Source organism: Ranitomeya variabilis, chromosome 3 (genome assembly GCF_051348905.1).
Source record: "Ranitomeya variabilis isolate aRanVar5 chromosome 3, aRanVar5.hap1, whole genome shotgun sequence".
Classification (NCBI taxonomy): Eukaryota; Metazoa; Chordata; class Amphibia; order Anura; family Dendrobatidae; genus Ranitomeya; species Ranitomeya variabilis.
Genome location: NC_135234.1, coordinates 334,700,145 through 334,772,233, shown reverse-complemented (window position 1 = coordinate 334,772,233; position 72,089 = coordinate 334,700,145). Strand labels below are relative to the sequence as shown.

Genomic DNA, 72,089 nt, shown 5'->3' with positions numbered 1-72,089 from the left:
GAAAACCTGGAGCCGGCCGTGATCTCAGCACAGGAACATTTAATTTAAACACCTTCAATTGTGAAAGTTTTTATTACTCTAAGATGTATTGATTAAAATTAACTCTTGTTTATGGCAAAATCTCTTTAAAATAAATAAATAAAATTTTTTTTGCACATGTTCCATTCATATCTGCTTTCTTTTAAGATAAGGTTGTGAGCCATATTGACAGTGTAGTTTTCATAACCTTAAGAACTTATGACAAATCATAGCATAGTCTAAAGTGCGACCTATTCACAGATCTGGATACATAACAGGTACATGGGTAAGAGTTGGAATTCTAGCCCGTATTGTTTTTTTTTTAGCCCTTTAATAACCACAGATAAGGGGCTTTATTTCCGGAAAAAAGATTATAGGGCCCCCCCTCAGCTGTGGAAAATTTCTAGGGTACTAATCTACAACTGAAACACTGGAGAAAATGATCAGAGTCGGCATTTCGGGTTCCCAATCATGTGATTGCTGTAATTCAATGAATAACGGTGATCATGTAAAAAAAAAAAAAAAAAAAAAAGTGTGCTAGCTATTAACAACATTTCTCTTTCTTCTGACATGATATACATGTCAAAGGAGAGAGAAATGAGGTCCCCAAGACACCCCCCTGTACCGCCGCCATCTCCCGTTCCCCTGCCTCCTCTTCCTGAAAAGAAAATGGCGGACACATGCACAATGCGCCTGCCTAGATCTGCCTGCCGGCATCTAGGAACAGCAGGGATTTTTCCTATTGGTTCATTTTGATGACTGTGATAGTGTCTCTCACAGTGATCAACAGCCAATAATTAGCATGTCACCCCCCCTTAGTTAGATTATAATTTTTTAAATTATTTTTATTTCCTTCATTATTTGCCATGAGGGTTAGGGTTAGGCTTAATGATAGGGCTGGGGTTTTTTCAAAGCTAAAAAAAAAATGATGACAATATGATGACTATTGTTGAGTGCAAGTGCTAGCTACTCGAGTTTGCATCGGAGTCGCTCAAGCACCCGCGATAATTGGTGCATACCGGAGCACCTCGATGCAAACTCGAGTAGCAAGCACTTGCGCTCAACACTAATGACATATTCAATATGATGACCTAATGTTATCAAATTCAGTGTAGCACTGTCATGATTCTTCTGCTCAGAATGTCTGGGACTTGATGATGGACAGCTCTGTCATCCTATCCTGTGCTGGGGCGTGCTGAGCTGTCAGTGCTTTGATTGACAGATCGGTTGACCTATCTGAGACTGGAAGGTGCAGAGATTTCCACACAAGCTCCTTGTTCTTGGTAATTGCCCTGCTATTTAGGTAAGCCGTTTGGCCCAGATCACTGCCAGACCGTGTTCTGACTACCCGCTTGTTATTGCCCCTTTACTTATCTGCTATTTCTCTGGTATTCTGACACTGGCATGGGATCTGACTCTGCATTTTTCCTTGTTTTACTACTTGATCTTTTGGTATTGACCCCGGAACATCTGACTTCGCTGAATCATGGCCTGTCTGTGGGTTGTGACTAGCGTCATATTTTGACTGGCCCCAAAAGTACATTTTTCCACCACCAAAGGATCCCATTCATGCACTGTTTGATCAGGTGGCAAATTTAACCCATATGGTTTAGGATCTGGCAAGGGAACACCAAAGACTAGAATCTTCACAGTCCCAGCTGCAGGGTCAGTTTTCTAGAACTATGGATGCTTCAAAGAGCTCTCCAACATCGACTGTAGCAATGACTCCTGTACCTTCTGACGTGCAGTTGGTCTCTCCTGAACCTGTAGTGGCACTTTCTGACAAATTTTCAGGGGAGAAGGATCAGTTTAGGGAGAGATGCAATTTATTTTTTACCTTTCGACCCCGGTCTTCAGGGGATGAGTCCCAGCGGGCAGAAATAATCATGTCCCTATTATGAGGGGGGCCTCAGAATTGGGCATCCTATTTGACCCTACTAGCCCCAGAGCGGTCTTCCGTTGATGCTTTTTTGGATGCCTTAGGGATGATCAATGATGAGCCTGACAGGGCTAAGGTCGCAGAAGCTAAGATCATGAACCTGATCCAGGGTGGCCGCACCACAGAGGACTATAGCTCTGAGTTCCAGCAATGGTCATCTGAGGTTCTGTGGATTGATGCAGCGCTCAGGTTTTCAGTTTCACAGTGGCCTTTTGGATTCTCTAAAGGACACTCTGGTTTTGCATACTCCACCCTGTTGCCTGGGGGAGGCAATGACCCATGCCATTCAACAGGGTGAACAACAGGGGGTTTTAGTCATCCTGCACAAGTCTGTTCACTTGAAAGAGACGTAACCAATGGAGGTTGGAACAGCCCGCTCTCAGGTCGTGGAGAGGAGGCATCGGTGTGATCTTGGAGTCTACCTTTATTGTGGTTGTGCTGGACATTTCCTCAAAGACTGCTCGATACGCTCTCAAGCCAGCAAGCCATCGGGAAACGTCTAAGTCTGGGTGATATTCGAGGAGGTCACCCAGACTTCCAGGTACCCTTTTACTCCTCAGATAAAGTATTGCTGAACATGGAACTTTGTTTTCAGAACCTGTGGTTATCTGCTCTTTCTTTCATTGACTGTGGATCTGCCACCAATTTCATTGATTTTGGACTGGTTCATAAATTAGGTTTAGGGACAATTAGGTTGGAAAGACCTATTCAGACTGTTGCTATTGATAAAACACTGTTACTCCAGAACTTTGTCCAGCTGGTAACAGTGTAATTCACACTTAGAGTGGGAGCTCTTAACTCTGAGTCCATCTCCTGCTATGTGTTGGATAATTTACCTGCTGGTTTGGTGTTGGGATTTCCATGGCTGCATATCCAAATATGTGATTCTTCAGAATTTGTATTAGTCTATGCCTGATGAAGAGACCTGTGTAGTCTCGAAAGCTTGCATTTTGTTACCATCTTTTTAGTTTAGCCATTAAAAGGTATCAACCACTGAGGACTCTCGATTCTAAACATTTTTCTATCCATAATCCTGTAATTGATTGGTGTTGGAAGGATATTGTTAAACCGCCGTGAAGGAATATGCAAGTGAAAGTTTACAGAAGGGTCATATCCGTCCTTCCTCCTCACCTATAGCTGCAGGGTCCTTTCTTGTGAAAAAGAAAGATGGTGGCCTCCGTCCTTGCCTCGATTTCCATGAACTTAAAATTATGGTTAAGAATACTTACCCGCTTCCACTTATCCCCAACCTATATATTCAGCTTACGGGGGATAAATGGTTTTCTAATCTTGACCTTAGAGGGGCATATAATCTGATACGCGTTCGGGAGGGTGATGAGTGGAAAACGGCATTTTTAAAGTCAGAGGGTTAACTTGAAAATCTTGTCATGCCTTTTGGTTTAACCAATGCACATACAGTCTTTCAGAACTTCATGAATGCCTTTTTTTCTGATATTATTGGAAGGTTTATTGTGGTATATCTGGATGACATTCTAATTTTTTCGCCTGATCTGAATTCTCACTATGAGCACGGTCGAATAATATTGCACACCCCACTTTTCAGTTTTTGAATTTCCACAAAAATTTAAAATAACCAATAAATTTCTTCAAATTCACAATTGTGTTCCACTTGTTGTAGATTCTTCACCAAAAATTTACATTTGGTATCTTTATGTTTAAAGCATGATATGTGGGAAAAGGTTGAAAGAGTTCCAGGGGGCCGAATACTTTCGCAAGGCACAGTATATATATTTCTATGTCAGTGACACACATATATATATATATGTCTTTATATTTCATAGACAGATAGATAGATAGATAGATAGATAGATAGATAGATAGATAGATAGATAGATAGATAGAAGATCAGCCGTTAATTCATTTGTCGGCTTCTGTAAAATCATTGCAGGAGCCGACAGGATAGGAGACATGGTTTTCCATGCAGAATAGTTAGATATATAGATGTGTGTGACAATTATTATACAATTAGTATAGTGTGTGTGCAAATTAGGGGACATGTATGTATTTAATAAAAGATTCTTTTCGGGGGAAAAATGGCGTGGGCTCCCGCGCAATTATATGCGCCAGAGAGGGAAAGCCAGTGACTGGGGGCAGATATTAATAGCCTAGGAAGGGACCCTGGATAAAAACATCTGCCCCCAGCCACCTCAGAAAAGGCACATCTCTAAGATGCACCAAAACTGGCACATAGCCTCTCTCTTCCCACTGTCCTGTAGCGGTGGTATATGGCGGTAATAGTTCGGGGTTGATGCCACCTTTGTGACATCAAGCCCCAAGGTTAGTAATGAAGATGCGACAATTAGATGCTCCCATTACTAACCCCATATGGGGAAATAGTTAATAAAACACAGACACCCATTAAGAAATCCTTTATTTGAAATAAACACACAGACTCCTTTATTGTTCTTAATTAAACCATATTTACAACATCTGCTAATTCCCCAAAGCCCTCGATCTCCTGTAATAAACATAAAATAATAATCCAACAATGCACCCATACCTGTCCATCGTTGTGTCCCACGCTATAATGCATATCTGGTGTGTATATACAGTTTGCAACCAGGACGGTGCTAATGCAACTATCATGGCTGCAAACTGCTGGTGAATGAATGAAATGCTGCCAGCGCAGACTCAGTGACGAGCAGTGCTGTCACTGAAGCTGCGCTCCCTTACAGCCTGAACTGAGATGAACTCTTGAGCATGGGAAAATGCCAGCTGATTTTCCCATGCTCAAGAGTTCAGTGCGGGTCAGGCTGTGAGGGAGTGCAGCATCAGTGAAATCACCTCTATTCACTGAAGCTGTTTTTGCAGCCGGCATGAACTGCTGTTACCTCATCCCTGGCATTTTCCCATGGTCCTGAAGTTACAGCAGTTCATGCCGGCTGCGATAACAGCTTCAGTGAATAGAAGTGATGTCACTGATGCTGTGCTCCCTCACAGCCTGACCCGCACTGAACTCTTGAGTGTGGGAAAATCAGCTGGCATTTTCCCATGCTCGAGTTCATCTGAGTTCAGGCTGTGAGGGAGCGCAGCTTCAGTGACGGCACCGCTAGTCACAGAGTCTGCGCCAGCAGCATTTCATTCATTCCCCAATAGTTTACAGCCGGGGCGGTCACATTAGCACCGCTCCCGGTTGTAAACTGTATATATCCAGATATGGATTATGGCGTGGGACTGAACGCCGGACAGGTATGGGTATATTGTTGGATTGTTATTTTTTCTTTATTACAGGAGATCGAGGGCATCACGTGGATTAGCAGTATAATAAAGATGGCAAAACTGTGTGGTGTATGATTTCATTAAAATACTTTATTCTTACTATGTGGTGTTTATTTAACAGTTTACCAACTATAGGAAAAGTAATGGATAGGTGTCTTATTCAATGTGTATATATCTATTCTATTATACCCTATTCTATACTGTACGCAGCAGGTCATTTGCCGGCTTTTAATCTATCTAATATATCTATCTATCTATCTATCTATCTATCTATCTATCTATCTATCTATCTATCTATCTATCTATCTATCTATCTCTATATATATATATATTTTTTTTTTTAATTAAATGTTGTGTGCAGTTGTGTATTACAATGCGAATTTAACATGAGTTTCCGAGATTCCGCCTAAAAATACTAAAATTCTAAGCTTCTGTGCTGCTTAAAAAAGTCCTTTTACCTCAGGAATGCCTTTTGCTGACCAGCTGGACTTTTACCTTGAGAACGACTATGACTCTTTGGAAGAATGGATTGGAAAAGATCACCCCAAACTCTCAAAGATTACCAAGCAAAGGAAAAAGAAAAAAGTTAAAAATCACAAGATTGGGTTCTTTGTTATCGATTTTATTCCGCATATACAGGTCCTTCTCAAAAAATTAGCATATAGTGTTAAATTTCATTATTTACCATAATGTAATGATTACAATTAAACTTTCATATATTATAGATTCATTATCCACCAACTGAAATTTGTCAGGTCTTTTATTGTTTTAATACTGATGATTTTGGCATACAACTCCTGATAACCCAAAAAACCTGTCTCAATAAATTAGCATATCAAGAAAAGGTTCTCTAAATGACCTATTACCCTAATCTTCTGAATCAACTAATTAACTCTAAACACATGCAAAAGATACCCGAGGCTTTTAAAAACTCCCTGCCTGGTTCATTACTCAAAACCCCCATCATGGGTAAGACTAGCGACCTGACAGATGTCAAGAAGGCCATCATTGACACCCTCAAGCAAGAGGGTAAGACCCAGAAAGAAATTTCTCAACAAATAGGCTGTTCCCAGAGTGCTGTATCAAGGCACCTCAATGGTAAGTCTGTTGGAAGGAAACAATGTGGCAGAAAACGCTGTACAACGAGAAGAGGTGACCGGACCCTGAGGAAGATTGTGGAGAAGGACCGATTCCAGACCTTGGGGAACCTGAGGAAGCAGTGGACTGAGTCTGGCGTGTGCAGGAAATGGGCTACAGGTGCCGCATTCCCCAGGTAAAGCCACTTTTGAACCATAAACAGCGGCAGAAGCGCCTGACCTGGGCTACAGAGAAGCAGCACTGGACTGTTGCTAAGTGGTCCCAAGTACTTTTTTCTGATGAAAGCAAATTTTGCATGTCATTCGGAAATCAAGGTGCCAGAGTCTGGAGGAAGACTGGGGAGAAGGAAATGCCAAAATGCCTGAAGTCCAGTGTCAAGTACCCACAGTCAGTGATGGTGTGGGGTGCCATGTCAGCTGCTGGTGTTGGTCCACTGTATTTCATCAAGGGCAGGGTCAATGCAGCTAGCTATCAGGAGATTTTGGAGCACTTCATGCTTCCATCGGCTGAAATGCTTTATGGAGATGAAGATTTCATTTTTCAGCACGACCTGGCACCTGCTCACAGTGCCAAAACCACTGGTAAATGGTTTACTGACCATGGTATTACTGTGCTCAATTGGCCTGCCAACTCTCCTGACCTGAACCCCATAGAGAATCTGTGGGATAGTGTGAAGAGAAAGTTGAGAGACGCAAGACCCAACACTCTGGATGAGCTTAAGGCCGCTATTGAAGCATCCTGGGCCTCCATAACATCTCAGCAGTGTCGCAGGCTGATTGCCTCCATGCCACGCCGCATTGAAGCAGTCATTTCTGCCAAAGGATTCCCGACCAAGTATTGAGTGCATAACTGAACATTATTATTTGATGGTTTTTTTGTTTGGTATTAAAAAACACTTTTATTTGATTGGTCGGGTGAAATATGCTAATTTATTGAGACAGGTTTTTTGGGTTATCAGGAGTTGTATGCCAAAATCATCAGTATTAAAACAATAAAAGACCTGACAAATTTCAGTTGGTGGATAATGAATCTATAATATATGAAAGTTTAATTGTAATCATCACATTATGGTAAATAATGAAATTTAACACTATATGCTAATTTTTTGAGAAGGACCTGTAGCTTGCATTGAAAATCTGCATCACCTGTCTGAACTATCAGCGCTCTGAAGGCACAGAATTACACAACAGTTCACCCTGTATCAATGTATTCTGTCCACCACGTCCCTCTGGCCTGATCAGTTCACAGATGATGACCAGAAATTCACACAGCAAAACAGTGGGCCATAGCTCGCCAAAATGTTAAAGGACGGGATTCCTGTCAGGGAGAGACTAGGTGAGCAAGAGCTAATAACCCGGGCCCCTGCAGTTTCCCTCAGACTAGGGAAATCCTGACTGACCCTCTACCTGGAGTTTACACTGAAGGTGTGCATGTCCAGGCCTCGAACCTCACCCTGTCTCCTGAGCTCAGCCCTAGGCTGAAACCTCCGCCCACCACCCAGTGAAGATGTTATTCCCCAATACCCACAGATAGCACAGACAAGGATAAAGGAAAATATACATGATGCTGCAGTCACTCAGGAATACACTATAAATGTGCAGGGCAAAATAAATACAAATATAGGAAGAAGTAAATAAGACAAAGGAAAATACACCACCAGCAACGAATCTCCAACCACCAGCTCTCCTCACCAGACCGAGATAACAACGCACAAGACAGAAGCTATAATCGGCGACGCTCAAAGATCAGGAGAACTATTTAAAGGCAGTGGGCATGGCCCAGCTTCCAATCCAAGGATTAGGTAAATTAACCCCGGAACAGCTAGATAAAATCTAGCAGACGCCAAAGAGCAAATAGTGGTCAAAAGCGGAATTACCGCTGTCTGTCGGACGACCTGGTCTGATGACATGACAGTACCCCGCCTTCTACGAGGGACCCCAGGGCCCTCACGGCTAATAGGACCTGGCCTGTCCGGATGACGGCAGTGAAACAACCTGACCAGCCGGTCAGCATGAACGTCCGAGGCTGGTACCCAGGACCTCTCCTCAGGCCCATAACCACGCCAATGTACCAAGTACTGTAAAGTGCGACGCACTACACGAGAGTCAACCACCTTGGAGACTTCAAACTCCAAATTACCATCCACCAAGACTGGAGGTGGCATAGGCGCCGCGTCCACAGAACCCACCACCTTCTTTAGAAGAGACCTGTGGAACACGTTGTGTATCTTATACACCGTAGGGAGCTCCAATCGGTACGCTACTGGGTTAATGACGGCGGTGACCCTAAATGGACCAATAAACCGTGGACCCAATTTAAAGGATGGTATTTTGAGTCTTATGTTTTTTGTGGATAACCACACCCAGTCATCCACACTCAGGTCCGGACCTGGCACACGCCTACCATCAGCCACACGTTTGTACCTAGCACCCACACTCAACAGGCGCTGTTTAACTCTCCTCCAGACTGATGACAATTGTGTTTCCTAACTGGTCCTCCTCTGGAACGCCGGAAGAGCCCCTCTGACTCAAGGTACAAAATTGAGGATGTAGCCCGTAAACACAAAAAAACGGAGACTCCCCAGACGACTCCTGGCGGTGATTATTGATGGCAAACTCAGCCAAAGGAAGAAAGGTAGACCACTCCTCCTGGTTATCAGAGACAAAGCAGCGTAAGTACTGTTCCAAATTTTGGTTCATACGCTCAGTCTGACCATTTGACTGAGGATGAAACGCTGAAGAATGAGATAACTTGATTCCCAGCCGTGAGCAAAACGCTCTCCAAAATTTTGCCACAAACTGAGACCCCCTATCAGACACGATGTCAGACGGAACCCCATGAAGTCTGACCACCTCCTGCACAAATACTTGGGCCAGAGTCTTAGCGTTAGGCAACGCAGGCAAAGACACAAAGTGCGACATTTTAGAAAACCGATCAACAATCACCAAGATGATCATGTTTCCAGCTGATGAGGGCAAATCAGTGATGAAATCCATGGAGATTTCTGTCCATGGCTTACTAGGTACCTCAAGAGGAAGTAGTGTGCCAACAGGACCGGAGCGAGGCGTCTTAGCCCTAGCGCACGTGGTACAAGCTGACACGTATGAGACCACGTCCTGTAGGATCTTGGGCCACCAAAACCGACGTGACACCAACTCCAAGGTACCTCTAACCCCTGGGTGACCAGCCAGGACAGCATCATGATGCTCCGCCAAGACCTTTAGGCAGAGATGAAGCGGTACAAAAGATTTGTTGACGGGAAGCTCAGATGGTACCTCCTCCTGTGCCTCGGCAATCTCAGCCTCAACCTCGGTAGTGAGAGCCGAAACCACAACACCCTTTTGGAGGATGGGTACTGGATCTTCCCGAGGTTCTCCCCCTGGAAAACACCTGGACAGAGCATCCGCCTTAGTGTTTTTAGACCCCGGTCTGTAAGTGACCACAAAATTGAACCGCGTGAAAAACAATGCCCAGCGAGCCTGCCTGGGGGACAGATGCTTGGCAGACTCCAAATACAGCAGATTCTTATGATCGGTAATAACAGTTACCTGATGTACCGACCCCTCCAAGAAGTGTCGCCATTCCTCAAAGGCCAACTTAATTGCCAACAACTCCCTGTTGCCGATATCGTAGTTACGTTCGGCAGGACGACAGTTTCTTGGAGAAATAGGCGCACGGACGTAAACCACTCAAAGATGAGCCTTGAGATAGTACCGCCCCCACACCTACCTCATACGCATCGACTTCCACAACAAAAGGTTTTGATACGTCTGGCTGCACAAGAATGGGGGCTGAAACAAAACTGTTCTTAAGAAATTCAAATGCGCGCACAGCAGCCTCAGGCCAAACGGAGAAATTGGTACCCTTTTTAGTCATGTCAGTTAGCGGTTTAGCAATGATGGAAAAATCCTTGATAAATTTCCTATAGTAGTTAGAAAACCCAAGGAACCGCTGAAGTGCTTTCAGGTTATCGGGACGTTCCCAACGCAGCACCGCCTGCACCTTAGCGGCGTCCATTTTAAAACCAGAAGCAGACACAATATAACCCAAGAAAGGCAACTCTTGAACAGAAAATACACATTTTTCAAGTTTAGCATACAGCTTATTCTCTCTGAGAAGCTGTAACACCTGCCGGACATGATCTAAATGAGTATCACGGTCGCAAGAATATATGAGAATGTCATCTAGGTACACGATAACAAATTTCCCCAAAACATGCGAGAACACATCATTGATGAAATGTTGGAACACTGCAGGTGCGTTAGTCAACCCAAACGGCATCACCAAATTTTCAAAATGACCCTCAGGGGTTAAAAGCCGTCTTCCACTCATCACCTTGACGGACTCTTATGAGATTGTACGCCCCCCTGAGGTCAAGCTTGGTAAACCACTTAGCACCTGCCACCTGGTTGAACCAATCTGGTATCAGAGGCATAGGGTATGGATCACGAACCGTAATCTGGTTCAACTCCCTGAAATCCAAACACAGGCATAATCCGCCATCTTTCTTCTTCACGAAGAAGAACCCTGCTGCCACCGGCGAGGATGACGGCCTGATGTGCCCTTTGCTCAAGCTTTCAGCAATGTAATCTTTTAACGCTTGTCTCTCCGGACCGGAGATGTTAAACATCCTTGCTTTACGCAATTTGGCCCCTGGTTTAAACCTGATAGAACAGTCATAAGGACGATGTGGCGGCAACTCTGAACAACCCTTCTCAGAGAACACATCCACAAAATCCTGAAGTGACTCCGGAACGCTTGAAGTCACTGCAGCCACACATGTGGCCAGGCAATTCTCCTGGCAGAACTCGCTCCACCGAATTATGTCCTGAGTTTTCCAGTCAATTACCGGGTTGTGCATAGACAACCAAGGAAAACCCAAAACCACCTGAGCAGGAAGATTCCTGAGCACCTTACATGTAACCCGCTTGGAATGTAGAACTCCAATGTGGAGTTTCACCTCAGCCACAAATTCAGTAATCTCCCCCTGAGAGAGAGGAGCAGCATTGATGGTGACCACGTGGATAGGATGAGACAGTTTTTCAATCCTAAAGCCTGCTGTGCGCGCAAACTCCTCATCAATGAGATTTGTGGCTGAACCACTATCCACAAAAACAGTAATTGGCAGCTCACTGCCAGCAACAAAAACCTTAGCAGGGAGCATGCACTGAGAAACCACCATGGAGGATATACATAAGCTCAGACTGGTCTCCTCCACACCCTCTGAGCTTAGAAGTTTTCCGCCGTTGCGTTTTTCTTAGGCAGCAGAGGACAGATGTTAATAAAATGACCCGTTTTACCACAGTAAAAACAGGCTCCTTGCTTCCTGAGCTCAGGGACTGGACGCTTCACATGTGACACCCCTGCGATTTGCATAGGCTCCGTGGGCTCACCTGCAGCAACCTCACGTGAACCTAAACCCTCTCCCATAGGCGGTGTCACATGCTCCCCCTGATGCAAACGGCGATCAATGCGGACAACCAGACTCATGGCGGAATCTAGAGAAGCAGGAGTCTCGTACATCAGAAGGGCTTTTTTAACCCTTCCAGAAATCCCATGTATAAACTGACTCCGCAATGCTGGATCATTCCATTGTGTATCGATCGCCCAGCGACGAAATTCAGAACAGTAATCCTCTGCAACTCGCTCCCCCTGGCGAATAGAGCGTATCTTAGATTCTGCTAGAGCCATTTTGTCAGGTTCATCGTAGATTTTCCCAAGACAGGAAAAAAAACTCTCCACAGAGTCAAATGCAGCAGAATCAGATGGCAAAGAAAACGCCCATGCTTGGGGATCCCCACTCACCAATGACAACACCAGGCCCACATGCTGATCCTCATTACCTGAAGATATCGGGCACATACGGAAATATAGTTTGCAAGCTTCACGAAAAGAAACAAGTTTACTGCGTTCCCCAGCAAATTTTTCAGGCAAAGGAAATTTAGGCTCAGCAACTCTTCCTGTCGCTCCAGCTTGCACATTAGACACTGCAAGTCCCTGTTGCTGTACTGCCCCCCTTAACTCCGTGACCTGTAGGGACAGCGCCTTCAACTGGCGGGTTATGGAAGTCATGGGATCCATGACAAAACACACAAAAAAACCCCTTTTTTTTTTTTGTGTTGTTGGGCCGATTATATTGTCAGAGAGAGACTAGGTCAGCGAGAGCTAATAACCCGGGCCCCTGCAGTTTCCCTCAGACTAGGGAAATCCTGACTGACCCTCTACCTGGAGTTTACACTGAAGGTGTGCATGTCCAGGCCTCGAACCTCACCCTGTCTCCTGAGCTCAGCCCTAGGCTGAAACCTCCGCCCACCACCCAGTGAAGATGTTATTCCCCAATACCCACAGATAGCACAGACAAGGATAAAGGAAAATATACATGACGCCGCAGTCACTCAGGAATACACTATAAATGTGCAGGGCAAAATAAATACAAATATAGGAAGGAGTAAATAAGACAAAGGAAAATACACCACCAGCAACGAATCTCCAACCACCAGCTCTCCTCACCAGACCGAGATAACAACGCACAAGACAGAAGCTATAATCGGCGACGCCCAAAGATCAGGAGAACTATTTAAAGGCAGTGGGCATGGCCCAGCTTCCAATCCAAGGATTAGGTAAATTAACCCCGGAACAGCTAGATAAAATCTAGCAGACGCCAAAGAGCAAATAGTGGTCAAAAGCGGAATTACCGCTGTCTGTCGGACGACCTGGTCTGAACAGCGTCCGACATGACAATTCCCTCCTAAAATAACTAAACTTATATCTATAAGGGGAACTCTCCCTGCACCTCTATTGAGGTCCAATATTAACTATTAACGCTGAACTTGACTATTTGTCAGGACTCTGAACATTTTTTATTACCTTTTGTGCATTACTGCCCTTTTCCATGATGGCGTTTTTGGTCTCATGTGCACTGTGTCTTCCTGCTATAAAACTCCACCCCAGCCTTCAGTCTGTGCAGAGTATTCTGCCTTGCATCCAGCTCCTCACTCTGATGACTCCCTGACTATATACCTGCTCCTGTGAACCTGTGTGGTGATCCTGCTACTCTGCTCTGAGTTCCTGCTGCATATACCAGTTTCCAGTAATCCTCCTTCATCTGCTGCTCGTGTTTACTTCCATCTGCATTTGCTGGACATGTAAGCTGTTGCTGCTCTGCAAAAACCTGAGACTATTACCCAGGCCTCCCTGGTTGAGCTAAGATATTATTTGAACTGCCTTATAAGCATATCTATCTGTGTTTGGACTAAAACAAGGACTTATTCGTGTCAAGTATCATCAAGAATAATTGTGCTTCATAGACTTTCTGCATGATTGCATTTTCCTCTGAAGTTTCCTATAGACTGCTAAGCTGCGTTTAATATTTACTCCAAGTGTTGTGGACTTGAGTTTCTCTCTGCACCTGTTTGAATCACCGTGTGATAATATAGACTTTACCACTTATAAAACTGTGTCCTGTAGTTGTCTTGTTCCATGCAAAGAGTCTCCTGAGTTATCCCCTATAATTATTACAGGATACTCTAGCCACAAAATAGGAGACTGCTGGAACAATGACTGCAGAGAGCAGATTAGAGCAGGTATTTTCCATAATTAGATCACTGCAGAAAGATGTGGAAGGTCTGCAAAAGAAGTTTGGGAGCTTTGAACACAATCAACAAGTGTTTGGACAGACTTTGCAGGACTTAAGCACCCGCATGGCAGCCCAGGAAAACAAACTTGCTGGCATAGAGTCCCAGTATGGACGGGCTTTTCAGGACATAAGCACGCAAATAGCTGCACAAGCGACTTTACCCTCTGGGCAACCGCCACCAGCTAGCCCACCTAAGTTGCCCCTATTCAGATTTAATGGTGATCGTGACAAATTTCATGGCTTTGTGAATCAATGTATGCTATATTTTGATGTGCATGCTGACCATTTTCCTAATGATAGATCCAAAGTATTGTGTGTAATAATGCTGCTGACCGCACGAGCGCTCGCCTGGACGAATCCAATGATTGAGTCTCGTGACCCACGGTTAAATAACTTGGATGATTTCTTGGCTGCTATGGCATTAATGTTTGATGACCCTAATCGCCGTGCAACCGCTGAATCTGCTTTATTGTCTTTATGCCAGGCTAAACGTTCTGTTATAGAGTATGCTACTGAATTAAGGAGATTAGCGGTAGATACCAATTGGGACAGTTATGCACAATTGCCTATTTTTAAAAGGGGTCTGTCTAGTATTGTAAAAGATGAACTAGCTCACTCTGAGTCACGACAAGAGCTAGAGACATTTAAACAGCATTGTGTGTGCACAGACATTCGCCTTACTGAGCGTAGGCAGAAGTTTGCTGCATATAACCGTATTTCTAACTTTTCCCTTCCTTCCAAAGAGCCTGCAGGTAAAACATCTCGGGAGGAGGAGGCAGTGCCCATGCAAATTGATTCCGTTCAGAGGCGCGAGATCAATGAGCGCCGGGAGCATCGCCTTCGTGAAAGTCTGTTTCTACTGCGGCCAGTCTGACCACTTCTTGATCAATTGTCCTAAGTGTCCTAGACGGCCTAACAAGGTGCTAGCAGCAGTAGGGGAGTATGACAACTGTGATGATGAATCTGACATCTCTGAATGTAGCCTGCCTTTAAATGCTGTATTCCATTCACTTTCTATGACTTCACCCCCCAAGGAGCTTAAGGAAAAGAACTCTCACTGTTCTCTCCCTATTAAGATCCTGTGTTCAGGACAGTGGATTTCCAGTGCAGCTATGATTGACTCTGGTGCAGGTGGCAATTTCATGGATATTGCATTTGCCAAGGAACATGGTATTGAAATTCAGCAAAGAGCCTCTCCAATTACCATTGAAACAGTGGATGGGTCACCTTCAATCTCTGGGCCTGTGGATCAGAAGACCGTACCCCTTGAAATTGTGTTGGAGCCTAATCATCAGGAGCAACTTTCTTTCTTGCTAATTTCTTCTCATTTTCCTGTGATTTTAGGCATTCCTTGGTGGCGTTCTCAGAACCCAATTATCAACGGGGAGACCAAGGAGATTATCTTTCCAACAAGGAGCAACTCAGCGTTAACAGAATTTGTCCCTGAGTCCACGGCTACGGAACCACATGTACAGGTATTTTCTTTACCTCCAGCATATAAAGAGTTCTCTGACATCTGTGACAAGAAGAATGCAGATCAGCTTCCTCCACACAGGCATTATGACTGTCCCATTGAGCTGCTTCCTGGGGCAGCTATTCCTTTTGGTAACGTATACCCTTTGGCGGCACCTGAGCTTCAAGCCTTAAAGGAGTATATTGATGAAAATCTGGCCAAAGGCATCATACGTCCTTCTTCCTCACTAGCAGGGGCAGCACCTATATATTTTTTTTTTAAAGAAGGATGGGACCCTGAGACCCTGTGTTGACTATCGGGAACTCAATAAGGTAACCGTACGAAACCGTTACCCTTTACCTCTGATTCCTGAATTACTGGAAAGAGTCCGCCATGCTAAGGTGTTCTCTAAACTGGATCTTCGTGGGGCTTATAATTTGGTGCGTATTCGTCCAGGGGATGAGTGGAAGACAGCATTCAGATGCCGGTATGGACACTTTGAATATCTTGTGATGCCCTTCAGGCTTTGTAATGCCCCTGCATCTTTTCAACACCTTGCTAATGACATTTTCAGAGATTTGTTGGACCAGTTTGTGGTGAGCTATTTGGACGATATACTAATCTTTTCTGACTCTTTACAGGAACATGAAGAACATGTCAAAACTGTTTTAAGACGTCTGAAAGAGAACCATCTGTATATTAAGCAGGAAAAATGCGATTTCCATTATTCTGAGATACAGTTCTTAGGTTATATCATCTCTCCCTAGGGGCTGAACATGGAATCTGGTAAGATTCAGGCTATCCTTGACTGGCCGGTACCCAAGAACGTTAAGGAGGTCCAACGTTTTATTGGTTTTGCAAATTTCTACAGACGCTTCATTCGAAATTTTTCTGATATTTTCCGTCCCATTACTTCCTTGACAAAGAAGGAAAAGCCCTTTAGGTGGTCATCACAGGCTCAAGAAGCTTTTGATTGGCTTAAGATCTGTTTCACATCAGCACCGCTGTTGATACACCCAGATCCAACACTTTCTTTCATTGTGGAGGTGGATGCTTCTGATAATGCTTTGGGGGCTATTCTCTCCCAAAGAACTGGAGAGAAGAGTCTGCTACATCCTTGTGCTTTCTTTTCCCGTAAACTAACCTCAGCAGAGAATAATTGCGACGTGGGAGACAAGGAATTGCTGGCTATTGTTGCGGCTTTCAATGAATGGAGGCATCATCTGCAAGGAGCTGCACAACAGATCATAGTGCTAACTGACCATCACAATTTAGAGTTCCTTAGATCCCCTAGATGTCTTTCTCCTCTTCAGGCTCGTTGGAACTTATTTTTAAATCAATTTAACTTTGTTATCTCGTACCGTCCAGGTTCTTGTAATGGGAAGGCTGATGCTTTATCCCGAATCCATGCTGCGGATTCCGTACCTGGAGCCCCGTCCAATACCATTCTATCTGATGCCAATTTCATCGGAGTTATCCACGATCAGGACTTGTGGAAGGAGTGCAGGGAGGCCTATGACGGTGATGTATTTCTGGCCAACCCACCTGTGGATATTAATCTTGACTTTAAGGGTGGCATGTGGTTCAGAGATCGACGTATCTACGTCCCTGAGGTCATCCGTCTGCAGATCCTCAAGTTGGTACATGACTCCAAGTTGGCTGGTCACAGGGGGGTACAGAAGACACAAGAGTTCCTGAGCCGATTCTTCTGGTGGCCAACTTGCCTGAAGGATACTAATGACTATGTTCTCTCTTGTGAGGTATGTGCTCGTTACAAGACTCCTCATGTGGCACCTACGGGTCTTCTACAACCATTACCTGTTCCGTCCCGCCCTTGGGGGTCTATATCAATGGACTTTATTGTGGAGCTGCCTACATCGGGGGGCATGAATACAATCATGGTGGTGCTTGATTGCCTGACTAAAGCTGCTCATTTTGTTCCGTGCACCGGCCTCCCCTCAGCTAAAGATACAGTGAACTTGGTTATACAGAATGTCTTTCGGTTGCATGGGGTTCCGGATGAGATCATCTCTGACCATGGAGTACAGTTCACTTCAAGATTCTGGAAGGGGTTTTGCTCTGCACTCAATATTAATGTCTGTCTCTCTTCCGCTTGTCATCCCCAGACAAATGGTCAGACTGAGCGTACCAACCAGACGCTGCAACAATATCTAAGATGCTATGTCAGCCATCTCCAGGATGATTGGTTGGAGTTGCTGCCGTTAGCCGAATTTTCATATAACAATTCTCAGAGCGCCTCCACTAAATTTACACCTTTCTTTGCCAATCTGGGTTATCATCTGTGTATCTTTCCTAGGTCTCCAATTAATTCTCCGGTTCCGGCAGTGGAGGAAAGGCTGACTGCGATGAGGCAAAATCTGGAGGTTCTGAAGGAATCCCTGACCACTGCTCAAGAACGTTATAAGAGATTGGCTGATAGATTCTGTACACCTGCACCCATGTTCAATGTAGGAGATTCCGTGTGGTTAGGAACTAAGAATCTGAAGTTAAAAGATCCTTCACAAAAACAGAAATTCATTGGCCCTTTCAAGATCAACGGTATTGTGAGCTCTGTGGCCTGCTGCCTAGGACTATGAAGGTACATCCAGTTTTTCATGTATCTTTACTAAAGCCTGTATCTCCTAACACCTTCCAGGGACGTGTTGTGCCACCTCCTCAGCCTGTGATGATTGATGGGCAAGAACAATTTGTGGTGGAGGAAATTGTTGATTCCTGGATTCGCAGGAATCGGCTCCAATATCTGATAAGATGGCAGGGATATCCCCCTGAGGAAGACTCTTTGGAACCTGTGGAAAACATCAATGCCCAACAGAAGATTTCTCATTTTCATCAGAGATTCCCTGAGAAACCAGGTCCAGGATCGTCCTGAGGCCGCTTCTAAGGAGGGAGTAATGTCAGGACTCTGAACATTTTTTATTACCTTTTGTGCATTACTGCCCTTTTCCAAGATGGCGTTTTTGGTCTCATGTGCACTGTGTCTTCCTGCTATAAAACTCCACCCCAGCCTTCAGTCTGTGCTAGAGTATTCTGCCTTGCATCCAGCTCCTGACTCTGATGACTCCCTGGCTATATACCTGCTCCCGTGAACCTGTGTGGTGATCCTGCTACTCTGCTCTGAGTTCCTGCTGCATATACCAGTTTCCAGTAATCTTCTTTCATCTGCTGCTCGTGTTTACTTCCATCTGCATTTGCTGGACATGTAAGCTGTTGCTGCTCTGCAAAAACCTGAGACTATAACCCAGGCCTCCCTGGTTGAGCTAAGATATTATTTGAACTGCCTTATAAGCATATATATCTGTGTTTGGACTAAAAGAAGGACTTATTCGTGTCGTGGATTCTTTACTGTAAGAGCAGTGAGACTATGGAACTCTCTGCCGTATGATGTTGTAATGAGTGATTCGTTACTTAAATTTAAGAGGGGACTGGATACCTTTCTGGAAAAGTATAATGTTACAGGGTATATACACTAGATTCCTTGATAGGGCGTTGATCCAGGGAATTAATCTGATTGCCGTATGTGGAGTCGGGAAGGAATTTTTTTTCCCCAATGTGGAGCTTACTCTTTGTCACATGGTTTTTTTTTGCCTTCCTCTGGATCAACATGTTAGGGCATGTTAGGTAAGGGTTGAACTAGATGGACTTAAAGTCTTCCTTCAACCTTAATAACTATGTAACTATGTAACTAAGTATCCTCAAGAATAATTGTGCTTCATAGACTTTCTGCGTGATTGCATTTTCCTATGAAGTTTTCTATAGACTGCTAAGCTGCGTTTAATATTTACTCCAAGTGTTGTGGACTTGAGTTTCTCTCTGCACCTGTTTGAATCACCGTGTGATAATATAGACTTTACCACTTATAAAACTGTGTCCTGTAGTTGTCTTGTTCCATGCAAAGAGTCTCCTGAGTTATCCCCTATAATTATTACACTATTAATTATTAATGTCCTCTTAATATGCCTCAACGTTATCTTTTCCTTTATATTATATACTGAGACAAAACCATGTATCAATAAAGGATATTTATTACACACACACACAAGTCTGCAGTTTATTACATACATATAAATTTATACCCAAGCTGGCGACTATAAATATATATATATATATATATATATATATATATATATATATATACTAGATGGCAGCCCGATTCTAAAGAATCGGGAGTCTAGAATCCATATATACTTTATTTATTCAAATGTAAACATAATACAATTAATAAATAATAGTAAGAAAGAACAAAAAATGGCTGCACTCACCAGCTCTTGACAATTCTTGACAGTACGGCACATTTCTGATTGGTCGCTCGCGGCAGGCGGCAACCAATCAGAAAAGTGCCGCGCACCACGAAGGCATATATCTTTGTCCACCCCGAGCGGGTGTAGGACGCTGGTGACGTCACTTATCTCCGGACATTATCTCCGGACAAAGCCACGGAAGTTGGCACAAATTGCCGGAAGTAGTATTCTAGGCAATTATATATAGATTTTAATGTTATCAGTGTTTACCTTTGAACGTTTATATTGTATTGTCCTGTCACCAGCCATGTGTACGATTATCGTCCGAAAGCCTCTCTGGAACCAATAATCACTCCATGTAAAGGTATCTTTATAAGTTAAAGATTCAGAATACTATGACTTTTATCATATCCTGAACAGTCAAGTTTTTTATGAACCGTTAAGGTTTTCTGGTTGAAGTAAAAAAAACTCTGAGTGTTTACAGTTTGAAACCATAAAATGTTGAAAAATTATGTCATTCTTGAGTATATCACTCAATGGTGCTCATAAACGTGTCAAATTTGATCTATAATATACTTTAATATACGTTACTTTAATCTTTAATATACTTAAGAACAGGGCCCCAGACATCACACAGGGGGTCTGAAACACCGCACAGTGGTCCAAAATATCGCTGTGCTCTGCCTGGGGCCCCATATGCTGCCTGGGGCCCCTGTGCTCTGCCTGGGGCCCCATATGCTGCCTGGGGCCCCTGTGCTCTGCCTGGGGCCCCTGTGCCCTGCCTGGGGCCCCATGTTCTGCCTGGGGCCCCTGTGCTTTGCCTGGGGCCACTGTGCTCTGCCTGGGGCCCCATATGCTGCCTGGGGCCCCTGTGCTCTGCCTGGGGCCCCATATGCTGCCTGGGGCCCCTGTGCTCTGCCTGGGGCCCCATAGGCTGCCTGGGGCCCCTGTGCTCTACCTGGGACCACTGTGCTCTGCCTGGGGCCCCATATGCTGCCTGGGGCCCCTGTGCTCTGCCTGGGGCCCCATGTTCTGCCTGGGGCCACTGTGCTCTGCCTGGGGCCACATAGGCTGCCTGGGGCCCCTGTGCTCTGCCTGGGACCACTGTGCTCTGCCTGGGGCCCCATATGCTGCCTGGGGCCCCTGTGCTCTGCCTGGGGCCACTGTGCTCTGCCTGGGGCCCCATATGCTGCCTGGGGCCCCTGTGCTCTGCCTGGGGCCCCATATGCTGCCTGGGGCCCCTGTGCTCTGCCTGGGGCCCCTGTGCTCTGCCTGGGGCCCCATGTTCTGCCTGGGGCCCCGTGCTCTGCCTGGGGACACTGTGCTCTGCCTGGGGCCCCATGTTCAGCCTGGGGCCACTGTGCTCTGCCTGGGGCCCCTGTGCTCTGCCTGGGACCACTGTGCTCTGCCTGGGGCCCCATATGCTGCCTGGGGCTACTGTGCTCTGCCTGGGGCCCCTGTGCTCTGCCTGGGGCCCCATATGCTGCCTGGGGCCACTGTGCTCTGCCTGGGGCCCCATATGCTGCCTGGGGCCCCTGTGCTCTGCCTGGGGCCCCATATGCTGCCTGGGGCCCCTGTGCTCTGCCTGGGGCCCCTGTGCTCTTCCTGGGGCCCCATGTCCTGCCTGGGGCCCCTGTGCTCTGCCTGGGGCCACTGTGGTCTGCCTGGGGCCCCATATGCTGCCTGGGGCCCCTGTGCTCTGCCTGGGGCCCCTGTGCTCTGCCTGGGGCCCCTGTGCTCTGCCTGGGGCCCCATATGCTGCCTGGGGCCCCTGTGCTCTACCTGGGGCCCCTGTGCTCTGCCTGGGGCCCCATGTTCTGCCTGGGGCCCCTGTGCTCTGCCTGGGGCCACTGTGCTCTGCCTGGGGCCCCATATGCTGCCTGGGGCCCCTGTGCTCTGCCTGGGTGTAGGACACTGGTGACGTCACTTATCTCCGGACATTAGCTCCGGACATTAGCTCCGGACATTATCTCCGGACATTAGCTCCGGACATTATCTCCGGACATTAGCTCCGGACAAAGCCACGGAAGTTGGCACAAATTGCAGGAAGTAGTAATCTAGGCAATTATATATTAGATGGGCATTTCCTGAAGGAAATACATGGTGCTTGAACAGCGCTACCAGCTTTACAGCAGCACTTTATACACACGGGACTGGGGGGCGCGCTTACTTTTGCACCCGGGGCGCGCTTACTTTTGCACCCGGGGGCGCACTTACTTTTGCACCCGGAGGCGCACTTTTGCACCCGGGGGCGCACTTACTTTTGCACCCGGGGGCGCACTTACTTTTGCAGCCGGGGGCGCACTTACTTTTGCACCCGGGGGCGCACTTACTTTTGCACCCGGGGGCGCACTTACTTTTGCACCCGGGGGCGCACTTACTTTTGCACCCGGGGGCGCACTTACTTTTGGGGCCGCACTTACTTTTGGTGGGCGGGGCTCCTCGGCCTCCGATTTGGTTGGTGGGGCCCCTCGTCCTCCGATTTGGTGGGTGGGGACCCTCGGCCTCCGATTTGGTGGGCGGGGACCCTCGGCCTCCGATTTGGTGGGCGGGGACCCTCGACCTCCGATTTGGTGGGCGGGGACCCTCGGCCTCCGCTTTGGTGGGCGGGGCCCCTCGGCCTCCGATTTGGTGGGCGGGGTCCCTCTGCCTCCGATTTGGTGGGCGGGGACCCTCGGCCTCCGATTTGGTGGGCGGGGTCCCTCTGCCTCCGCTTTGGTGGGCGGGGCCGCTCGGCCTTCGAATTGGTGGGCGGGGCTCCTCAGCCTCCGATTTTGTTGGTGGGGCCCCTCGGCCTCCGATTTGGTGGGCGGGGCCCCTTATCCTCCGATTTGGTGGGCGGGGACCCTCGGCCTCCGATTTGGTGGGCTGGGACCCTCAGCCTCCGATTTGGTGGGCGGGGCCCCTCGGCCTCCGATGTGGTGGTCGGGGCCCCTCGGCCTCCGCTTTGGTGGGCGGAGCCGGGCCCCTCGGCCTCCGCTTTGGTGGGCGGGGCCGCTCGGCCTTCGATTTGTTGGGCGGGGCTCCTCGGCCTTCGATTTGGTTGGTGGGGCCCCTCGGCCTCCGATTTGGTGGGCGGGGACCCTCGGCCTCCGATTTGGTGGGCAGGGACCCTCGGCCTCCGATTTGGTGGTCGGGGACCCTCGGCCTCCGCTTTGGTGGGTGGGGCCCCTCGGCCTCCGATTTGGTGGGCGGGGTCCCTCTGCCTCCGATTTGGTGTGCGGGGACCCTCGGCCTCCGCTTTGGTGGGCGGGGCCCCTCGGCCTTCGATTTGGTGGGCGGGGCCCCTCGGCCTCCGATTTGGTTGGTGGGGCCCCTCGGCCTCCGATTTGGTGGGCGGGGACCCTCGGCCTCCGATTTGGTGGGCGGGGACCCTCGGCCTCCGATTTGGTGGGTGGGGACCCTCGGCCTCCGATGTGGTGGGCGGGGCCCCTCGGCCTCCGCTTTGGTGGGCGGGGCCGGGCCCCTTGGCCTACGCTTTGGTGGGCGGGGCCGCTCGGCCTTCGATTTGGTGGGCGGGGCTCCTCGGCCTCCGATTTGGTTGGCGGGGCCCCTCGGCCTCCGATTTGGTTGGCGGGGCCCCTCGGCCTCCGATTTGGTGGGCGGGGACTCTCGGCCTCCGATTTGGTGGGTTGGGACCCTCGGCCTCCGATTTGGTGGGCGGGGACCCTCGGCCTCCGATTTGGTGGGCGGGGACCCTCGGCCTCCGATTTGGTGGTCGGGGACCCTCGGCCTCCGCTTTGGTGGGCGGGGCCCCTCGGCCTCCGATTTGGTGGGCGGGGCCCTTCGGCCTTCGATTTGGTGGGCGGGGCCCCTCGGCCTCCGATTTGGTGGGCGGGGACCCTCGGCCTCTGATTTGGTGGGCGGGGACCCTCGGCCTCCGATTTGGTGGGCGGGGCCCCTCGGCCTCCGATTTGGTGGGCGGGGCCCCTCGGCCTTCGATTTGGTGGGCGGGGTCCCTCTGCCTCCGATTTGGTGTGCGGGGACCCTCGGCCTCCGCTTTGGTGGGCGGGGCCCCTCGGCCTTCGATTTGGTGGGCGGGGCCCCTCGGCCTCCGATTTGGTGGGCGGGGACCCTCGGCCTCTGATTTGGTGGGCGGGGACCCTCGGCCTCCGATTTGGTGGGCGGGGACCCTCGGCCTCCGATTTGGTGGGCGGGGCCCATCGGCCTCCGATGTGGTGGGCGGGGCCCCTCGGCCTCCGATTTGGTGGGCGGGGACCCCTGGTCTCCGATTTGGTGGGCGGGGCCCCTCGGCCTCCGATTTGGTGGGCGGGGCCGGGCCCCTCGGCCTCTGCTTTGGTGGGCGGGGCCGCTCGGCCTTCGATTTGTTGGACGGGGCTCCTCGGCCTCCGATTTGGTGGGCGGGGACCCTCGGCCTCCGATTTGGTGGGCGGGGACCCTCGGCCTCCGCTTTGGTGGGCGGGGCCCCTCGGCCTCCGATGTGGTGGGCGGGGCCCCTCGGCCTCCGATTTGGTGGGCGGGGCCCCTCGGCCTCCGATTTGGTTGGCGGGGCCCCTCGGCCTCCAATTTGGTGGGCAGGGACCCTCGGCCTCCGATTTGGTGGGCGGGGACCCTCGGCCTCCGATTTGGTGGTCGGGGACCCTCGGCCTCCGATTTGGTGGGCGGGGCCCCTCGGCCTCCGATGTGGTGGTCGGGGCCCCTCGGCCTCCGCTTTGGTGGGCGGGGCCGGGCCCCTCGGCCTCCGCTTTGGTGGGCGGGGCCGCTCGGCCTTCGATTTGGTGGGCGGGGCTCCTCGGCCTCCGATTTGGTTGGCGGGGCCCCTCGGCCTCCAATTTGGTGGGCAGGGACCCTCGGCCTCCGATTTGGTGGGCGGGGACCCTCGGCCTCCGATTTGGTGGTCGGGGACCCTCGGCCTCCGATTTGGTGGGCGGGGCCCCTCGGCCTCCGATGTGGTGGTCGGGGCCCCTCGGCCTCCGCTTTGGTGGGCGGGGCCGGGCCCCTCGGCCTCCGCTTTGGTGGGCGGGGCCGCTCGGCCTCCGATTTGGTGGGCGGGGCCCCTCGGCCTCCGATTTGGTTGGCGGGGCCCCTCGGCCTCCAATTTGGTGGGCAGGGACCCTCGGCCTCCGATTTGGTGGGCGGGGACCCTCGGCCTCCGATTTGGTGGTCGGGGACCCTCGGCCTCCGATTTGGTGGGCGGGGCCCCTCGGCCTCCGATGTGGTGGTCGGGGCCCCTCGGCCTCCGCTTTGGTGGGCGGGGCCGGGCCCCTCGGCCTCCGCTTTGGTGGGCGGGGCCGCTCGGCCTTCGATTTGGTGGGCGGGGCTCCTCGGCCTCCGATTTGGTTGGCGGGGCCCCTCGGCCTCCGATTTGGTGTGTGCTCTGCCTGGGGCCCCTGTGCTCTGCCTGGGGCCCCATGTTCTGCCTGGGGCCCCTGTGCTCTGCCTGGGGCCACTGTGCTCTGCCTGGGTGTAGGACACTGGTGACGTCACTTATCTCCGGACATTAGCTCCGGACATTAGCTCCGGACATTAGCTACGGACAATAGCTCCGGACAATAGCTCCGGACAAAGCCACGGAAGTTGGCACAAATTGCAGGAAGTAGTATTCTAGGCAATTATATATTAGATATTTACCTATATATAGGTTTGGGGGGTTATTTATTTATGCATGTTATTCATCTTTTCCGTGCATTATTTTTATATATATGACTTACTAGATGGCAGCCCGATTCTAAAGAATCGGGAGTCTAGAATCCATATATACTTTATTTATTCAAATGTAAGAATAATACAATTAATAAATAATAGTAAGAAAGAACAAAAAATGGCTGCACTCACCAGCTCTTGACAATTCTTGACAGTACGGCACATTTCTGATTGGTCGCTCGCGGCAGGCGGCAACCAATCAGAAAAGTGCCGCGCACCACGAAGGCATATATCTTTGTCCACCCTGAGCGGGTGTAGGACGCTGGTGACGTCACTTATCTCCGGACATTATCTCCGGACAAAGCCACGGAAGTTGGCACAAATTGCCGGAAGTAGTATTCTAGGCAATTATATATTAGATTTTAATGTTATCAGTGTTTACCATTGAACGTTTATATTGTATTGTCCTGTCACCAGCCATGTGTACGATTATCGGCCGAAAGCCTCTCTGGAACCAATAATCACCCCATGTAAAGGTATCTTTATAAGTTAAAGATTCAGAATACTATGAATTTTATCATATCCTGAACAGTCAACTTTTTTATGAACCGTTAAGGTTTTCTGCTTGAAGTAAAAAAACCTCTGAGTGTTTACAGTTTGAAACCATAAAATGTTGAAAAATTATGTCATTCTTGAGTATATCACTCAATGGTGCTCATAAACGTGTCAAATTTGATCTATAATATACTTTAATATACGTTACTTTAATCTTTAATATACTTAAGAACAGGGCCCCAGACATCACACAGGGGGTCTGAAACACCGCACAGTGGTCCAAAATGTCGCTGTGCTCTGCCTGGGGCCCCATATGCTGCCTGGGGCCCCTGTGCTCTGCCTGGGGCCCCATATGCTGCCTGGGGCCCCTGTGCTCTGCCTGGGGCCCCATGTTCTGCCTGGGGCCCCTGTGCTCTGCCTGGGGCCACTGTGCTCTGCCTGGGGCCCCATATGCTGCCTGGGGCCCCTGTGCTCTGCCTGGGGCCCCATATGCTGCCTGGGGCCCCTGTGCTCTGCCTGGGGCCCCATATGCTGCCTGGGGCCCCTGTGCTCTGCCTGGGGCCCCATAGGCTGCCTGGGGCCCCTGTGCTCTACCTGGGACCACTGTGCTCTGCCTGGGGCCCCATATGCTGCCTGGGGCCCCTGTGCTCTGCCTGGGGCCCCTGTGCTCTGCCTGGGGCCCCATGTTCTGCCTGGGGCCACTGTGCTCTGCCTGGGGCCCCATAGGCTGCCTGGGGCCCCTGTGCTCTGCCTGGGACCACTGTGCTCTGCCTGGGGCCCCATATGCTGCCTGGGGCCCCTGTGCTCTGCCTGGGGCACTGTGCTCTGCCTGGGGCCCCATATGCTGCCTGGGGCCCCTGTGCTCTGCCTGGGGCCCCATATGCTGCCTGGGGCCCCTGTGCTCTGCCTGGGGCCACTGTGCTCTGCCTGGGGCCCCATGTTCTGCCTGGGGCCACTGTGCTCTGCCTGGGGCCCCATAAGCTGCCTGGGGCCCCTGTGCTCTGCCTGGGGCCCCATGTTCTGCCTGGGGCCACTGTGCTCTGCCTGGGGCCCCATAAGCTGCCTGGGGCCCCTGTGCTCTGCCTGGGGCCACTGTGCTCTGCCTGGGGCCCCATATGCTGCCTGGGGCCACTGTGCTCTGCCTGGGGCCCCATATGCTGCCTGGGGCCCCTGTGCTCTGCCTGGGGCCCCATATGCTGCCTGGGGCCCCTGTGCTCTGCCTGGGGACCCTGTTCTCTGCCTGGGGCCCCTGTGCTCTGCCTGGGGCCCCATGTTCTGCCTGGGGCCCCTGTGCTCTGCCTGGGGCCCCATATGCTGCCTGGGGCCCCTGTGCTCTGCCTGGGGCCCCATATGCTGCCTGGGGCCCCTGTGCTCTGCCTGAGGCCCGTGTGCTCTGCCTGGGGCCCCATATGCTGCCTGGGGCCCCTGTGCTCTGCCTGGGGCCCCTGTGCTCTGCCTGGGGCCCATGTTCTGCCTGGGGCCCCTGTGCTCTGCCTGGGGCCACTGTGCTCTGCCTGGGGCCCCATATGCTGCCTGGGGCCCCTGTGCTCTGCCTGGGGCCCCATATGCTGCCTGGGGCCCCTGTGCTCTGCCTGGGGCCACTGTGCTCTGCCTGGGGCCCCATAGGCTGCCTGGGGCCCCTGTGCTCTGCCTGGGACCACTGTGCTCTGCCTGGGGCCCCATATGCTGCCTGGGGCCCCTGTGCTCTGCCTGGGGCCACTGTGCTCTGCCTGGGGCCCCATATGCTGCCTGGGGCCCCTGTGCTCTGCCTGGGTGTAGGACACTGGTGACGTCACTTATCTCCGGACATTATCTCCGGACATTATCTCCGGACATTATCTCCGGACATTAGCTCCGGACATTATCTCCGGACATTAGCTCCGGACAAAGCCACGGAAGTTGGCACAAATTGCAGGAAGTAGTATTCTAGGCAATTATATATTAGATACACTCACTGGCCACTTTATTAGGTACACCTGTCCAACTTCTTGTTAACACTTAATTTCTAATCAGCCAATCACATGGCGGCAACTCAGTGCATTTAGGCATGTAGACATGGTCAAGACAATCTCCTGCAGTTCAAACCGAGCATCAGTATGGGGAAGAAAGGTGATTTGAGTGCCTTTGAACGTGGCATGGTTGTTGGTGCCAGAAGGGCTGGTCTGAGTATTTCAGAAACTGCTGATCTACTGGGATTTTCACGCACAACCATCTCTAGGGTTTACAGAGAATGGTCCGAAAAAGAAAAAAAATCCAGTGAGCGGCAGTTCTGTGGGCGGAAATGCCTTGTTGATGCCAGAGGTCAGAGGAGAATGGGCAGACTGGTTCGAGCTGATAGAAAGGCAACAGTGACTCAAATCACCACCCGTTACAACCAAGGTAGGCCTAAGAGCATCTCTGAACGCACAGTGCGTCGAACTTTGAGGCAGATGGGCTACAGCAGCAGAAGACCACACCGGGTACCACTCCTTTCAGCTAAGAACAGGAAACTGAGGCTACAATTTGTACAAGCTCATCGAAATTGGACAGTAGAAGATTGGAAAAACGTTGCTTGGTCTGATGAGTCTCGATTTCTGCTGCGACATTCGGATGGTAGGGTCAGAATTTGGCGTAAACAACATGAAAGCATGGATCCATCCTGCCTTGTATGGAGCATCTTTGGGATGTGCAGCCGACAAATCTGCGGCAACTGTGTGATGCCATCATGTCAATATGGACCAAAATCTCTGAGGAATGCTTCCAGCACCTTGTTGAATCTATGCCACGAAGAATTGAGGCAGTTCTGAAGGCAAAAGGGGGTCCAACCCGTTACTAGCATGGTGTACCTAATAAAGTGGCCGGTGAGTGTATATATATGTACAATACTGATACTACAGCGCTACTACAGTAATATCACTACAGTATATAGTAATATCGCAACCATATCACACAGTAAAAACCCACAATTAACTGCCTGAATTACCCAAATCACCCATGTAATATCAGCCCTCCCACCTATGCTTTACCAACCCTAAGACCTAAGAGGGTACATATTATACTCAGCCATGTGTGTCCATGATCATTCAGGAAGCAAGAGAGGGGCAAGAGAGCACATGTCTTCTCTTTTTATGTCCCGCTAAAAAGAGGTGTGTCCAGCCCCAGGTATGGTAGGGATGATGTCACAGTATATTGTCCACTAAGAAACATGCCTTAAATCCTGAATTACCAGCACATGGCAGCTTTGTTTAACAGCAAGCAGGAGGAGGGGGCTTCTGGGAACACATGTGAGGGAATTATATATATATATATATATATATATATATATATATATATATATATATATATATATACACACAGAGAGAGAGATACATACACAACTATACACATCTCTATATAAAGATGTACATTTTGGGGCACTCACCTTCTACAATCCCTCTGTTGTCGAGACACGACAATGAAATTTGAGGGAAGTGTTGTGCTGGGATTTATTTGCCCAATCAACCCCCGATTATAAATTGTGACAGTTCAGAATGGAATGAAGTATAATTCTGCACTTAGATACCTAGACATCATTCACACAGCCATCAGCTCTTCCCTGCTGTTCACTGTAACCCAACATCTCTATCCACAAAAAATACCTTCTTCTTCTTACTTGGAGTCTTCTTGCAGTCTTCAGTCTCTTTGTTTCGGTCTTTTTTGCATTCATATCATTATCAATCTTTAGGTTTCTGCCTATCCCAAAGCCATCTTTCACCCTCACAGTCCATAGGTCAGTCAACATCATCCGTGTGCACCCGTCATTCTGCCAGACTTCACGTTACTCTCCTATAGCTTGATTCAGCAGGATTTTGAATACGTCTGGCATGATGAGACTGCTGGATGTCACAGTTTTCTTTTTCTGGGCCTCACGGACTCAGGCACTGGAAACGACTGGACTCAGGCACTGGAAATGACTTTCGTCAGACATGCATCAGACACGACTTTCATCACGCACTTCTCCTGTAGTCTTGATTGAATATCATTGATGAGGTTCCTCCATTGATAGATATGTGGCATGCCAGGAGTCCAGTTGCCACAGTGGCTTTGCCTCCCTCACAGGGAGTAATGTCATGCCTGTGTTGTAGCTGTTTGCGTTCTGACCCAATGTCAGGCATGCCAGATCACCGGGTGAGGCCAAATCAGGAGGTTACGCCCTTCATTGACAAGCGCGCTTGGAGAAAAAGGAAGCTGCACACGTGCTCTGAGCAAAGCCACTTTATCTGATGTAATGAAGCAAGAGGCAGTATTTTATACCATTTACAACAAATGTAACTCTCAATGTAATTCATGTAGTCCTCCCCCTGTTACCCTGGGTCATGCTGACCTTTATTTCCCACGTACCCAGAACATGCTGTTTGCTGACTATTGAAAACATGTAAGAAAAGAAGTATAAAATCTTTGAATCATAGACTACAAGACTCCTACATCATAAGAACAAATTCTAAACACATTCTAGCAATTAAAGGCAAAAGGCAATTAAAGGCAAAACATTAACCCTTCTATATCAATTTCCCCCTTTTGTAAATAGTATAACCTCTGCCACAGGGTCAGTTGATGTCCACAAAGGAGCTACTGTCTCATGGGTCTAGTATCCATAAGGGGGCTTTCTACCTGCTTTGCCCATCCACCCTCAGTGTGGACACTCACTTCCTCAGTCAGCAGTGGTTATCCGGGGTCTATGATACACTATGGATGGCACAGCCTTATATTCCTTCCTTAAACATACACTATTCAATATCTTATGTAACGCATATAATAGTGCTTTTACAGCTACATAAAATAATAAACAAAACTGTAAAATGCCCAAAAATCCATCCCGCTAGTCCACCAAACCAATTGGCTGGATTTAAAAAGGAGGCTCTGTATTGTATTAGTCTCATTAAGAACCTCAAGGAACCTAGAAAATCTGAGTCCAAGTCTCATTGTGTATGCAGTGTGGTGTTAATACCTTCCTTGGCTCCAGGGGTGGGGCTAAGTACAGCATAGTCCTTGCAGATACTGGGCTGTGTGTACAGATCCAACAGTCCAACAGTTTTTGTCCTTCCACGTCCTTTATAAGAAGAGCATGACGTTGAATAAGTTTGTTGTCCCTGTCAACAAACTTTAAAAGTTTATTGAGTGTCTTTGTAGAGTGCAATAATCTTGCAACTGCCAGCAAGGTGATTAGGAAAACAGTAATTCTGCTGGTGAAAAGATCTTTTTGCAGTGACTGGCATGGATCCAGGTGGGCTTTCCCTCAAGTTTCACTGAGGTGAATGTGGTCAGCTGGACTTTAAACCGGGCCGTCAAACCCTGGATCTAGGCTCCTTCTCACGTGTCTGTGTATGACCACCCAATCACCTGGATTCAGCTGATGTACGTCTGCACTGGCATTAGGATCTGGAATGGATGAGAACACATGTTTATGCACCACATTAAGTCTTTTCTGCAAAGCCTGGACATAGGCTGTCATAGCCCCGTGTTGCATTTGTAGCACCTGTGGGAAGTACAGACCAGTCTTTGGTGCACTACCAAACATGACTTCAAAAGGAGATAAGCCTGTCTTTCTATTTGGTGTCTGACTGAAAAGAGTGCAAGAGGCAAGCACCCTACCCAGCTCTTTCCTGTGTCTGCCATGACCTTTTGAATTTTCAGTTTAAGTGTCCTGTTTAGTCTCTCCACTTTCCCCCTACTTTGTGGTCTATATGGTGTATGAAATGCTTGCTGTGCTCCCAGGGCCTGCATGACGTCCCTCATTATTTCTCCCATGAAGTGTGTACCCCTATCGCTTCCTATGATTTCTAGGACACCATACCTGCAGATCAGTACTTTCATCAGTTTGTTTGCAGTCGTTTTGGCATTTGCACATTTTGCCGGATAGACTTCCAGCCAACCAGAGAAGAGATCTACACATACTAGGATATTTTTCATACACTCCTACCTTGAGTAGCTGTATGTAGCAAGTCTGCAGTCTCTGAAGCGGGTAGAGAGGCCTGGGTGTCACTTTCTGGGTTGTGCTGTGCACAGATGAGGCAGGACTGTACAAGTTTCATGGCTGCGTAACTTAAACCAGGAGCGATCCAGAAGGCATTTACCATGGTGCACATGTGACATTTTGAGGTGTGAGTGGGGCCATGTGTTGCTGGTGCCATGATTGGGAACAGGGACCTTGGTATACACAATTTATCCTTATTCTCCCATACTCCTTTTGAATTCAGCTCAGCTCCCATTCTTCCACAGTGCTCCTTCTCTGTTTGGGAAGCTGGAGGGATTTCAGGACATCTAGGCTCAGTGTGGCTGGAATACGCTGACTCCCCGCCACCGTCCACTGCTACCTAGGCCGCCTTGCTGCTACTTTAGTAGCCTCGTCCACCCTCCTGTTGCCCTCTACCTCCACGGAGTCACCGTTTGTGTGTGCTTTCACCTTGATTATGCCAACATGGACTGGTAATATCAATGCCTACATTAATTGTTTCACCAGCTCTGCATTGTTAATGGGCTTACCGGCTGATGTAAGAAACGCTCTGCTTCTCCAGATAGGGCCATAATCATGGGATATTCCCCATGCATAATTCGAATCTGTGTAAATATTAGCGACTTTACCTGCAGCAGCTCTACATGCCTCAGTGAGTGCCTTCAACTCTGCCTCCTTCACCGACATGTGAGGAGGGAGTGGTTCTGCTCGGATTACCTCATGTGAGGATACTACTGCATATCCAATGTAGAATCGCCCATCCTGGTGGTATCTGGAGCCATCTACAAGAAAAAACTCAAAATCTGCATTAGGATCAGGTTTATCATGGACATGTGCAAAATCCACTGTTTCCTGACTCATCTATGCAGTCATACTTGTGCGTCACGTCAGAGTACTCTTCGTGGACTGCCGTGTGGGGGCAACGGTTCCACATTTATGGTTTCATGGATCAATAGCATATTCGGCGTAGAACTGTTCATCCACACAATACTGCAATCCATCCACAAAGAGCTCATGGACTGGGTAATCTAGTGGGACATCGACACCATGACTGAAACTCCCCCTGTGGGACATTATATGTACACAGTCATGGTCTAGTTATAGTTCAACTAGCAGGTCAGGCAGGTTCCACTACTGCATATCCAGTGTAGAATCGCCCATCCTGGTGGTATCTGGAGCCATCTACAAAAAATAAAAACCTCACAATATGCATTAGGAACAGGTTTTTTTCATGAACATATGTAAAACCCACTGTCTCCTGACTCATCAGTTCCTATACAGTAATGTTCGTGTGTCATGTCAAAGTACTCTTCTTCACTTGCTAACGCTGTCACCCATTTCCCCTTTTCTGAATCCACAGGCAGATGAGTGGCTGGATTCAGAACATTATATCTTTTGAGGGTGACATGTGACATCCCAGGAGTTCGGGTACCACAGTGGTACTGCCTTCCTCTCCGAGAGGGTAGTGCTATGCCTGGAAACAAGAGAGATCTCTTTGGCAGGTAAATCACAAACACAACACCTTCAGAATCCAGGCCAGGAGGGGGAGCTCAAAACCCTGTTTTAGGGCAGCTTCCCTGAATAAAGATCCTGGTCTGGAGGAGAATATAGTTTAGTCTGGATCAGACAGTCTGGAGAGCAGACAGGAAAGGAGCAGAGGAGAGATTTCAGGGCTCAAGGAGGCTACAAGTGGGCCTCTGAGGAGCTAAAGCGCAGAAACCGGGTACCGGGAGCCCGAGGCTAGAGTGGAACTGTAGGACACCTAGCAGAACCGGAGGACACAGGAATACATGTATACTGACCAAATTAAGCCTGTGGTACAGCAGCACCCTGGAGCTGGAGTCACCGTGCAGAGACCCCAGAAGGAACGGCTCAAGCTGCCTACTATACAGGTACCTGTCCCAGGACGGGGGAAAGGACCAGGACCTTGTTAGGACACTACAGACAGCAAGGGACTATAGCAAGCATGCAGTGGAAGGCTCCCAACCTGAATTGCCAAGGGGATTCCACTTGTTTCCGGGCTGCCTGGACTCCTAATGTACCTGTTACCGGTACCCTGGACTGTGGCCTGCCAACTACAGTAAACCAGGTAAAGACTTTGCAACTTTTGTCCTTTACTCATTGTCTGGCAAACACCATCATCACCATACAGTCTAGGACCCCTGGGGACCTCGCTTCACCTGTGGGAAGCATCACCATCATTGCTGCAACAACATCCCCCAGAGGACCCCTTTAAAGTAGCGTCAGTCCCGAACACCACAGGTGGTGTCATGACAGACTTATTCACAATTCCCCTTTAAAGACCGTTCCCTTTTACAGTGAGTCCCAGGGCCACGGACCGGGTCGCAGCCACCGTGACATGCCCTTTAATAGCCGACCGGACCGGTACAGAGTACCCTGCCCTGGTGGGCGACTTAGGTGTATTCAGGAATTAGTATTAGGGCACATTCAAGTCTGAGCTGTCTGGCCATAGATAGGTGTTTTGTTTGAACAGGTACGAGTATGGCATGGATGTCATGTGGGGAATAAATTGCCAAAGGAAAAAGTCAGTGTGATCTCACATGCCTAGCAGTAATACAGCAGCTCTTACAGCACAGACACACGTAGGAGACCCTCTAATCACTGGGTCTAACTGTGCGGAGTAGTAAGCTATTGGTCTCTATTTCCCTCCATGTTGTTGCGTCAGTATTGCGGTAGCATGTCCTCCCTGCTCTGTGCAAAACAAGAAAAATGGCTGATCATAGTTTGGAATGCCTAAGGCCAGGGCTGACACAATGAGCAGATTGAGAGAATGGAAGGAATCAATTGCTTCTTGAGTGAGGTCGTAGAGGTCTGATGACAAGCAGTCATAGAGTGGTTGCATCATTTGTGAAGCAGACCTCATCCAAGGCCTACAGTAGGTCACCAAGCCTAGGAAAGTGCGTAGATGCTGGTGTGGCCTGGACAAAGGGAGATTTTGAATTGCCTGTTTTCTGTCTTCAGTCAGGTGTCTTGTACCTTCAGCAATACAATGTTCTAAAAATGTCACCTTTTGTTTGCAATACTGTAATTTGTCACGTGAGACCTTGCAACCCTTTTCTGCCACAAAGCCTAGCAAAGAAACTGTACCTTCCTTGCCGGACATCTGGTCTGGGCAGCAGAGCAGGTCATCCACGTACTGTAAGATAGAAAGAAGAAGTCTCGCACTCAACTTAAGTATTTTTTGCTGATTTTATTTGGTGCTAATGTAGCACTGGGGAAACGTTTCAGCCTCAAATAGGCTTTCGTCAGTCACTACAATCATATGAACAAAAACAAAACATATTACAATATAATAAAGTGTATCCACAACCAGGTACATTTTAAACAAAACAAGGTATATACAACATAATAAAAGAGCCTTGATCGGAGAAATCATGGAAAAACCTTCTGTCAGAGCATAACCGTATGCAGTATTCTCGCTCAAAAATCATGTTTTACTGTGAATGAGACATATCTATGGGAGAAAACATACCGTATTGTGTCTTTTTTCTTTCTTTTCAGACACCTACAATCGTTCGTATACTGATCAGTGTTGTGCCTAAATAAGCGCAGTAAGAGAAAGTGAGATAGGGCAATGGTGCATAACATGATGGACCGTAGTGATGCGCAGAGTAATATACCAGGTGGAGCAGTGATACTTACAGCAAGTTATTGCTTGGTGAGAGCATATAGAATTAGCGGAAACAGAATCACTCTAATGATTATGCAGCTCTATAGAGGGGGAAAGAGGGAGGTGTGTGAGTCCCTGTACATAATATAATGTGTTGGATACGTTATATTCTGAAGCCAGATGGCCCTATATAGGTATTTGTACCTTCAACAAGCAAGCCCATACCTACAGCAAGTTTTCGCTTGGTCAGAGCATATGGAGTTAGCGGGAACAAAATCACTCTAATGATTATATAGCTGTAAATGGGGAAAGAGGGAGGTGAGTGAGTCCCTGTGCATAATATATTGTATCGGATATATCGAAGCCAGGTGATCATATATAAGTATTAGTACCTTTCATAAGCAGGCCCATGTGGAAGGAGACCTATGTCAGTTGTGACCGGCTGGAGGCTCTGAGGGCTGGAGAAGAATACAAAAAGGACTCAGTGCATCTATGAATGCTGAGAGCGGTGTGTCCGGAGCACAAGGCGTGCACATACCTGAAGGGGACGTCACTGCAATGTGGACCTGATCCAAGCAGACGCGGTATCCACCGCTTGTCTGGGGATCATGTTACAAGTGGCGCCGTTTTTATCCCCAGTGTGCGTCCGACCGGAAGTGACGTTCTAAGATGGCGGCCGGACCGGAAGTGCCCGGCTTTGTATGTTAGATGGATGTACGCGTCCCACGGTTGCTATGGAGATGCGTGCCAGTACAATTCGCGGTGTACTCGTTGCAAGGACCGGTTTGTGTTGGTCTATATAATGAATAAAATTGTTTGGAGCTAGCTTTTGAGTGGTTAGTGTATAACTTAAATCATAGATGGAATGTATCGGTGGTAACGTAGCCAGGTAGGTAGATCCACAAATGGAATCTGTAGGTAAAATATGTGCTTTGGTTAAGGGTATGTTTAACCCTGCTGGGTGGATGATAAAGAACAAGGGGACTGAAAGGGGAAAAGGTGATGGAAAACTGTCCTGGTATCACATACTACAGCTGTAGAAGTGGGATATAGTGGGTGTGTCAAGGTGGTGTTGTAACCATACAATGCATGGGTGATACATATTAGATCAACCGAGTGCTATGAGTGGCACATACATACATCAGGGTGTCAAATAGAAAAGTTGGATATCGACGAAGACATAGGTGAAAAGTGCCTTAGTGCATGGTGTACGATCCAGTGAAGACATGTGCTGTGGCGGTCATCATCAATATAATCGATTCTATAAAATGAGAAAAAGGTATATCAGTACATGTCAAAAAACAGATCATATATAATACAATAATGCAATAGTCGTCCTAATCCATTGAATAACACCTTTTAAATAAATGCCGATATCTCATAGTCCCTGTTTAATCCTTTCGGAGATAATGTATCTAGGGAGTGAATCCAATAAGCTTCACGTTTTTTGAGCATCAGTATCCTATTGCCCCCCCTGCGTTGTATGGGAACGTGTTCAAGAACCTGAAACTGTAGTTGTGAAATATTATGTCCTGATGCATGAAAGTGATGGGGTAGCGGTAATAAGAGATTATTGCATCGTATGGTAGATTTGTGTTTGGATATGCGATCCCTAATGGGTTGCGTCGTTTCCCCTACATATAGGAGTCCGCAGGGGCATTTGATGACGTACACCACGTAGGTTGAACTACACGTGAAGTATCCCCGGATTTTGAACTCCTTACCGGAGTACGGGTGTCTGACTACATTCCCTTTCAAAACATTATTACATTGAACGCAGTTTAAACATGGAAAGGTGCCTTCCCTTGGGGTGCCGAAGAAGCTCTGTCTCTTAGTGATTTTGGTACCAATGTCCGCTTTAACTAAATTGTCCCTCAAACTGGGAGCCCTTTTGAAACACGGGAGAAAGGGTTGTTGGAACTCTTTTACTTTGGGAAAGGCCTGAGATAGTATAGACCAGTTACTGCGTATTGCCCTGTGGAGTCTGTACATGTACGGATGAAATGAGTGTACGAAGGGAATGCGTAGGGATGTATCCATCCTAGGTCTGCTTGCTGTGGTTCTGGAAGTTTCTAGCAAAGATGGGGGATAGCCTCTGGCCCTAAATTTCTCAGTCATTTCCTGTGTACGTAGTTTTCTTGTGTTGCTATTAGAGACTATGCGTTCTACTCTTCGATATTGTGCCTTAGGTATGGATCTTTTAGTGGATGGAGGGTGGAGACTCTGGTAGTGTAGGAGACTGTTCCTATCTGTGCTCTTGGTGTATAAATCCGTACTAAGGAAACCATTTGGATCCTTTACTACCATGGTATCCAAGAAATTCATTTCCCACCTGTGACTGTTCATGGTGAAGGTGATACCCGGCCATGAGGTATTGAGGAAGGATAGGAAGGTATGGAGGGCATCCTCAGAGCCCCGCCATAGACAGAAGACGTCATCTATGTACCTCTTCCAGATAATGACATTGTCTTTAAACAGGGGATTGGGGTAAATGCGACTCTCTTCAAAATGGACCATATACGCATTTGCATATGGAGGGGCTGCGTGCGATCCCATCGCGGTCCCCCGTTTTTGCAAGTAAAATGTATCCTCAAAAAGAAAGAAATTTGAGGTGAGTATGACCCTTAAAAGGTCGATACATAGTGAGGTATGGTCTATGTCACTGTTGTTGCCTTCCAAAAGGTAACGGACAGAATGGATGCCCTCTTCATGGGGGATTGAGGTATACAAGTCCCTCACATCCAGGGTCACCAAAAGTGCATCTACTGGAACTGTGCCGATTTCTCGGATCAATTGTAGAAATGATCCTGTGTCCAATAAAAAAGATTTAGACGTCTGGATTAGAGGGGTAAGTATACGTTCGACATACTTGGCTAGGGGGGACAGAATCGAATCCGTGGAGGCCACAATGGGCCTCCCAGGTGGATTGTCCAGATTCTTGTGAACCTTAGGTAGTGTATAAAACACGGGTATGATTGGGTTAGGGTTCATCAGGAAACTGCATGTCTTGCCATCTAAGACTCCCAGATCAGTATATCTGTGTAGGATGGTTTCAATAATGTGGCGAATTTCATGTGAGGGATCCTTCTCTAATGTCTGATAGATAGAGCTATCACCTAGTTGTCTCATGATTTCTGCCAGGTATTTAGACTTGTCCATGATCACTAGGGCTCCTCCCTTGTCTGCCGGTTTCATAATAATGGACTGATCCCCCTGGAGATTCTTCAAAGAATGTCTTTCCTCTACTGTCAAATTTGGTGGATAAAATAGACTACCTTTCTCAATGTCACCCCTAAGAGATGTGAATGCATCCTGTATAAAATGGACAAAGGTCTCGACCGCGTGGGAGGATTGTGGAGGTCTGAAATGACTTTTATTTCTAAGACCCAAACTGGATGACGATAATACTTTGGGATCACTCCCAATAGAGGTAGTATCCACACCTGGCGGAATAGTGGAGAAATATGCTTTTAGTCTGATGGAACGAAAAAACCTCTGGAGATCCATGTCAAGTTCGAAGGTGCGACACCTGTAGGATGGGCAAAATGATAACCCCTTTTGCAAGAGTGAGTGTTCAGCCACGCTTAAAGTGCGGGAGGAGATGTTTATAACTAGATTGTCCATACCTTCGGTTGGGTGGTTCTGTAGGTTTCTTGATTCTTTCTTGTGTTTCTGTCCCCGTCTCGTCTTCTTGTAGGATAACGTCGTTGTCCTAAAAAAGGAAAGCTTGACACTGCTGTAGATGGTGTTGATTCGTGGTCCGACCCCGAGGTGGATGGATCTGAGGATGTTTGTGGGTTGGGACGAGTATTGGTGCGCCTTGAGTTGTCCTGCCATCTATATACGCGGTTGTTCTTGTAGTCCTCTGCGTCCCTTGCAAATTTGTTACGTTTTCTGGCCTCAATGTCCCTTTTGTGTTTGGTGATCCGGTCCTGGATTTCCGCTTTGAGGGAAGTTAGATCCTCAGGTGAACCTGTGGCAGACAACTGAATTTCAATGGTTTTAATGTTCTCAGCGCAAACCGTGATAGCCCGTTGTAGGTGCTCCACTGTGAGAGTAATTAGATCTAGGGAACACTTATTCAGGATGTGTTCGAACTTAGTGCAGAAATCAGGTGAATCTTTAAATAATGTAGGGCGTAGAGGGACCCTTAGTCCCCTTGGGATTCTCTGTACGCGTATATACTCCGATAGAGTGGCACAATGAAGCTCAAGGTTTGTATGGGACCTGAGTTCTCGTTCTAGATCCCGCCCACGAACCTCCCGAGGTGGAATAAGCAGAAAGTCACTTGATAGTTTAGATTGAGCGAGGATACTGGCGGTTTCCTCCGCGTTATAGGAGAATGTGGGAAGATTGGACATGGCTCTATAGCGTGCTACTACGTACAGGTAACGTCTATATGGGGAAAACACCGTGTGCACTGCTATATTAGGTGCTGAGACTAGGTACCCAAACCCTTAATAGATAGAAAGAAGAAGTCTCGCACTCAACTTAAGTATTTTTTGCTGATTTTATTTGGTGCTAATGTAGCACTGGGGAAACGTTTCAGCCTCAAATAGGCTTTCGTCAGTCACTACAATCATATGAACAAAAACAAAACATATTACAATATAATAAAGTGTATCCACAACCAGGTACATTTTAAACAAAACAAGGTATATACAACATAATAAAAGAGCCTTGATCGGAGAAATCATGGAAAAACCTTCTGTCAGAGCATAACCGTATGCAGTATTCTCGCTCAAAAATCATGTTTTACTGTGAATGAGACCTACAGATTCCATTTGTGGATCTACCTACCTGGCTACGTTACCACCGATACATTCCATCTATGATTTAAGTTATACACTAACCACTCAAAAGCTAGCTCCAAACAATTTTATTCATTATATAGACCAACACAAACCGGTCCTTGCAACGAGTACACCGCGAATTGTACTGGCACGCATCTCCATAGCAACCGTGGGACGCGTACATCCATCTAACATACAAAGCCGGGCACTTCCGGTCCGGCCGCCATCTTAGAACGTCACTTCCGGTCGGACGCACACTGGGGATAAAAACGGCGCCACTTGTAACATGATCCCCAGACAAGCGGTGGATACCGCGTCTGCTTGGATCAGGTCCACATTGCAGTGACGTCCCCTTCAGGTATGTGCACGCCTTGTGCTCCGGACACACCGCTCTCAGCATTCATAGATGCACTGAGTCCTTTTTGTATTCTTCTCCAGCCCTCAGAGCCTCCAGCCGGTCACAACTGACATAGGTCTCCTTCCACATGGGCCTGCTTATGAAAGGTACTAATACTTATATATGATCACCTGGCTTCGATATATCCGATACAATATATTATGCACAGGGACTCACTCACCTCCCTCTTTCCCCATTTACAGCTATATAATCATTAGAGTGATTTTGTTCCCGCTAACTCCATATGCTCTGACCAAGCGAAAACTTGCTGTAGGTATGGGCTTGCTTGTTGAAGGTACAAATACCTATATAGGGCCATCTGGCTTCAGAATATAACGTATCCAACACATTATATTATGTACAGGGACTCACACACCTCCCTCTTTCCCCCTCTATAGAGCTGCATAATCATTAGAGTGATTCTGTTTCCGCTAATTCTATATGCTCTCACCAAGCAATAACTTGCTGTAAGTATCACTGCTCCACCTGGTATATTACTCTGCGCATCACTACGGTCCATCATGTTATGCACCATTGCCCTATCTCACTTTCTCTTACTGCGCTTATTTAGGCACAACACTGATCAGTATACGAACGATTGTAGGTGTCTGAAAAGAAAGAAAAAAGACACAATACGGTATGTTTTCTCCCATAGATATGTCTCATTCACAGTAAAACATGATTTTTGAGCGAGAATACTGCATACGGTTATGCTCTGACAGAAGGTTTTTCCATGATTTCTCCGATCAAGGCTCTTTTATTATGTTGTATATACCTTGTTTTGTTTAAAATGTACCTGGTTGTGGATACACTTTATTATATTGTAATATGTTTTGTTTTTGTTCATATGATTGTAGTGACTGACGAAAGCCTATTTGAGGCTGAAACGTTTCCCCAGTGCTACATTAGCACCAAATAAAATCAGCAAAAAATACTTAAGTTGAGTGCGAGACTTCTTCTTTCTATCTATTAAGGGTTTGGGTACCTAGTCTCAGCACCTAATATAGCAGTGCACACGGTGTTTTCCCCATATAGACGTTACCTGTACGTAGTAGCACGCTATAGAGCCATGTCCAATCTTCCCACATTCTCCTATAACGCGGAGGAAACCGCCAGTATCCTCGCTCAATCTAAACTATCAAGTGACTTTCTGCTTATTCCACCTCGGGAGGTTCGTGGGCGGGATCTAGAACGAGAACTCAGGTCCCATACAAACCTTGAGCTTCATTGTGCCACTCTATCGGAGTATATACGCGTACAGAGAATCCCAAGGGGACTAAGGGTCCCTCTACGCCCTACATTATTTAAAGATTCACCTGATTTCTGCACTAAGTTCGAACACATCCTGAATAAGTGTTCCCTAGATCTAATTACTCTCACAGTGGAGCACCTACAACGGGCTATCACGGTTTGCGCTGAGAACATTAAAACCATTGAAATTCAGTTGTCTGCCACAGGTTCACCTGAGGATCTAACTTCCCTCAAAGCGGAAATCCAGGACCGGATCACCAAACACAAAAGGGACATTGAGGCCAGAAAACGTAACAAATTTGCAAGGGACGCAGAGGACTACAAGAACAACCGCGTATATAGATGGCAGGACAACTCAAGGCGCACCAATACTCGTCCCAACCCACAAACATCCTCAGATCCATCCACCTCGGGGTCGGACCACGAATCAACACCATCTACAGCAGTGTCAAGCTTTCCTTTTTTAGGACAACGACGTTATCCTACAAGAAGACGAGACGGGGACAGAAACACAAGAAAGAATCAAGAAACCTACAGAACCACCCAACCGAAGGTATGGACAATCTAGTTATAAACATCTCCTCCCGCACTTTAAGCGTGGCTGAACACTCACTCTTGCAAAAGGGGTTATCATTTTGCCCATCCTACAGGTGTCGCACCTTCGAACTTGACATGGATCTCCAGAGGTTTTTTCGTTCCATCAGACTAAAAGCATATTTCTCCACTATTCCGCCAGGTGTGGATACTACCTCTATTGGGAGTGATCCCAAAGTATTATCGTCATCCAGTTTGGGTCTTAGAAATAAAAGTCATTTCAGACCTCCACAATCCTCCCACGCGGTCGAGACCTTTGTCCATTTTATACAGGATGCATTCACATCTCTTAGGGGTGACATTGAGAAAGGTAGTCTATTTTATCCACCAAATTTGACAGTAGAGGAAAGACATTCTTTGAAGAATCTCCAGGGGGATCAGTCCATTATTATGAAACCGGCAGACAAGGGAGGAGCCCTAGTGATCATGGACAAGTCTAAATACCTGGCAGAAATCATGAGACAACTAGGTGATAGCTCTATCTATCAGACATTAGAGAAGGATCCCTCACATGAAATTCGCCACATTATTGAAACCATCCTACACAGATATACTGATCTGGGAGTCTTAGATGGCAAGACATGCAGTTTCCTGATGAACCCTAACCCAATCATACCCGTGTTTTATACACTACCTAAGGTTCACAAGAATCTGGACAATCCACCTGGGAGGCCCATTGTGGCCTCCACGGATTCGATTCTGTCCCCCCTAGCCAAGTATGTCGAACGTATACTTACCCCTCTAATCCAGACGTCTAAATCTTTTTTATTGGACACAGGATCATTTCTACAATTGATCCGAGAAATCGGCACAGTTCCAGTAGATGCACTTTTGGTGACCCTGGATGTGAGGGACTTGTATACCTCAATCCCCCATGAAGAGGGCATCCATTCTGTCCGTTACCTTTTGGAAGGCAACAACAGTGACATAGACCATACCTCACTATGTATCGACCTTTTAAGGGTCATACTCACCTCAAATTTCTTTCTTTTTGAGGATACATTTTACTTGCAAAAACGGGGGACCGCGATGGGATCGCACGCAGCCCCTCCATATGCAAATGCGTATATGGTCCATTTTGAAGAGAGTCGCATTTACCCCAATCCCCTGTTTAAAGACAATGTCATTATCTGGAAGAGGTACATAGATGACGTCTTCTGTCTATGGCGGGGCTCTGAGGATGCCCTCCATACCTTCCTATCCTTCCTCAATACCTCATGGCCGGGTATCACCTTCACCATGAACAGTCACAGGTGGGAAATGAATTTCTTGGATACCATGGTAGTAAAGGATCCAAATGGTTTCCTTAGTACGGATTTATACACCAAGAGCACAGATAGGAACAGTCTCCTACACTACCAGAGTCTCCACCCTCCATCCACTAAAAGATCCATACCTAAGGCACAATATCGAAGAGTAGAACGCATAGTCTCTAATAGCAACACAAGAAAACTACGTACACAGGAAATGACTGAGAAATTTAGGGCCAGAGGCTATCCCCCATCTTTGCTAGAAACTTCCAGAACCACAGCAAGCAGACCTAGGATGGATACATCCCTACGCATTCCCTTCGTACACTCATTTCATCCGTACATGTACAGACTCCACAGGGCAATACGCAGTAACTGGTCTATACTATCTCAGGCCTTTCCCAAAGTAAAAGAGTTCCAACAACCCTTTCTCCCGTGTTTCAAAAGGGCTCCCAGTTTGAGGGACAATTTAGTTAAAGCGGACATTGGTACCAAAATCACTAAGAGACAGAGCTTCTTCGGCACCCCAAGGGAAGGCACCTTTCCATGTTTAAACTGCGTTCAATGTAATAATGTTTTGAAAGGGAATGTAGTCAGACACCCGTACTCCGGTAAGGAGTTCAAAATCCGGGGATACTTCACGTGTAGTTCAACCTACGTGGTGTACGTCATCAAATGCCCCTGCGGACTCCTATATGTAGGGGAAACGACGCAACCCATTAGGGATCGCATATCCAAACACAAATCTACCATACGATGCAATAATCTCTTATTACCGCTACCCCATCACTTTCATGCATCAGGACATAATATTTCACAACTACAGTTTCAGGTTCTTGAACACGTTCCCATACAACGCAGGGGGGGCAATAGGATACTGATGCTCAAAAAACGTGAAGCTTATTGGATTCACTCCCTAGATACATTATCTCCGAAAGGATTAAACAGGGACTATGAGATATCGGCATTTATTTAAAAGGTGTTATTCAATGGATTAGGACGACTATTGCATTATTGTATTATATATGATCTGTTTTTTGACATGTACTGATATACCTTTTTCTCATTTTATAGAATCGATTATATTGATGATGACCGCCACAGCACATGTCTTCACTGGATCGTACACCATGCACTAAGGCACTTTTCACCTATGTCTTCGTCGATATCCAACTTTTCTATTTGACACCCTGATGTATGTATGTGCCACTCATAGCACTCGGTTGATCTAATATGTATCACCCATGCATTGTATGGTTACAACACCACCTTGACACACCCACTATATCCCACTTCTACAGCTGTAGTATGTGATACCAGGACAGTTTTCCATCACCTTTTCCCCTTTCAGTCCCCTTGTTCTTTATCATCCACCCAGCAGGGTTAAACATACCCTTAACCAAAGCACATATTTTACCTACAGATTCCATTTGTGGATCTACCTACCTGGCTACGTTACCACCGATACATTCCATCTATGATTTAAGTTATACACTAACCACTCAAAAGCTAGCTCCAAACAATTTTATTCATTATATAGACCAACACAAACCGGTCCTTGCAACGAGTACACCGCGAATTGTACTGGCACGCATCTCCATAGCAACCGTGGGACGCGTACATCCATCTAACATACAAAGCCGGGCACTTCCGGTCCGGCCGCCATCTTAGAACGTCACTTCCGGTCGGACGCACACTGGGGATAAAAACGGCGCCACTTGTAACATGATCCCCAGACAAGCGGTGGATACCGCGTCTGCTTGGATCAGGTCCACATTGCAGTGACGTCCCCTTCAGGTATGTGCACGCCTTGTGCTCCGGACACACCGCTCTCAGCATTCATAGATGCACTGAGTCCTTTTTGTATTCTTCTCCAGCCCTCAGAGCCTCCAGCCGGTCACAACTGACATAGGTCTCCTTCCACATGGGCCTGCTTATGAAAGGTACTAATACTTATATATGATCACCTGGCTTCGATATATCCGATACAATATATTATGCACAGGGACTCACTCACCTCCCTCTTTCCCCATTTACAGCTATATAATCATTAGAGTGATTTTGTTCCCGCTAACTCCATATGCTCTGACCAAGCGAAAACTTGCTGTAGGTATGGGCTTGCTTGTTGAAGGTACAAATACCTATATAGGGCCATCTGGCTTCAGAATATAACGTATCCAACACATTATATTATGTACAGGGACTCACACACCTCCCTCTTTCCCCCTCTATAGAGCTGCATAATCATTAGAGTGATTCTGTTTCCGCTAATTCTATATGCTCTCACCAAGCAATAACTTGCTGTAAGTATCACTGCTCCACCTGGTATATTACTCTGCGCATCACTACGGTCCATCATGTTATGCACCATTGCCCTATCTCACTTTCTCTTACTGCGCTTATTTAGGCACAACACTGATCAGTATACGAACGATTGTAGGTGTCTGAAAAGAAAGAAAAAAGACACAATACGGTATGTTTTCTCCCATAGATATGTCTCATTCACAGTAAAACATGATTTTTGAGCGAGAATACTGCATACGGTTATGCTCTGACAGAAGGTTTTTCCATGATTTCTCCGATCAAGGCTCTTTTATTATGTTGTATATACCTTGTTTTGTTTAAAATGTACCTGGTTGTGGATACACTTTATTATATTGTAATATGTTTTGTTTTTGTTCATATGATTGTAGTGACTGACGAAAGCCTATTTGAGGCTGAAACGTTTCCCCAGTGCTACATTAGCACCAAATAAAATCAGCAAAAAATACTTAAGTTGAGTGCGAGACTTCTTCTTTCTATCTATTAAGGGTTTGGGTACCTAGTCTCAGCACCTAATATAGCAGTGCACACGGTGTTTTCCCCATATCCACGTACTGTAAGGCCCCATACACACGTTCAGGAATTGATGCAGAAAATTCCTGTGAAAATCCTGACATTTCTGCCGGTTTTCTGCATGAAAACCGCATGCGTTTTTTAGCGCGTTTTATGCGCGGTTTTGACGCGGTTTTTCCCAAACATTTCCCAATGCATTAGACAGTGGGAAAACCGCGAAAAAAACGCAAAATTAATGAGCATGTCCGTTTTTTTACCGCAATGCGTTTTTCATGCGGAAAAACGCACATCATGTGCACAGAAATTGCGGATTTCATTAAAAATGATAGGATGCTTAATGTATGCAGATTATTTGCGGTTTTATAGCGTTTTTATAGCGCAAAAACGCTAAAAAACCGCAAATAATCTGCACTGTGTGAACATAGCCTAATAGTACAAGCTGTGGATGAGGTGAAGAATGCATTTGCCAAATCAGTGATTGTGAAACATTTTGACATCGCTGGGATCTGTGGTGTATTAGGGACAATTGAGGTCACACTCTCTGTAACATCATTAATAGCCCTTAAGTCATGACCCATTCTGTAAGTGTCAAGGGAATGCTTGGGTCCTTTTTTCTTAATGGAATATAAAGGGAATGGGCAGCCGACCCACATCAGTTTTTGCCCAAACGGTGTCTGGCACCTGTCTCATTTCCCTATCCTCATTTTGGTGTCAAGCGTTACTTTCACTGTTTTTGTCATATACACCATTGCTGCAATCTTACACAAGTGTTTTTCTGGGAGGGGACTTGTGACTGTAATACCCTCAGGAGAGTACTTGTATGGTCTGCTCCCAGCAAATTCATAGGGGTATTGTCACTAGCAATATGTTTTGTAAGCACCTCTTGGCTGTCTCGTAATTTTAGTCTTATTTGTTTAGTCATAGAGGCTTCAGTCACTTGTCCCTCTACCCCCATACCCCCACACATTCCACAATCTCGTTAGTACTCATGTCTGGCATTATCAAGTCTATGTGTACCAAAGTCCCAGCATTGTTATGGTGGTCATCAAAGCAGGACCAGGTCCGGTGGGGACAAGAACAGGGCACACATTTGTCACTGGGTTGCCAGTTTCCTAGTCTGAAGGGGGAGGTGGAGATTGGTCTGCTTAGTCTCCTTTGTAGGGTTTTTGCAGTGGTTGGCGTAGTGTCCATTTTCTCCACAATTCCAGCACTTCACTGTTTCTAAGTCCTTAGGTCCCTTACTACGTCTCCACTGTTTTCCTTGTGCTCCAGCATACATGACAGGTCGCTTTATTGTCTTTGTTTGTTCAACTCCTTTATTATTATTATTTATTATTATAGCGCCATTTATTCCATGGCGCTTTACATGTGAGGAGGGGTATACATAATAAAAACAAGTACAATAATCTTGAACAATACAAGTCCTAACTGGTACAGGAGGAGAGAGGACCCTGCCCGCGAGGGCTCACAATCTACAAGGGATGGGTGAGGATACAGTAGGTGAGGATAGCGCTGGTCATGCAGTGGTTTGGTTTTAGCCACCTTCAGGAGATCTTTTGGATCTATATTTCTCCATTCAGGTCTGGCTGTCTGTACTGTGTCTCGTAAGCCTTCGTTCATACCGTCAATGAATGCATTTACCAGTATTTTAACATCGAGTGTGTTTATGGGACTGCACCCCATGTCTGCCCATTTCAGCTGTAACCATACAAAATACATCTCTCCTTTTTGCTGCACCACGTCAGTCAGGAGTACAGACTGCTCTGATTCACTATGTTTCACTATAGCCCATTGTTTTAGTGATTCTCAGTACGTCACCCCAGACCGCGCAGATTTATCATCCATGTTCCATGCTTGATCCTTTGCCACATCTGTATGTGTCTTAATTATGTGTCCTAGTACATCACCTGCCTTTGCACATTCACCAAACTCTCTAGGTCTGCCCAGGTGCACTAATACGTCCATTGTATTGTCTTTATTCGTCTGTAAAATGGGAAAGGTTGGTTCTCAGGGTCAGGAAACTGTTTTAGCGTAGCTAGCTAGTCAGAGGGCCTCCAGGGATAATACTCCTGTATCTGTCTTACCCTACTCACTAGTGTTGAGCGATACCGTCCGATACTTGAAAGTATCGGTATCGGAAAGTATCGGCCGATACCGGCAAAGTATCGGATCTAATCCGATACCCGATACCAATACAAGTCAATGGGACTCAAGTATCGGACGGTATTCCTGATGGTTCCCAGGGTCTGAAGGAGAGGAAACCCTCCTTCAGGCCCTGGGATCCATATTAATGTGTAAAATAAAGAATTAAAATAAAAAATATTGCTATACTCACCTCTCCGACGCAGCCTGGACCTCACCGAGGGAACCGGCAGCGTTGTTTGCTTAAAATACGCGCTTTTACTTCCTTCCGTGACGTCACGGCTTGTGATTGGTCGCGTGCCGCCCATGTGGCCGCGACGCGACCAATCACAGCAAGCCGTGACGTAATTTTCAGGTCCTCAATGCCTAATTCTAGGCATTCATGATTTTAAAATTACGTTCCGGCTTGTGATTGGTCGCGTCGCGGTCACATGGGCGGCACGCAACCAATCACAAGCCGTGACGTAATTTAAAAAATGCGCGCGTCTCCTGCCTCCCGTGACGTCACGGCTTGTGATTGGTCGCGTTGCCCATGTGACCGCGACGCGACCAATCACAAGCCGGAACGTAATTTTAAAATCATGAATGCCTAGAATTAGGCATTGAGGATCTGAAAATTACGTCACGGCTTGCTGTGATTGGTCGCGTCGCGGCCACATGGGCGGCACGCGACCAGTCACAAGCCGTGACGTCACAGAAGGAAGTAAAAGCGCGCATTTTAAGCAAACAACGCTGCCGGTTCCCTCGGTGAGGTCCAGGCTGCGTCGGAGAGGTGAGTATAGCAATATTTTTTATTTTAATTCTTTATTTTACACATTAATGTTGTTTCGATACCGATACCCGATACCACAAAAGTATCGGATCTCGGTATCGGAATTCCAATACCCGCAAGTATCGGCCGATACCCGATACTTGCGGTATCGGAATGCTCAACACTACTACTCACCCTTCTTGGTCCTGATGTGGTTGGTTCTCTGGTAGTGGGTCTGGTGGTGGGGGTGACTGGATGATCGGTTGGGGTGACATGCTGTTCTACAACTTCCTTCCAAAAAGGATTCCTGTCAGCTTACTCCCAAAAGGTTAATGTCCCCACTCCCCACTAACCACATTCCGGTGTCAGCTTCTTATGTCACTAGATGTGATCTTGTCCGGACAGGATTTAGTGCAATTCACTTAGGCCGGGTTGCAGCACAGGTCATACAAGTATTTCTCCAGTCTGGGATTGTCAGACCAGTGTATACCAGTTCATCTGTCTTGTCTGGGTCTCTGGTTATCCAAAGGTATGACGGTAGCAGTAGTGTGTCGGTCATAATCGGACTTTTGAGCATCAAAACATTCATAATACACCTTACTTCCGTACTGCTGCACTTTCTCAGACACCATTTATTCACTTGCTATTTTTCCTCCCTTGCCTGTGCCTTTTTTGTACATCCAAACATCCACACTCTGGCATGTTTGCCTTTTTCGATATTGGTCCCACATTTTTCACTGCTTCCTTTCCTTCTCTGTCTTTTACAATCTGCATAGCGGTTCTGGATCCCATTAGGAGCCCTGACTGCACACGGAACAAGTTGCCAAGGCTTCAACTTATTCTTCAGACAGCTCACCTTTATTCTGCAAATGCCCTTTTAGTGTGCCTGGACCTTGTCTACAGGCCACGCATGGCAAGTCAGAGCAAGCTTGTCAAGGTGTAGCTGGAAGGCTCTCTGACTCTCACCCGGTAGACCTACAAGGGTTCCCTGAAAAATGCCCACAGGAAAATTGCCCACAGGAAAATTGCCCACATGAAAAATGCACACAGGAAAAATGCCCACAGGAAAATTCCCCACACGGAAAATTCCCCACACGGAAAATTCCCCACACGGAAAATTCCCCACATGGAAAACTCCCTACACGGAAAATTCCCCACACGGAAAATTCCCCACACGGAAAATTGCCAATTACAGCATCACAAAAGTTTCAGATCTATGATATTTCAGGTGCAAGGTGAGGATGTTCACATAATATGTGATCAACTTGTGATTTACAGTTGACCTAGTGCAAAACTTCAAAAATGATGATCTGTGGTTTGTAGCAGTCTTTCATTATCAGCAATAGATAGATCTAGTCTGCTCTCATCTCTCACTGATTCTGCCTTACTCCTCCCACCAGCCCAAAACAGCAGCACATGCAGAACCAGCAGCAGTGGTGGGGAATTTTCCGTGTGGGGAATTTTCCATGTGGGGAATTTTCCGTGTGGGCAATTTTCCTGTGGGCATTTTTCCTGTGTGCATTTTTCATGTGGGCAATTTTCCTGTGGGCAATTTTCCTGTGGGCATTTTTCAGTGAACCCAGGTGACATGCACTTCTTTGAAATCTACAGCGTTTCTGCGCAGATTTTTCTGCACCTTGTGCACAGCTTTTTTTTTTTTTTTTTTTCACATTGATTAACATTGTACTGTAAATCACAGTGCAGTTCTGCAGCAGAAAAATCTGCTGCAGTTCTGCACCAATTCTGCACTAAATCTGCATCGTGTGCACATACCCTGTATTTAGTGCAGAATTGGTGCAGAACTGCAGCAGATTTTTCTGCTGCAGAAACGCTGCAGGACTGCACTGTGATTTACAGTACAATGTAAATCAATGTGAAAAAAAAGCTGTGCATATGGTGCAGAAAAATCTGCGCAGAAACGCTGCAGATTTCAAAGAAGTGCATGTCACTTCTTTTGTGCAGTTCTGCAGCGTTTCTGCACCCCTCCATTAATAGAAATCTGCAGTGGTAAAATCTGCACAAAAACTGCACAAAAACTGCATAAAAAACACACAAAAAACGCACTAAAAAACACATAAAAAAACGCACCTGCGGATTCTGCCAGGAGATGCAGATTTAGTGCAGAAAATTCTGCACCACATTTCCTACGTGTGCACATAGCCTAGGATTGGGGACCATGTAAACCAGGATAGGGACATATATACCAGAAAGGGGGCATAAATACCAGGATGGAGATCGTGTGGACCATACATACTAGGATGGGGACCATATATACCAGCATTAGGACATATATATACCAGGATGCAGACATATTTACCAGGATGATGGGCATATATACCAGTATGGGGGACATTACTACATAATGAAGGGGGAGGGGGGCAATTCATACGTCTTTATAGAATTTAGAACACTACAGGGGCCCATACATCTGACCAACGTGTGCGGGGGGGGGGGGGGGAGGTCCAAATTTCGCACTGGGGCCCATCGGACTCCACTGCAAAAGCATATCATACATTCTGAGCAAGAACACAAAGTGGTACAAGTGACAGAATCTCACCTTTCTGCGGTGCCATCTGGGCTTCCAGGACCAACTATCTCTGCCAGCAGCAGTGATACTTTTGTGAGCACTGATAGCAGTGATGGCTCCTCTGGATCACACTGCTGCTGGTTCTGCATGTGCTGCTGTTTTGGGCTGGTGGGAGGAGTAAGGCAGAATCAGTGAGAGATGAGAGCAGACTAGATCTATCTATTGCTGATAATGACAGACTGCTGCAAACCACAGATCATCATTTTTGCAGTTTTGCACTAGGTCAACTGTAAATCACAAGTTGATCACATATTATGTGAACATCCTCACCTTGCACCTGAAATATCATAGATCTGAAACTTTTGTGATGCTGTAATTGGCAATTTTCCGTGTGGGGAATTTTCCGTGTGGGCAATTTTCCTGTGGGCATTTTTCCTGTGTGCATTTTTCATGTGGGCAATTTTCATGTGGGCAATTTTCCTGTGGGCATTTTTCTGGTCACCAGGGATGTCATACGGTTACTAGATGTGAGGAAATCGCATTCTCGCATTGCAAATGGATTACACATGGATTACCATACGGAGAACACTTGTGCGATTATCGGCCGTCAAAATCCGCCTTTTTTTTACGTTAAGTGTGACTCCAGCCTAACAGTCGGGTCAATCAGTCCACTGGAACCTCTCCTTTCTTTTGTAACTATGGCTTTCATCCTCATTTTGGTGAATTCTCAAGGATGACTTCTTGAATGCCCTGAAGTGGAAGTGACCATTCAGAAGCTTGGGAATGTTTGGAGGGAGGTTTAGAGGAATATTGGGGTGGCTCAGTTTCGGCAAAAACGTAAGCCCGATAGGAAATGTTCAGCTGGTTCCACTCTCTCATCGCCGGAGCCCGCACCTTTTCCTGCACATAGTAGTTGATCTGATCAGCTGACATGTGTCCCTAACAGCCGTGGGTGGAATCGCGATTCACCCACGACGGTTAACATGTTAAATGCCACTGTAAAACTCTGACAGTGGCATTTAACATGCACGCGCAGGAAGAACGTCATTACCTCCTCCCATCGGCACCCGTGTCACATGACCGTGGGTCGCTGATTGGTTGGCATGACAACCCGGGGTCAGCAGGAAACCCCTGTGGTTTTCATAGCCATATATATGATAGCTGACACCCTGCAGCATCTGCCCCAACCGGTTTTGGTTTTTATGTATGAGCCAAATAATCTCTTTAATAATGCTGTCGGTCGTGAGAGTGGCATCTAAGTGGTTAAAAGACACCTTTGACAGGATGGACCCCAGCGAAATCACAGGTGCCGATTGTTCCCATGGTACAACAGCCTGTTAGATTTTGCTATAAAACCTCTAAATTCCCAAAAAAGCCGTTTTACCACTGAAAACACAGCGTTTGCGTAAAAGCACAAATAAACAAAAGAGTACACAAGGTTGTGTTCACATGTTCAATATTTGGTCAGTATTTCACATCAGTAATTGTAAGCCAAAACCAGGAGTGGGTGAAAAATGCAGGAATGATGTGTTAGGCCTCTTTCACATTTCCGTTTTTTACAATCAGTCACAATCCATCAAAATGTTGAAAAGACGGATCCTGTGCAGATTGTAAAAAACGGATGCACTGGATCCATTTTTTTGACAGATCCGTAGCGTTTTCCAAGCAATCTGTAGCATCGCTTGGAAAACTTATTGACAGGTTAGTCACACTTGTCAAACATAGTGTTTGACAAGTGTGACCAACTTTTTACTATTGATGCTGCCTATGCAGCATCAATAGTAATAAGATATAATGTTAAAAATAATAATAATAAAAAAAATCTTCATATTCTCACCTTCCGCCGTCCCTCACAGCCTTCCCGTTGCTCGCGATGCTCCCGTTCCCAGTAATGCCTTGCGAGAATGACTCACGAGACCACTATGTCATCACAGGTCATTGTCTTGCAAGGCATTACTGGGAACGTTGAGCATCGCGACCATCGGGAAGGCTGCGAGGGCCGCTGGAAGGATCCGTCGCTGAGCGATTTTCCGAAGTACAGAAAAAACGTTCCTCTGTGCGTTGTCTCCGCCCAACGGACAGCAATTTTACTATGGATCCAGTGCATGATGGATGAAACGTGAGGCCATCCGTCGCTAATACAAATCGATGAGAAAAAAACTGATCCATCAGAAACATTTGCTGGATTGTGATGGAAAAAGAAAGATGGAAGTGTGAAAGAGGCCTTAGGTGTCGAGTTCCCGCCGCTGCACAGAGGTAATCTCAAACCACGTCTGCTGCTGTATCCCATTCTCCTCCAGCTGCAGTGGAGCCTGCTCAGCAGAGATGTCAATCCCAGTGTCTGGCTCAAGCAAATACTGTGCGTTTGGTTACAGCTGCCTTTCCATGCTCAGCCTTTGTAACCAGCATTGATCAGCAGCGAGCAGACATTCCAGGGACAGAGTCCTGCTTTTCTTCTACTGAGCTTGCCCACGGGACGACCTCTCATTGGAGGTCGGGGTCACATGCTCAGGTCCTGTAGCTGCTCCGATTGGATCACTAGGAAGGTCCCGGAAGGCTACAGCTATAAAAGATTCACATGGCGCTAGTATAAATCTGAAAGTGTGTGTGTGTGTGTGTGTGTGTGTGTGTGTGTGTGTGTGTGTGTGTGTGTGTGTGCGTGCGTGCGTGCGTGCGTGCGTGCGTGCGTGCGTGCGTGCGTGCATGTATCTGAAACTGGTGAAAGCTCCTTAATCACACCCATCCCTAGTGTTGTTGAAAATACTTGGGTGATTGAGCTACCTAGCGCCAGATTGTGCCATCCAGCACTAGACACGAATTACTATGTCAATTAGCTGCCAGTGCGGTGCCGTGCGCAACCAGTGCGCATTCCTAGCCCTAGTTAGGGTGGTTAGTGGCGTCTGCCAGAGCGGTGCTGTATACACTCTGTGCGGTAAATCTTTAGTTAGTCCTGACAACCGTTCAGTGTAGGGTGGGAACTCCCGCTTGGACTCAGCATCTGACTCAGGGCATCCTCAGGCGCGGGCTCAAAAGCCACCGAGGGTCAGAGCGAGTCCAATCACCAGCATAGAAGGGGTGAATCATAGGGATCCCACCAGCTGCACCCTATGACTACTAACAGGGCACAGCGTTCATTTAAGCGACTCTGTGAAGCAACAGAGTTTTCTTCCATTCACACTGGGTGAAGTCTAAGGCTACTTTCACACTTGCGTTTTTTGCTGTCCGTCGTAGTGCAGCAAAAAAAGGATCGACGGACGAGAGAGAGAGATGAAAATCCACAGACATGCTCAGAGGGGAAAAACTGGATCCGTCGCTGGATTCCTGTGTGTGACGGTCAGCGACGGATCGGATGCGTCGCTGACCGATTTTCCGACGTGCACAAAAACCGTTCCTATGAACGTTTTCTCTGCACGACGGACCGCTATTTTACGATGTATCAAGTGCACGACGGATGAAACGGATGGCCATCCGTCACAATCCGTCACTAATACAAGTCTATGGGAAAATGCAGGATTCTGCAATTTTTTTTGCAGGATCCTGCATTCACAAAAAATGACGGATTGTGACGGATTTTAAAAAACGCAAGTGTGAAAGTAGCCTAACCCACGTGTGAGCAAGCGTTCATCCGCCATTACTCAGCAGCAGGTTCCATATCTCATATCTCCCTTTATATTATTTGGTGCGTTCCGCTAGCCCTAACATTGTTTCTATTATACTTTTCCTCTGATTGTTCCATTCCTGATTTTAAATTCCAAATACTGATGTAAAATACTGACCAAATAATGACCGTGTGAACGTGACCTGATGCCGGGTGCACACAGTTAGTAATTGGCAGCGCTTTGGATGCAGCACATGTCCGCTGCATCCAAAGCGCTGCCGGCTTTTAAACGCAGGTGATTCCAGATGTGTTCCTTGAATCGTGCAAAATCACCGCGTCCAATACATTGTACGGGTGAAGTTTATTTTGCAGAAACTCGCATCTCCGCAAGATAAATTGACATGCTGTGGTCAGGAAAGACGTGCCTCATGTCCACCTCCGTTGGTGACCGGCGGGCGTCGGTGCACGCATAGTGGACATGGGATTTCTTGAAATCCCATCCAATATGCTGTAATATCTGGACGCTGCAGGTGTACGCAGCATCCAACCAGCAGTGTTTACTGACCGTGGTATTGTTGTATCCAGAACGACCTGAACTATAAGGCTACAGACGTACTATCAGTATTTGGTCAGTAAAAATCAGGTGAGGAACAATCAGAGAAAAATTATAAGGCCGGAGTCACACAAAACGTATGAAAAAACAGTCCGAGTCTGCCTGCCGAGATTCACATGAGTGTAATGCAAGTCTAATGCGAGAATCATGCGAGTACAATCCAATTTTTCACACCTAGCATCCAATTTACATCCGAATAAAGTGCGATTGCTGTCTGATTACAATGCGATTTTTAACATGAGCTTTTACGTAGAGCAATTCTCTATGTCATTTCACAGTGTTTGCAAAGGAAATATTTGCCAAAACACACACATATATGTACATATTGTAGTGCAGCGGGGTTGATGTAGTGTGACAGATAGATAGGGAGACCAGGAAAGTTCAAAGCAAAGCGTCTTTAATGTCCAAAATTTACAAATGAAAAGCAAACGGTATCCTCCGGATCTCAGCTGGGGGGGTCAAAACAGTCCGTATCCGAGACCGGTTGCCATGGGAGACTGCACCGCCGGGTCGCGCTAAGGGGTGCCAGGCATTTTTGCTTCACTTGGCTCCGTGTTACTTCACACAAGCCGAATGCTGCAGAGCCACCTGCTCTGCAGTTTGTAAACCAAAACTGACACACCCAACTCTTTTGCTGCAGGATTTTTAAATGGAAACTGTGGCCGTGGACCAATTGTAAAGCCCGGCTAGATAGAGTGAACCGCCTCACTACCATCCTGTAGTTCGCTCCAAAAATAAAAGCCCTTAACGGGTTTTCCTAAACATTGCCTTGGCCCAACATCTTGACCAGGTCCACACTTACTTTTATTTTGCCTGGTGACTGACAGGTGTCCTGCTGTGAACACGAGGCACTCCAGAGGGTTTAGTAGGACTCCGTCCACACCCTGGGGGATGCATATTGACCCTCTCATATGATCCCCCTCACTGACTCACAATATACACTCACCGGCCACTTTATTAGGTACACCATGCTAGTAACGGGTTGGACCCCCTTTTGCCTTCAGAACTGCCTCAATTCTTCGTGGCATAGATTCAACAAGGTGCTGGAAGCATTCCTCAGAGATTTTGGTCCATATTGACATGATGGCATCACACAGTTGCCGCAGATTTGTCGGCTGCACATCCCAAAGATGCTCCATACAAGGCAGGATGGATCCATGCTTTCATGTTGTTTACGCCAAATTCTGACCCTACCATCCGAATGTCGCAGCAGAAATCGAGACTCATCAGACCAAGCAACGTTTTTCCAATCTTCTACTGTCCAATTTCGATGAGCTTGTACAAATTGTAGCCTCAGTTTCCTGTTCTTAGCTGAAAGGAGTGGTACCCGGAGTGGTCTTCTGCTGCTGTAGCCCATCTGCCTCAAAGTTCGACGCACTGTGCGTTCAGAGATGCTCTTAGGCCTACCTTGGTTGTAACGGGTGGTGATTTGAGTCACTGTTGCCTTTCTATCAGCTCGAACCAGTCTGCCCATTCTCCTCTGACCTCTGGCATCAACAAGGCATTTCCGCCCACAGAACTGCCGCTCACTGGATTTTTTTTCTTTTTCGGACCATTCTCTGTAAACCCTAGAGATGGTTGTGCGTGAAAATCCCAGTAGATCAGCAGTTTCTGAAATACTCAGACCAGCCCTTCTGGCACCAACAACCATGCCACGTTCAAAGGCACTCAAATCACCTTTCTTCCCCATACTGATGCTCGGTTTGAACTGCAGGAGATTGTCTTGACCATGTCTACATGCCTAAATGCACTGAGTTGCCGCCATGTGATTGGCTGATTAGAAATTAAGTGTTAACAAGAAGTTGGACAGGTGTACCTAATAAAGTGGCCGGTGAGTGTATACACAGTATATATATATATATATATATATATATATATATATATATATATATATATATCTACTATATAATTGTCTAAGGGGTACTTCTGTCTGTCTGTCTGTCCCGGATATTCATTGGTCGAGACCAGCCAGTGGGCATACATAAAAGGGCAGGGGAGGCCAGTAAGTATGCACAGCAAGTCCCCGCCCACTCCATACAGGCCCGGCCACAAGTGCTGTAAAGGGGGCGGAGTCACCATGAGGAGGGTGGAGCCGGCCGGGACCATGGGCATTGTTGGGCCTACCCCGGCAAAAAGCCGGGGACTAAATTAGTGGCCGCGTGTCACGGCCAGCCAGTACAGGCCCGGCCAAAAGCGCCGCAAAGGGGGCGGAGTCGCCGTGGGGAAGGCAGAGCCGGCCGGGACCATGGACGCTGTTGGGCCTACTGCCGCAAAAAGCCGGGGACTTAATTTGCGGCTGCGGTCAGTGATGACGGCCGCGATTATGCATGACGGCTGTGACAGCAGGAAACAGCGCAGCACATGCGGCGGTGACAGCTGTGGACGGAAGGGGAGTATATACTACTTGGGATGTGCTATATACTCTGTGGCTGTGCTATATACTACATTGCTGTGCATTATACTACGTCACTGGGCAATATACTACATGGCTGGGCAATATACTATGTGGGCTGTGCAATATACTACGTGGCGGGGCAATATACTACGTGGGCTGTGCAATATACTACGTGGCTGGGCAATATACTACGTGACTGGGCAATATACTATATGGCTGTGCAATATACTACGTGGGCTGTGCAATATACTACGTGGGCTGTGCAATATACTATGTGGGCTGTGCAATATACTATGTGGCTGAGCAATATAGAACGTGGCTGTGCAATATACTACGTGGCTGGGCAATATACTACGTGGGCTGTGCAATATACTACGCAGCTGTGCTATATACTACATTGCTATGCAATATACTACGTGGGCTGTGCAATATACTATGTGGGCTGTGCAATATACTACGTGGCTGGGCAATATACTACGTGGCTGGGCAATATACTACGTGGGCTGTGCAATATACTACGTGGCTGGGCAATATACTACGTGGGCTGTGCAATATACTACGTGGACATGCATATTCTAGAATACCCGATGCGGTAGAATCGGGCCACCATCTAGTATATATATATATATATATATATATATATATATATATATATATATATATATATATATAGTGGGGGAAATAAATATTTGATCCCTTGCTGATTTTGTAAGTTTGCCCACTGACAAAGACATGTACAGCCTATAATTTTAAGGGTAGGTTAATTTTAACATCGAGAGATAGAATATCATCACAAATAAAATCCAGAAAATCACATTGTATAAATTATATAAATTTATTTTCATTTTGCAGACTCAGAGCTGTATATACACGTGGTCAAAAATGTTGGTACCCCTCGTTTAATGACAGAAAAAAACATAATGGTTACAGAAATAACTTGGATCTGACAAAAGTAATAATAAATAAAAGATCTATGAAAATGAACTAATGAAAGTCAGACATTGCTTTTCAACCATGCTTCCACAGAATTTAAAAAAACAAACAAACTCATGAAATAGGCCTGGACAGAAATGATAGTATCCCTGAAAATAATGTGACAAAAGGGACATGTTAAATCAACGTGTGCCCAATAACTAGCATCACATGTGTCTACAATCTTGGAATCAGTGAGTGAGCCTGTATATAGGGCTACAGATGCTCACTGTGGTGTTTGGTGACATGGGTGTATCACACTCAACATGGACCAGAGGAAGCAAAGGAAAGAGTTGTCTCAGGAGATTAGAAAGAAAATTATAGACAAACATGTTAAGGGTAAAAGTTATAAGACTATCTCCAAGCTGCTTGATGTTCCTGTGACTACAGTTGCACATATTATTCAGAAATTTAAAATCCATGGGACTGTAGCCAAGCTGGACGTGGCTGCAGGAAGAAAATTGATGACAAAACAAAGAGACGGATAATATGAATAGTAACAAAAGAGCCCAGAAAAACTTCTAAACAGATTAAAGGTGAACTTCAAGCTCAAGGAACATCAGTGTCAGATCGCACCATCCGTTGTTGTATGAGCCAAAGTGGACTTCATGGGAGAAGAGCATGGACAAAGGATAGCATTGTTGAAAAAAAAAATCATAAAAAAGCCAGACTGGAATTTGCCAAACTACATGTTGACAAGCCACAAAGCTTCTGGGAGAATGTCCTATGGACAGATGAGATAAAAATGGAATTTTTTTGGCAAGGCACATCAGCTCTATGATCACAGGCAGAAAAATGAAGGATATCAAGAAAAGAACACTGTCCCTACTGTGAAACATGGAGAAGGCTGCAATGTTCTGGGACTGCTTTGCTGCATCTGGCACAGGGTGTCTAGAATCTGTGCAGGGTACAATGAAATCTGAAGACTATCAAGGGATTCTAGAGAGAAATCTGGTTTCCGCCCCCATCACTAAACTGAGACAACCCTGACCAAAATTTCTAGAGACCTACATACAGCCAAAGCTAACGGACAATACTCTGTACTCCTCCTTCTAGACCTGTCCTCTGCTTTCGACACAGTTGACCACTGCCTCCCACTACAGATCCTACTTTGGCATCAAGGACCTGGCCCTCTCCTGGATCTCCTCATACTTTTCCAACCGCACATTCAGCATCTCCCCTTCCCATACTCCCTCCTCATCCCACCCTCTCTCTGTTGGAGTCCCCAAGGCTCTGTTCTAGGACCCCTACTCTTCTCAATCTATACACTTGGCCTGGGACAACTCATAAAGTCTCATGGATTCCAGTACCACCTTTATGCTGATGACATTCAGATCTACCTTTCTGGCCCAGACATCACCTCTCTGCTGTCCAGAATCCCGGAGTGTCTATTAGCCATATCCTTCTTCTCCTCTCGCTTCCTCAAACTCAATGTGGACAAATCTGAACTCATCATCTTTCCTCCATCTCATAGATCTTCCTTACCTGACCTATCTATTGCAATTAATGACATTACGCTTTCTCCCGTACCGGAAGTCCGCTGCCTCGGAGTAACCCTCGACTCTGCCCTGTCCTTCAAACCGCACATCCAAGCTCTTTCCACCTCCTGTCACCTCCAACTCAAAAATATCTCCAGAATCTGTCCTTTCCTCAGCCGTCAATCTACTACTGCTTGTGCATGCCCTCATCATCTCCCGCCTTGACTACTGCAACATCCTTTTCTGTGGCCTCCCTGCTAACACCCTTTCACCTCTCCAGTCCATCCTTAACTCTGGTGCCCGACTAATTAATCTCCCTCCTCGCTACTCCTCCGCTTCCCCCCTCTGCAAATCTCTTCACTGGCTCCCATTCCCTCAGCGTATCCAGTTCAAATCTACTATATAATTGTCTAAGGGTCACTTCCGTCTGTCTGTCCTTCTGTCTTTCTGTCTGTCTGTCACGGATATTCATTAGTCGCGGCCTCTGTCTGTCATGGAATCCAAGTCGCTGATTGGTCTCACCAGCTGCCTGTCATGGCTGCCGCGACCAATCAGCGACGGCCACAGTCCGATTAGTCCCTCCCTACTCCCCTGCAGTCAGTGCCCGGTGCCTGCTCCATACTCCCCGCAGTCACGGCTCACACAGGGTTAATTCCAGCGGTAATGGACCGCATTATGCCGCAGGTAACTCACTCCGTTACCGCCGCTATTAACCCTGTGTGACCAAGTTTTTACTATTGATGCTGCCTATGCAGCGTCAATAGTAAAAACATCTAATGTTAAAAATAATTAAAAAAATAAAAAATCATTATATATTCACCTTTCCCGCTCCTCGCGATGCTCCGGTGACCACTCCATGCAAGCGGCAGGTTCCGGTGCTAAGGATGGTATGCGACAAGGACCTGCCATGACGTCACGGTCATGTGACCGCGACGTCATCACAGGTCCTGCGCGCTTGCACGAGAAGGACCTGCCATGACGTTTGGTCATGTGACCGCGACGTCATCACACCCTGGGACCGGAAGCTGCCGCCTGCACCGCACACAGGCGACAGAACTACAAGGGTACCCTCGGAAGGTGAGTATATGTTTATTTTTTAACCTGTGACATACGTGGCTGGGCAATATACTACGTAGCTGGGCAATATACTACGTGACTGGCCAATATACTACGTGGCTGGGCAATATACTACGTGGCTCTGTACTGTATACTACGTCGCTTTGCAATATACTACGTGGCTCTGTGCTGTATACTACGTAACTGGGCAATATACTATGTCACTGGGCAATATACTACGTAACTGGGCAATATACTATGTCACTGGGCAATATACTACGTCACTGGGCAATATACTACGTAACTGGTCAATATACTACGTGGCTGGGTAATATACTACGTCACTGGGCAATATACTATGTCACTGGGCAATATACTACGTGGCTGGGCAATATACGTCACTGGGCAATATACTACGTAACTGGGCAATATACTACGTGGCTGGGTAATATACTACGTCACTGGGCAATATACTATGTCACTGGGCAATATACTACGTGGCTGGGCAATATACTACGTCACTGGGCAATATACTACGTAACTGGTCAATATACTACGTGGCTGGGTAATATACTACGTCACTGGGCAATATACTATGTCACTGGGCAATATACTACGTGGCTGGGCAATATACTACGTCACTGGGCAATATACTACGTAACTGGGCAATATACTACGTGGTTGGGCAATATACTACGTCACTGGGCAATATACTTCGTAACTGGGCAATATACTATGTGGCTGGGCAATATACTACGTCACTGGGCAATATACTACGTAACTGGGCAATATACTACGTGGCTGGGCAATATACTACGTCACTGGGCAATATACTACGTCACTAGGCAATATACTACGTGGCTGGGCAATATACTACGTCACTGGGCAATATACTACGCAACTGGGCAATATACTACGTGGCTGGGCAATATACTATGTCACTGGGCAATATACTTCGTAACTGGGCAATATACTACGTGGCTGGGCAATATACTACGTGGACATGCATATTCTAGAATACCCGATGCGTTAGAATCGGGCCACCATCTAGTTACTAATACTAACCTACAAAGCCATCCATAACCTGTCTCCTCCATATATCTCTGAACTAATCTCCCGATATCTTCCCTCACATAATCTCCGGTCCTCCCAAGACCTCCTGCTCTCCTCCACACTTATTTGCTCCTCACCCAACCGCCTCCATGACTTCTCCCGAATATCCCTCATCCTCTGGAATTCTTTTCCCCAACACGTCCAACTATCAACCACATTCGGATCCTTCAGACGGAACCTGAAAACCCACCTCTTCAGGAAAGCTTACAGCCTGCACTGACCCCGCTGCCTCTTCACCACTACCGGAGCTACCGCCTCACCAATACCGGAGCTGCTTCAACCCTCAACCTATTGTTTCCTTCCCCACCATCCTGTAGAATGTAAGCCCACAAGGGCAGGGTCCTCTCCCCTCTGTATCAGTCTGTAATTGTTAGTTTGCTTACTGTAAGTGATATCTGTAATTTGTATGTAACCCCTTCTCATGTACAGCACCATGGAATCAATGGTGCTAGATAAATAAATAATAATAATAATACTCACCTACCTGCGTGCCTTCGGTGCTGGCACTGCATCTCGTTCAGGCCGCCGGTGGCCCAGCGCCTGCCTGCAGCTCTTCCTCTGCTCAGCGGTCTCGTGGTACAGCTCATTATGGTGATGAATATGGACGCGTCTCCACTCCCATAGGGGTGGAGCACATATTCATCACCTTAATGAGCAGTACCACGTTACCGCTGAGCACAGTAAGAGCTGCTGGCAAGCGACGGCCAGAACGAAATCCAGTGCCAGCACCCAGGGCGCGCGGGTGAGTATGATGCTTTTTTTTCCAATAGGAAACATGCACACAGGGATAGGGAATGAGGAGGCATGCATACAGGGACGGAACTTGGAGGCATGCATACAGTGATGGAACTGGGAGGCATGCATACGGGTCGGAACGGGGGAGGCATTCATACCAGGACAGGGAAGGCATGCATACAGGGACAGAACAGGGGGAGTCATGCATACAGGGACTGAACGGGGGAGGCATGCATATAGGGACTGAACGGGGGGAAGCATGTATACAGGAACTGAACGGGGGAAGTATGTGTGTCATCCCAGGAGCTTGGGTACCACAGTGGTGATGCCTTCCTCTTGGGGAGGGTAATGCCCTGCCTGGAGACAGGAGGGATCCCTTTGGCAGGTAATCTGTACACACAACACATTCTGAATTCAGGCCAGAAGGGGGAGCTCTAAACCTGGTTTTAGGGGAGCTTCCCTGATTTACATCTAGGTCTGGAAGAGGAATCAGACAGTCTCGTGCATACAAGCAGAGAGTGAGGGAGGACGTAGGAATCTAAGAGCAAAAGGAGGGCGGCAATTGGGGCTCTTTAAATCGAGAGCACAGAAATTAGGCACTGGGAGCCCAAGGTCATGGGGAACTATAGGCACCATGGAAGAACCGGAGGGCAAGAAGCTAACAACGATTTGCCCACATTAAACCTGGGGTACAGCAGCATTCCAGAGCCCGAAGTCACTGTATAAAGAGACCCCATAGAAACGGCTCAAGCTGCCTACTTGTCCTGGTCCTGTCCCAGGACAGGCGAGAAGTGTACCTTGTCAGACAACCACAGGTAGCAAGGGACCAGAAACCAGCGCATAGTGGAAGGCTCCCAAACTGACCTGTCAAAGGGATTCCCACTTGTTTCCGGGCTGCCTGGACTCCATCAACACCTGTTGCCGGTACCCTGGACTGAGGCTGACTACAACTTCAGTAAACCAGGTAAAGACTGCAACCCTGTGTCCTCCATTTACTTGCCGGCATTCACCATCCCTGCCAAACACACCAGGAACCCTGGGGACCCCGCTTCACCTGTGAGAAGCGCCACCAACTTTGCTGCAGTAATATCACCCCAGAAGACCCCTTTAAGCAGCGTCGGTCCCCTCTGATGGAGAACCACAGGTGGCGTCACGAATACAAACTTTATTCAACCCTTTAAAGACCTTTCCCCTTTTAATTGAGTACCCAGGGCCACGGACCGGGTTGCAGCCACCATGCCATCCCCTTTAAGTGCGACCGGACCCGGTACCGAGTATCCCCACTGCCATGGCGAACGACTCAAATTTGGCATCACAAACAGGATTTCGTGCCCTGGCATCACCATGTACTGTGTGCCAGAGACTGTGACAATCGGCCTGTAAGCCGCCATTGCCACGCCGCGTGGAGCGCGAGGGGAAGGAGGCATACCTTTGTGGGTGGAGCCGGCAATAGAGCGCGAAGAGGAAGCGAGAGCCGCATGGACAGGAGAGGCGCAAGTGAGGACGCCGTGGAGAAGACCTGCAAATGAGGACACCAGGAAACCCCAGAAGGAGGAACCGCTACTGACTGTGCACAGGAGGAACCGCTGCTAACTCCGGAGGAGAGACGTCTGGCCTCTGCAAGGTTAGCACGGAAGAAGGAACATGTCTGCCCCGGGAGGAGAATTGGCGGCCCCATGATGCCCCCAGGCCCAGCGGTGGTCGCAGCCGCAGGCCCCATGATACCCCCAGACCCTGAGGTGGATGCAGCCGCAGGTCCAGTAATGCCACCAAGCCCCGCAGTGCCCACAGCTACTACAAGCAGGCTGGACCCCGCTGCAGTAACAGCTCCAATAATGCCGCTATCCATGCCTTATATGCCAGGAGCGGCCTGGCTGCCACAATATTCAGGGGAGTCCCATACGTTGAGTGACTTTAAGGAAATGCTCTGCAGCCTACTTGAAGTATATCCCCTGATGGAATATCAAAAGGTCAGCATCCTAACTGGCCAACTAATTGGCACAGCCCTAAGAGAAGTAAAATCTTGGCCGGATATTGAAAAAGGAACTGTTCATCAGATATTTGCCAAACTTAAACCCACTTTTGAAACCTGCACTGCTGCAGAAATCAAAATGAGATTTTTTGGGTGCAAACGAAGAGCACAGCATAGCATACGGGACTATGCCCTTAATCTCCAGGAGGCACTACGGGCCATCAAACAGGTTGACCCTAACAGCGTGCAGGATGGAGACAAGCTCTTAAAGGAACATTTCAATGAGGGACTCCTGTCCAGCACCCACAGGACACAGCTGCGCATCCTGGCCTTGCAAACCCCTGACCTGGACTTTGCACAATTTAAAGACAGGGCCATCCAGGTGCTGCATGAACCTCAGCCCAGCCGCACAATACCCCGTAGGCGCCCAGCCCTCACGTACCACCAGGAGGTGGCATCCTCTCCTCAGGTCCCCGTAGAGGCTGACGCACAGATCCTGGATGATGATCCCTTCACAGAATTACGCCTCTAGGTCCAGGAGCTGACTAACAGCGTAGCTGCACTAGCCAAAACCGTGCAGTCCCTGCAGGAATCCCCGAAGGAGAAAATCCAGCTGGCTTTCAGTCTGAAGGACATCCCCTGGCGAAGACAGAAGAGGATCCCACTCATCAGAGGAAGAGACAACAACAGCTATCATCAGGACAGATGACCCATCTGTCGCCGCTGCAACCAGGCAGGACACATCGCAAGGTTCTGCCATTTAAACGAGCGACTCCTGGGGCAGAGGGACAACCCTCAGGAATAGGACGACCAGGCCCACAAAAGTGGCAAGCCAAGTACGTCGGAGGATGACTGGTCCTTCCCATTGTGATTGACGGCATCCCTATGAACGCTTTACTGGACACCGGCTCTCAGGTGACTGCAGCGCCCCAGAGTCCTGGTCGTTGCAGTACTGTTGCTCCGCCACTAAGGGGGGCTATGGTACGTCTGATGGCACTGAAAGAGTTCTTCTGACCAGGTATCACAGACACCAATACATTTCACAGTCTGGCCTCCAGGGGGAGCTAAGGGCACTATGCATTAGGCCACTCCTCACAGTCTGGTAAAACTGGGGGTTGGATAGGAAGTTGGATCAGAAAGCTGACTGGGTTGGAACCAGGCAACACCTTGTGGCAGAGGGTGTTGTAGGGGAAGATTCAGAGGGGTCCCTGTCAGGGGTGGGATCCTGACAGAGGCCTAGCAACCAGAGAGAACGCTACGGGACCGCGCCTGCACGATATAGCGGCGGTACCCCAAGAAAGGACAAGAAGCGAGGTTTATTGTGCTGAGTGAGAAACGAGATCAACGCAACAAGGAGAATACCAGTAGGAGTCGTGCTGTAAGACGAGGCAACATCCTACTGAGGCGCGTAACCGGTGGCCGGAACGCCGAGGAAGTATAGAGCTCCAGGCCAAACTTCAAACCTACGGCAGGACAGTCAGTTATAGGCGGGCTGTCTCACCCAATTGACCTAGGAAGACACAGGGGGGTAACAACAGGAGTGGGGTGACGCTAGAGTCCCGGAAGAGCTCCGAGCCTCCCCGTCATACGGGTGCGTCCTAACCATAAGATCTGGGGGACGTGGAAGAACATCAGAATCGAGTTGTGAGGGAACACGAGAAACAGACACAACAGTTGTGGGGACTATCCCGTGAGCACAGCAGGGGAGGACCGCAACACACAAGCGCTAGAAGGTAGGCACAGATTTCCACCTGCAAAGGGAACTCTGGAGGTGCCATCGGACCGGCCGGACTTGCGCAGCCTGGTTAACTGTATTCCGGACTGAGGATCCTGAAGCCTTCAGTAAAGAGGTAAAGAGACTGCAACCTGGTGTCCTCGTTATTTACTGTGACCAGCACTGCACCACACTACCACCACCTTCCACACCTTTCATTGGGCGCCCCTCAGCAGGGTCACGGACCGGGTCTAGCCACCGTGACAACCCCAGAGCAGAGACTCAGAGGCCCGGTACCGGGTGCCCCTCGGCCCTGCGGCAGTGGGGGCGCTGCAACTTGGTGTCACGAACAGGATCTACTTAAGCCTGAAGAATCAGGTCATGTGTGCCTTGGAATTGTGATTTATTGTGCTTGGACTGTGACTTATTGCAAAGACTGTGTATTGCCACTTGCCGCCAGAAGTTCCCGCCAAAACCGCCGCCATTACAGCGCTAAGGAGAGCGCAGGAGAAGAAGAAGGGCGTGGAGTGGGCGTAGACAAGCTGCAGAGCGCGAAAGACAATGGCCGCCCAGTCTAAATATTTCTGCCCCTTGAGGACATGTCCGTCAGCAGCCGAGATCCGCCTCCTGATCCTCAATGGGGGGCGGAGACAATGAAAGCGAAACCGCCCATGAAGGTGAGAGCGGGAAAAGGACCAGGAAGAAGAAGTGAGCGACATGGAGGACGCCATGGCGAGCCACCCGGAGCCGGAGCGTGGGGTAGGAGCAGAGGACTCCCCCAGCTACCCGGAGGGGCACCGCAACCAGGCCTCCACCGCTGATATTGACTTCTTGCAGGCCGGAGTGGATGAGCTCAGCGACTAACTCCGGCGGACGCAGCTGAGCACTGAGGCCGGGTGGAAGAAGACCTTCATCGGGAGCCTCACCAGACGTCTGTCGGCAGCCTCGTCTGGTCCGGAGCAGGAAAGAAGTTCCAGCGCTCCGAAGCCAGAAAGCTAGGCCCTGCCGGAAAGCGAGATGCTGCAAACGGAGATGACAACGCCGCAGCGCAAGGCCCTGCAACCAGCGCTCCACATCCCAGCGGAGACAGAGCAGATCGGCACCGGAGGGACCGCATCTGAAGCAGGTATGAAGAACGACCCTGCCCCGCCAGCAGAGGACCTGCTGATAGGCCCCGTCGCGGCACCCCCTCTCCCTGGGACCTATAGACTCCGGCGCTTTACACCCTGGGATTGGGCCACGGGTATGGAGCACTTCTTAAAGGCCCCGATCTCGCCGATCACCTTGCCGAGCGAGGTCTATGCGGAGCTACGGCCGCCAGAGCGAGAGTAAACCTCGATGCTATGGATATGTAAATAGTTAACTGTTTGTCCTTTTGATGCTTTTGCTGCTACAACCCGTACGGGGTTAGTCAGTGAGTCCTCCTAGGAGCCATACAGAGATGGCTCAGTAATCCTGAACTGAAAGATGGATGATAAGTTCTATACCGTGTATAGTAGTAGAAAGGCAGTAGGCCCGGGCGGAAAGGGGCGGTCCTGTAACAGAAAGGAGAGGCAGTAGGCCTGGAGCAGATAGGACAGGCGGTCCTGCAGATGTAAAGAAGGAGAATGCAGAAAAGTTGATTAGCCTTATAATGTTTTATAAGTAGATCTTTAGTGGATTCAGCGAGTACGTCCTTAAAGGCAAAGTTAAATTATTGTTCAAAAATTTGCACTTAGTAGAATGCCCGGTTGGGTAAAAGAAGTTATTTATAGTATGTTACTTAAATAATTAACCATGTTTGTAACGTTCAAGTGTCCTCACCTCCCATAAAGGGAAGCTCTGTTAAAGTTTACTTGTTATTGCATTTCAAAAATTGTATGTCTTTTTGCTGACATGTATTGTTGTTTTCTTCCCAGTCCAGGAGTACTGGATTTAACCGGGGGGGAGTGCAGCGCCCCAGAGTCCTGGTCGTTGCAGTACTGTTGCTCCGCCACTAAGGGGGGCTATGGTACGTCTGATGGCTCTGAAAGAGTTCTTCTGACCAGGTATCACAGACACCAATACATTTCACAGTCTGGCCTCCAGGGGGAGCTAAGGGCACTATGCATTAGGCCACTCCTCACAGTCTGGTAAAACTGGGGGTTGGATAGGAAGTTGGATCAGAAAGCTGACTGGGTTGGAACCAGGCAACACCTTGTGGCAGAGGGTGTTGTAGGGGAAGATTCAGAGGGGTCCCTGTCAGGGGTGGGATCCTGACAGAGGCCTAGCAACCAGAGAGAACGCTACGGGACCGCGCCTGCACGATATAGCGGCGGTACCCCAAGAAAGGACAAGAAGCGAGGTTTATTGTGCTGAGTGAGAAACGAGATCAACGCAACAAGGAGAATACCAGTAGGAGTCGTGCTGTAAGACGAGGCAACATCCTACTGAGGCGCGTAACCGGTGGCCGGAATGCCGAGGAAGTATAGAGCTCCAGGCCAAACTTCAAACCTACGGCAGGACAGTCAGTTATAGGCGGGCTGTCTCACCCAATTGACCTAGGAAGACACAGGGGGGTAACAACAGGAGTGGGGCGACGCTAGAGTCCCGGAAGAGCTCCGAGCCTCCCCGTCATACGGGTGCGTCCTAACCATAAGATCTGGGGGACGTGGAAGGACATCAGAATCGAGTTGTGAGGGAACACGAGAAACAGACACAACAGTTGTGGGGACTATCCCGTGAGCACAGCAGGGGAGGACCGCAACACACAAGCGCTAGAAGGTAGGCACAGATTTCCACCTGCAAAGGGAACTCTGGAGGTGCCATCGGACCGGCCGGACTTGCGCAGCCTGGTTAACCGTATTCCGGACTGAGGATCCTGAAGCCTTCAGTAAAGAGGTAAAGAGACTGCAACCTGGTGTCCTCGTTATTTACTGTGACCAGCACTGCACCGCACTACCACCACCTTCCACACCTTTCATTGGGCGCCCCTCAGCAGGGTCACGGACCGGGTCTAGCCACTGTGACAACCCCAGAGCAGAGACTCAGAGGCCCGGTACCGGGTGCCCCTCGGCCCTGCGGCAGTGGGGGCGCTGCATGACAACTATGCCTTACACTCTCTACAAACGGTATTGGGCTGACTCAGACATTACCAGTGGCCCAGATAGTGATTTGACAATAGTAGCCAGTAATGGTCAGCCTTTGCCACAGGTGGGGTACAAGGAAGTAACCATTAAGATGGGGCAGGTAGAATTGAAGGCCCAAGGACTGGTGATTGTTGAAATTGACCGACGAGAAAGTAACCCCATGATGACCTTAGGCACTAATGTCATTGGAAATTGTCTTGCCGAGGTTATTGTCTTGTTACAACAGGTGGCCGAAACTGCTGGTGAGCAGCGTGTCCTGCAAAAAGAAATCATAGCTCTGGTGCAGAGACAACAGGTGGAATTGTCTGGTGGAGCAGTTGGCCGTGTCACAGTGAGTGATCCGATCCCCATTGCAATACCCCCAGGAGTGAAATGTTAATATGGTGTCGGGCAGCAATAGGCCTCAGAGGTAAAGACTACCAGGCCCTGGTAGGACCTGTGTATTCAGACAGTAGGCCCACAATCCTGACAGCCAGAGGGGTGGTTGATGTCCGCAAGGGGAGAGTACCAGTACGTGTCCTGAACTGTGGAGAGAAAGAGGTCCACTTGCCCAGATATGCCACACTTGCTAAACTGTTTACTGTTAATAATAATGCAATACAGGCAGCAGAACCCTTGGTCCCGTCCAACCAGGCGGAGGACAATGGCTCTGCAGGACAATTGGAGGATTGGTGTCAGAAATTACACGTGGGCACTGACTCTACCTCTTCACACCAAAAACATGGGGTTTACAGGGTGGTCCATGAGTATGAGCGAATATAGAGCAAACACCCACTACATTTTGGGCATGTAAAAGGGGTTCAAATCATATCCCCACTGGAGGTCATCCGCCCATTAAAGAGAGGTACTAGCCTGTACCTCCAGCTCACTACCAGAGATAGTTAACCCCTTCCCGACATCGGACGTACTATACCGTCCGATGTCGGGTCCCCTGCTTTGATGTGCGCTCCGGCGGTGAGCGCACATCAAAGTCGCGACATGTCAGCTGTTTTTTTACAGCTGACATGTGCGCGCAATAGCGGCGGGTGAAATCGCGATCACCCGCCGCTATTAACTAGTTAAATGCCGCTGTCAAACGCAGACAGCGGCATTTAACTACCGCATCCGGCCGGGCGGCCGGAAATGAGCGCATCGCCGACCCCCGTCACATGATCGGGGGTCGGCGATGCTTGTATATTGTAACCATAGAGGTCCTTGAGACCTCTATGGTTACTGATCGCCGGTGGCTGTGAGCGCCACCCTGTGGTCGGCGCTCACAGCACACCTGCATTTTAGCTACATAACAGCAATCTGATGATCGCTGTTATGTAGCAGAGCCGATCGGGCTGTGCCTGCTTCTAGCCTCCCATGGAGGCTATAGAAGCATGGTAAAAGTTAAAAAAAAAAGTAAAA

General features: G+C 47.9%; 2 long non-coding RNA genes across 2 annotated transcripts; both read left to right on the top strand.

Annotated features, from left to right (window-relative positions):
* The first annotated feature begins 40,795 nt into the window (after window positions 1-40,795).
* Window positions 40,796-41,848, top strand: LOC143818211 (uncharacterized). Its single transcript, XR_013224384.1, has 3 exons — window positions 40,796-40,864; window positions 40,993-41,061; window positions 41,166-41,848. It is a non-coding gene; the product is annotated as an uncharacterized LOC143818211 (long non-coding RNA).
* Window positions 41,849-45,726: 3,878 nt separating this feature from the next.
* Window positions 45,727-46,446, top strand: LOC143818210 (uncharacterized). The gene is made up of 3 exons (XR_013224383.1): window positions 45,727-45,795; window positions 45,924-45,992; window positions 46,097-46,446. It is a non-coding gene; the product is annotated as an uncharacterized LOC143818210 (long non-coding RNA).
* The last annotated feature ends 25,643 nt before the right edge of the window (window positions 46,447-72,089 follow it).